Source organism: Salvelinus alpinus, chromosome 22 (genome assembly GCF_045679555.1).
Source record: "Salvelinus alpinus chromosome 22, SLU_Salpinus.1, whole genome shotgun sequence".
NCBI lineage: Eukaryota > Metazoa > Chordata > Actinopteri > Salmoniformes > Salmonidae > Salvelinus > Salvelinus alpinus.
The window spans coordinates 15,403,371-15,464,318 of NC_092107.1; the positions used below are offsets into that span (position 1 = coordinate 15,403,371).

At 42.5% G+C, this 60,948-nt stretch overlaps 1 protein-coding gene and 1 long non-coding RNA gene across 5 annotated transcripts; one reads left to right on the forward strand and one right to left on the reverse strand.

The window, feature by feature from the left end:
• The first annotated feature begins 25,561 nt into the window (after window positions 1-25,561).
• On the forward strand, window positions 25,562-60,699 carry LOC139549141 (uncharacterized). Of its 3 annotated transcripts, none has more exons than XR_011669836.1 (4): window positions 25,562-26,036; window positions 54,300-57,088; window positions 57,744-58,094; window positions 59,087-60,699. XR_011669836.1 is itself a non-coding variant. In XM_071359294.1 (3 exons), the coding sequence occupies exons 1-3, from the start codon at window positions 57,035-57,037 to the stop codon at window positions 59,188-59,190; spliced, it is 243 nt and encodes an 80-aa protein (XP_071215395.1). In that variant the 5' UTR covers window positions 54,516-57,034; the 3' UTR covers window positions 59,191-60,699. The 3 variants fall into 3 exon arrangements, 1 of the variants encoding a protein (XP_071215395.1); XR_011669835.1 differs by having other exon boundaries at window positions 25,594-26,036; window positions 58,010-58,094; XM_071359294.1 differs by lacking the exon at window positions 25,562-26,036 and having other exon boundaries at window positions 54,516-57,088; window positions 58,010-58,094.
• Window positions 33,954-48,776, reverse strand: LOC139549142 (uncharacterized). 2 transcript variants are annotated; one of them, XR_011669838.1, is made up of 3 exons: window positions 48,628-48,776; window positions 48,432-48,480; window positions 33,954-35,620 (listed from the first exon to the last, which is right to left on the reverse strand). It is a non-coding gene; the product is annotated as an uncharacterized lncRNA (long non-coding RNA). The 2 variants fall into 2 exon arrangements; XR_011669837.1 differs by lacking the exon at window positions 48,628-48,776 and having other exon boundaries at window positions 48,432-48,621.
• Window positions 60,700-60,948: the final 249 nt, after the last annotated feature.

Genomic DNA, 60,948 nt, shown 5'->3' on the forward strand with positions numbered 1-60,948 from the left:
TAAATAAAATCATCACTTAAAAACTGTATTTTGTGTTTACTTGGGTTATCTTTGTGTAATATTTAAATTTGTTTGATGATCTGAAACATTTAAGTGTGACAAATGTGACAAAAAATAAGAAATCAGGAAGGGGGCAAATACTTTTTCACAGCACTGTATGTACACATATCATATCATATACATGATATGTACGCTTGTGTATTGCATGTGTAACTCTGTGTTGTTATTTGTGTCACACTGCTTTGCTTTATCTTGGCCATGTTGCAGTTGTAAATGAGAACTTGTTCTCAACTAGCTTACCTGGTTAAATAAAGGTGAAATAAAAAATAAATACAAAATATGGAGTTAAACCTAAGTTTCACCCCTGCTATGTTCCCCTGATTTGAATGCAGCAACCTTGTTCGTTTAACAAATATAGACTTTATTATAGTTACCACCCGCAACGTGTTTCCTTAGGTAAGATGCAACATTCATGCCTTGAATCGTGTGGAGTTTCCTCCTGCTACAGTTTCAACTGAATGGTTTCCCCGTCAGCAACTTGTCTTCCATTTCCATTTCCCTACATCACATTCTCACCCAGCAGAATCCACCAGTCGCACACATGCACACATCAGTGCATACGATTCACACCTAATTTACAAGGGACTGTGGAAGGGGATCACCTCCTTAAAACATAGACACATGCATACAAACACACACAGCACTGATCACATCATTATCTATGATGGTTAGGTGAATTCCAGGACAGAAAAGTGGTAGTATTTTTGCCTTTAATCAAGTTGGTAACATCTGATCTTGTCAAAGTGTCCTCCGTTACTCTGAAGCGGGGCTGGTGTCTGGCCACTTCATCCGCCTTCTGTAACAGCTCCTGATATGGTAGGTGGGTTCCCACGGTGCTGCTGAACAACAAATACACCAGGTTTTGTACATAGGCTGTGAATGAAATAAAATATAATTACTCAAACATAATAGCAAGAGAAATAACTTTCTCTAGTTTGGAAGTAATTATATATGGTAATAGAGGGACTGTAACTAATAGATTCAGGCCGGTGACTCTGACGCCGTTACTATGCTTTGATATTGCGGACATGTTTTGCCATTTGCTGCCATAGCTATATGTGTAGTAGACAAGTACCATCCTTCAATTGTTTTTGCCCTAGGAAATGCATGATAAACGTATGAGAACTGGTATGTTGTTTGGGGTTAGAAAACAAAGCCTCTTGAATCCCAGCTAGCTGGCTAGCTAGCTACCTAACTTGCAAATCTGGGTTAGTTAGCTATCATTGTCTGAGTTTAAATGAGTTGGCTAGCTAGCTAATGTCAGCTAGCTAGTTCGAGTTGAAAAATGATTGAAGGCACCCTGTACCCCCACCCCTAGAGCTATTGTATTTCTACTCAAGAGCTGCCCGATTTTATCTTATGTGATCTGTTTTTCCTCTCTGTTCCGTCTACCATCTTCAGCAAGTGTTTATTCGAGTTCCCCTTGTTGTGGCTCTATTAGTTTGTTGTCCCTAACTCTTATCTATAGTTATTTCTCATGCGTAAAAATGATCTCTGGCTCAAAGCTGGAGTCCACAAACAGATGTTTTTCAGAAAAATGAGCTACCACTGAAAAGTGTTTAGTTCCATTCCGGTTTTGAGATGGAGGTCTGTGTGCTTTTAGGTATTTGCCCTGTGTCTTGTGCATTGTGTGTGTCACCATAGCAAATTGCATGTCATTGATTTCAACACAAAGCCTAAGAGACTGTTTCTGCTTTGGTCAATGCATGACAGAGCTGCTACAGATCTCTGTCTGTCTGTCACATCAGTAAATCCCCAAGGAGCCTGTTAACAATCAGAGAATGGGGGGAAAGTAAATGGGAGCGCCCCTTCTCCCTGACACCATCATGTTCCAATTGTTTGTGGTCAAGAGTTGATATGTGGACCTGTCACAGCTTGCTGGCCTATATAATGCCCTTTGTGCACTTTACCATGAGGCTAAAGCCACCCTGACTGCCTATCTGTATACACTTGTCAGCTTAGTTGTGACTGGCTATGGTGGTGAGAGCAAACCCTAGACATAGGGAGGTAAGGTTTGGTCTGTGTTCTATTGCCATCATGATGGATGTCTCAGATACCCTATGAGAGGAGCAGGTGGGCAGGACTTATCCTGTACATGTGTTGATCCCCTGTCATTTCACAGAACCCGGAATCTGTCAGAGATTTAAATTGACTGCAGGCAAAAAGTATGTTTTAGATGCTACAGCAAAAATAACGAAACATAACTTTGATATCATTAACCCTTTAGATCTGTAGTTCATTGCGTGCCAAGAACTACACACATAGAAAAAGCTTATATGACTTGTGCCAGTTTACATAATGAAGAGGAGTAACTGTAACGTTACGGAAAAGCTGTGGAGGTGTTTCACCGATGGAGAGTTAGCGCGTCAGGGTAGGGAATAGCTGTGGAGGTGTTTCACCGATGGAGAGTTAGCGCGTCAGGGGAGGGAATAGCCGTGGAGGTCATAACCTTCAGTCACATAGAAATCAAATCAAATTTTATTGATCACACACATGGTAAGCAGATGTTATTGCGAGTGTAGCAAAGTGCTTGTGGTTCTAGTTCCAACAGTGCAGCAATATCTAACATGTAATCTAACAATTCCACAACAACTACCTAATACACACAACTCTAAGTAAAGGAACGGAATAAGAATATATACATAGTTTGGGGTCACTTAGAAATGTCCTTGTTTTTGAAAGATTATTATTTTTTTTGTCCATTAAAATAACATCAAATTGATCAGAAAAACCGTGCTCAGTTCTTCACCGGGGCCTCCCACTCCTCTTTCTATTCTGGTTAGAGTCAGTTTGCGCTGTTTTGTGAAGGGAGTAGTTAGTATACAGCGTAGTACCAGATCTTCAGTTTCTTTGTAATTTCTCGCATTGAATAGCCTTCATTTCTCAGAACAAGAATAGACTGACGAGTTTCAGAAGAAAGTGCTTTGTTTCTGGCCATTTTGAGCATGTGATCGATCCCACAAATGCTGATGCTCCAGATACTCAACTAGTCTAAATAAGGCAATTTTTATTGCTTCTTTAATCAGCACAATCTTTTTCAGCTGTGCTAAGATAATTGCAAAAGGTTTTTCTAATGATCAATTAGCCTTTTAAAATGATTCACTTGGATTAGCTAACACAACATTGATATAATTTTTTATTTAACTAAGCAAATCATTTAAGAACAAATTCTTCTTTACAATGACAGCCTAGGAACAGGTTAACTGCCTTGTTCCAGATATTCCATAAAACATCTGCCATTTCCAGCTACGATAGTAATTTATATAACATATATACCATATATTTTCTTTCAAAAACAAGGACATTTCTAAGTGACCCCCAACTTCTGAACGTGGCATTATTAAAGTGACTAGTGATCCATTTATTAAAGTGGCCAATGATTTCAAATCTGTATATAGGCAACAGCCCCTGTGTGTTAGTGATGGCTGTTAAACAGTCCGATGGCCTTGAGAAAGAAGCTGGGGTCATTGTGTATGCAGCACTTCAGTGGGCTGCTCAATGACGTGATCACACAGTTCCTTTCATTCATTCCTTCCTTCATTTGGGCCAGCTCACTGATCTCTCCATCTAAATAGGCATTGAAGATGTAAGCCACAAGAACGACAATAGTTTTCACTATTATATGATGAAAGTCTGGGGATCATCAGTTTAAGAACTATTTTCAGTTTGAGAGGATGGATTGTCTGACCCAGAAGATGAAGGAGAAGAAGAGGCCTGTGATAATGTGACGGACTGTTTACCATGGCATTGGTTTAAAATATAGCTGTCTGGGTGACTTATAGATCAGGCATAACAACCTAACCACCCCAACCCGAGCGACGCATGCATGTGTGCAGACATGGAAGCATTTACACACAAGTCTATTTTTGGAAGTCTTTTTGGGAAACTTGTGTAAGTGTGTTGATATGATATACTTTATTGACAGTTGTCACAGACACAGAAATGTCTTCCTTTGTTCCAACCCTGCTGAGAGAGAGAGAGAGAGAGAGAGAGAGAGAGAGAGAGAGAGAGAGAGAGAGAGAGAGAGAGAGAGAGAGAGAGAGAGAGAGACACACACAGAGGTTGGAGAGCAGGATCAGTTTAGGAGTTAAGTGCCTTGCATGTTGAAGCATGTGTGTGTGTGTGCATATAATATCTCTCTGTCTATATATATATACTGTGTATATATATATATATATATACTACCATTCAAAAGTTTGGGGTCACTTAGAAATGTCCTTGTTTTTGAAAGAAAAGCACTTTTTTTGTTATTAAAATAACATCAAATTGATCAGAAATACAGTATAGACATTGTTAATGTTGTAAATGACTTGTAGCTGAAAACGGCTGATTTTTATGGAATATCTACATAGGTGTACAGAGGCCCATTATCAGCATCCATCACTCCTGTGTTCCAGTGGCACGTTGGGTTAGCTAATCCAAGTTGATCATTTTAAAAGGCTAATTTATCATTAGAAAACCTTTTTGCAATTATGTTAGCACAGCTGAAAACTGTTGTTCTGATTAAAGAAGCAATAAACTGTCCTTCTTTAGACTAGTTGAGTATCTGGAGCATCAGCATTTGTGGGTTCGATTACAGGCTCAAAATGGCCAGAAACAAAGCACTCTCTTCTGAAACTCATCAGTCTATTCTTGTTCTGAGAAATGAAGGCTATTCCATGTGAGAAATTGCAAAGAAACTGAAGATCTCGTACAATGCTGTGTACTACTCCCTTCACAGAACAGCGCAAAATGGCTCTAACCAGAATAGAAAGAGGAGTGGGAGGCCCCGGTGCACAACTGAGCAAGAGGACAAGTACATTAGAGTGTCTTGTTTGAGATACAGACGCCTCACAAGTCTGGCAGCTGGCAGCTTCATTAAATAGTACCCACAAAACACCAGTCTCAACGTCAACAGTGAAGAGTCGACTCCGGGATGCTGGCCTTCGAGGCAGAGTTCCTCTGTCCAGTGTCTGTCCATCTTAATCTTTTGTTTTTATTGGCCAGTCTGAGATATGGCTTTTTCTTTGCAACTCTGCCTAGAAGGCCAGCATCCCGGAGTCGACTCTTCACTGTTGACGTTGAGACTGGTGTTTTGTGGGTACTATTTAATGAAGCTGCCAGTTGAGGACTTGTGAGCCGTTTCCAGCTACAATAGTCAGTTACAACATTAACAATGTCTACAGTGTATTTCTGATCAATTTGATGTTATTTTAATGGACAAAAATGTTGCTTTCCTTTCAAAAACAAGGACATTTCTAAGTGACACCAAACTTTTGACAGGTAGTGTATATGACTATTACAGTATTGCATTGTTATACTTTAGTCAATACACACATGTGGGAGTTAAATTGGGCCATTGCACCCTCTAGTGTTAGTAATGGAGAATACATTACATGAAATGACAAATTGGCTTTGATAAAGACACACAGTGCATGCTTGCCCTCTGCTGGTCAAAATATCAAAGTTGAAGGTTTGTGATAAAAACTGTATGGAAAAGTGTGTGCGAGAGAATCTGGTCGACTTAGGGTTGGCTACTAATCAGTTTAGCTGACTGGTAAATCGGTTGGATGGCTTGTCCTCGCATTGCTTATCAGGAGGTGGATGAGGTGGATTGGTCCCTGAGATGTGTTGACCTAATCCCACCAATCGGGCTCATCCTGATTCACTACACAAACATTTAAGTGGTTACATCACAGCGAAGGCAGGAGGCAGCCACAGGAGAGCACTGAAAAATAAGTGAATGAGGTCAATGGACAAATGGATTCTGAGTAGAGAGAGTTCTAGTGGTTCTTGGAAAGGTTCTGTTTTCACCGTCTGTGCCACATAGTAGTGTTTGTGATGAACTGCAAACTCCCACAGCTGTCGATTACATCCATCAATTAGTTATGTAATGCAATGAGATATGATGGGTGTTTTGGGTAGGTCGAATGAGGTCACGCATGCCTAATCTTTATGTATGTAGGAGGCTATTCCCACTAAGATAAAATACAGTTTTCAAGACAAAGTGGTTAAAACAAGTATTTTAAACATTGCTGTCGTGGATTTTGGGCTCTCTTTGGCCGTGCACAAATCAATCAGATGCCTTGACTGCCTCTAATTGCATGAGAGACTCCTTCATGCTGTCATGTCACACAGCCACTTTCTCTGTGAAAGATGGATGTTAGCGCGACCCAGCGACCCATTGGGACACAGATCAGGGTGACGGAGGGTGCTGGATCTCCGTTTGGAACAGTGACGTGCGTGCGGGGTGAGGCGGCCCTAGCAGGAACAGATGGAGCCGAGCTGCTGCTCAGGGGACTGAAGCTACCTGATGACGTTCTGCTCCACTGAGACCCCCAGGCCCATGGCTGCCCGGCCTTCCCTCCCCTCCATCCGGGGTGGTCTGTACAGTTGCCGACTGCAACAACCGGGGGCACAGAGCTGAGCCATAACATGTTTTTTCCCCCTGTTTAGATTTGTGAAGAGATATACTATGGAATCAAGCTTGATTCATTGCATTTTATAGTGAGCAGTGTTACTTCTCTTTGGTAAATGTTACATGAATGGATCTGGATGAGTCAGTCTCATTCTCAGATTCATTTATTTTCATGTTCATGTCCAGTGATCCTGGAGTGAGCGCTATGAACACTGCCTCAAATGTCCCATTTGCATAGCCTCTCGTTTGACAATTCTCCATTCACAGTAACGACACAAGAAAGCACTGTTTCAGCGTATACTGTAGCCCCTAATTCATCTCTGACAGATGATTTTAAAAGACAAAAAGGGATAAGAGAGAGAAACCTCCTTCCTCAGGGTATCCAGTCAGGTAAAAAACAGCACAATGTGACTTGATTTCCTTCTCTTTGTCTCCTCCATTCTCTCTGCCTTGTAGTCTAACCAAGCCTACGCGTGAGGTTATAGTGTCACACTCTCCCTCAACCATCGTAGATCCTGCTTGTCAAACGTTTGACCCCAAAACCACCCTGCTTCATCTTCATCAACCACTCTGTCATGTAGTAGGGTGTATATTCTGTCTAACCACCCTGATACCTTTGGAATTCTTCATTGTGTAGGACCTGACCTGGGATCAGTGCTTTGTGCTTGTTGGTATGATGTGAATGGCAGTGACATTTGGAGATGTGGCGGAGCCAGTGTACAGAGAGGAGAGAGGGTAAAGCGAAGCAGCTCATCTGTGAGAGTTGTTTCATGCAGCTCACCACTAGCAGAGGGCTGTTTGTGTGTGTGATTCTCAGTGGCCTCTCGCACACTACAGAGGAATTGCTGCACCTTGGGCATATGTGTCCCTCTCTCCAGTATGATATTAGGGACGGGGGGGGAGCAAGTTGTGTGTTTTTGGTGGGGGGGGGGGGTGTACTGGTGCACACTGAGCGAGTGCACAGATCTGTGGCATTCATGTTTAGGGATAGCATTCAACCAGCCTTGGTTCAATGATTCATGCCATTTGGGGCGGGTCGATGTCCAACCAGAGATGCATTTTAACATTGTTAGCCTGGCCAAGTGTGTTCAGGAGCCGTCATGTCCATCCTTACCCCCATTGCTGACATATTTGTGAGGTCAGGTTACTTGAGGGTGCATGATCACCATTGGGAATGAAAGACTCAGTCTAAGGACACACTAAATTGGATGCAGAAGAGGTTGAAGATAAATTCACCTGACTGTCATGGGTCTAGACACTCAGTGGTCAATGACTCAGGTCAGAAGTACTAATTTGGTCTCTCTACTCCTGCCCTGCATTAACTCACAGTACACCCTTTATTTCTACAGTCTCTATGGGTCCCCTAGGTGCATTTATAAGAGTCTACCTGCTGAGCACTTTGATTCAATCCCAATACCCTCCCCCTCGTTCACGAGCGTCCCTTGACGGGGGAGTGGCACCGAAAACGGAGCAACTAGTGGTAGGGAGAGATACATTAGGCCTAGGGAATGGAACATCACTACATCACTCACGCACGTCAAAATGCCAACCGATACCACGCCAACAGATTCCATTGACGACGAGCCTTGTGTTTTTCACAATGCCTATACTGGTGGCAGTAACAGCTTTCCTAATATTTCCCATGTAACAAATACGTGCTTACCATATGAGCAACAAATGAGAACAGCAGGACAACAATGTGACTGTAATGTAGATTACCCATCCTCTGACTGTGGTTCAATGTGGAGTAGTACTGAAGCAGGACTTTCATTCCATAGCAGTAGGGAGGGTGGGTGCACGGGCTGCTGCGTAGTCACTATGGGAACTCTTTCTAGAGCATCCGGTTAAATTGTACATATTTATTTATTTATTTTTCACCCCTTTTTTCTCCCCAATTTCGGGGTATCCAATTGGTAGTAGTTACAGTCTTGTCTCATCACTGCAACTCCCGTACGGACTTGGGAGAGGCGAAGGTCGAGAGCCATGCGTCCTCCGAAACACAACCCAACCAAGCCGCACTGCTTCTTGACACAATGCCCATCCAACCCGGAAGCCAGCCGCACCAACGTGTCGGAGGAAACATCGTACTCCTGGCGAATCAGTCTCATTCTCAGATTAATTTATTTTCATGTTCATGTTCAGTGACCCTGGGGAGTGAGCGTTATAAACACTGACTATAATTTCCCACCTGCATAGCATCTCGTTTAACAAGTCTCCATTCACAGTAACGACACTAGAAATGACTGTTTCAGCATATACTGTAGCCGCTAATTAATCTCTGACAGATGATTTTAAAAGACAAAAAGGGATGAGAGAGAGAAACCTCCTTCCTCAGAGTATCCAGTCAGGTAAAAAACAGCACAATGTGACTTGATTTCCTTCTCTTTGTCTCCTCCATTCTCTCTGCCTTGTAGTCTAACCAAGCCTACGCGTGAGGTTATAGTGTCACACTCTCCCTCAACCATCGTAGATCCTGCTTGTCAAACGTTTGACCCCGAAACCACCCTGCTTCATCTTCATCAACCACTCTGTCATGTAGTAGGGTGTCTATTCTGTCTAACCACCCTGGTACCTTTTGGACTTCTTCATTGTACTGTAAGTTAATGCAGGGCAGGAGCAGAGAGACCAAGCTGGTACTTCTGACATGAATCATTGTCCCAATTCAGTACTTCAGCATAACATTTACTATGTTTCTCAAATTGTTTTGATAATGTTAAGAACACTTTCCATAAAAACCACAACTTGAGTAACATTCAGAGAACGTTCTAAGAATGTTATTAAAAGCATCTATACATGCTGTTATCGGCATCAACAAAACTCTCTCTATCCTCTCTTGTTAAAGAGCGACTGCCTTTAAAAAGCAAGACATTTCTTTGGAAAGGCCTATGTGGCATCGATATGAATCAGAAACAGTTATTCTAGTGTCAAAATTGACTACATAATGTAAATAATAATTTTGGTCATAAAGTCCGTCATCTAAAATGGAGTTTGGAACTTCCATGGTAAACAACAGGTAACAGGTAAATTAAGGTTGGGTTTTGATGTCCATTAGCCCACTAATATGGGATGAACAGCTGCGGTGATCGCATTCTATCCAATAGCATAAAGAGTGTGACAGACCTGCTCAGCAGCTCCAACTGTTTAGATAAGATAACGCCTCACACATTTTTTTCACTTGAGAAATACTGCAGCAAACACCTTAGTTTGATGTAATATTGCGCAACTAAAACTACCTCTGCAAAAATGTCCAAATCAATTACAGATTTCTTGAGTTATCTTAGATTCATTCCGGGGATTTTGAGGAAGTGTTCAGTGGCTCTTTAAGTGTGTTCAGGTCTGTTGGCCGTGCCCACTAATTGGCCACACCCGAATTTGTAAGTGCTTTTTTCCATTTGAAATGGGGTTTGTTTGAATAGACAAAAATGAACAGCTTTGTATCCATCAAAAAACATGGCACACTAGCTCCATCCTGGTGGCGCAGTGGACTAGTTCCATGGATAGAGAACAGAAGGTCATAGAGATGTGTTTGCGTGACTAACGCCTTAAGATTCTGCTTGTCAAACGTTCGACGTTTGACCCCAAAACCACCCTGCTTCAACATCTTCATCAAACACTCTGTCATGTAGTAGGGTGTCTATTCTGTCTAACCACCCTGGTACCTTTGGACTTCTTCATTGTATAGGATTGACCTGGGATCAGTGCTTTGTGAATGTTGGTATGATGTGAATGTTAGTGACAGAGTTTGGAGCTGTACCGTAGACAAGAGAGAGTGCAGCAGCTCATCTGTGAAAGATACTGTGTGCAGCTTACCATTAGAGACCCTTTTTGTCTGTGTGTGTATACTGTATGAGTGCATGACTCTGTGTTTGTGTATGTCTTACTGTGTGTAGCCTTTTTGAACTACAGTAAAATCAATGCACCTTAGGCATACAGTTGAAGTCGGAAGTGTACATACACCTTAGCCAAATACATTTAAACTCCGTTTTTCACAATTCCCGACATTTAATCCTAGTAAAAATTCCCTGTCTTAGGTCAGTTAGGATCACTACTTTATTTTAAGAATGTGAAATGCCAGAATAATAGTAGATTATTCAGCTTTTATTTCAGCTTTGATTTATTTCATCACATTCCCAGTGGGTCAGAAGTATACATACACTCAATTAGTATTTGCCTTTCAATTATTTAACTTGAATCAAATGTTTCGGGTAGCCTTCCACAAGCTTCCCACAATAAGTACGGTGAATTTTGGCCCATTCCTCCTGACAGAGCTGGTGTAACTGAGTCAGGTTTGTAGGCCTGCTTGCTTGCACCAGCTTTTTCAGTTCTGCCCACACATTTTCTATAGGATTGAGGTCAGGGCTTTGTGAAGGCCACTCCAATACCTTGACTTTGTTGTCCTTAAGCCATTTTGCCACAACTTTGGAAGTATGCTTGGGGTCATTGTCCATTTGGAAGACCCATTTGCGACCAAGTTTTAACTTCCTGACTGATGTCTTGAGATGTTGCTTCAATATATCCACATCATTTTCCTTTCACATGATGTCATCTATTTTGTGAAATGCACCAGTCCCTCCTGCAACAAAGCACCCCCACAACATGATGCTGCCACCCCCGTGCTTCACGGTTGGGATGGTATTCTTTGGCTTGCAAGGCTCCCCCTTTTTCCTCCAAACATGGTCATTATGGCCAAACAGTTCTATTTTTGTTTCATCAGACCAGAGGACATTTCTCCAAAAGTACAATCTTTGTCCCCTCGTGCAGTTGCAAACCGTAGTCTGGCTTTTTTATGGCGCTTTTAGAGCAGTGGCTTTTTCCTTGCTGAGCGGCCTTTCAGGTTACGTCGATATAGGACTCATTTTACTGTGGATATAGATACTTTTGTACCTGTTTCCTCCAGCATCTTCACAAGGTCCTTTGCTGTCGTTCTGGGATTGATTTGCACTTTTCGCACCAAAGTACGTTCATCTCTAGGAGACAGAACGCATCTCCTTCCTGAGTGGTATGACGGCTGCGTGGTCCCATGGTGTTTATACTTGCGTACTATTGTTTGTACAGATGAACGTGGTACCTTCAGGCATTTGGAAATTGCTCCCAAGGATGAACCAGACTTGTGGAGGTCTGCAATTTTTTTTTTGAGGTCTTGGCTGATTTCTTTTGATATTCCCATGATGTCAAGCAAAGAGGCACTGAGTTTAAAGGTATGTCTTGAAATACATCCACAGGTACACCTCCAATTGACTCAAATTACGTCAATTAGCCTATCATAAACTTCTAAAGCCATGACATAATTTTCTGGAATTTTCCAAGCTATTTCAAGGCACAGGCATAGTGTATGTAAACTTCTGACCCACTGGATTTGTGATACAGTGAATTATAAGTGAAATAATCTGTCTGTAAACTATTGTTGGAAAAATTACTTGTGTCATGCACAAAGTAGTTGTCCAAACCGACTTGCCAAAACTATAGTTTATTTACCAGAAATTTGTGGAGTGGTTGAAAACAAGTTTTAATGGCTCCAACGTAAGTGTATGTAAACTTCCGACTTCAACTGTATGTGTCCTTCTCTCCAGTATGTTGTTAGGGATAAATGAATGATAGCCTAGAGCAGAGAGAGGGATATCCTCCCATCTAGGAGCCTCCTGGTGGGCATGTAGAAAGCACAGCATGATAGGTTAATTTAGCCTCTCTGATGGTGTGGAACTGAGTACGAATCAGTTTTAATGTGCAGAACGGTGGCATTCACAGGAGCAGTCATGTCCATCCTTACCCCCATTACTGACTTATTAGGGTGTGTTTGTTTTTGAAGGTACTGGAGCCCGCTGAGTAAGTGCACAGATCCATGGCATGGATGTTTTGGATGTTTAGGGATAGCATTCAACCAGCTTTGTTCAATGATTCATGCCATTTGGGACAGTTCGATGTCCAACCAGAGATGCATTTTAACGTGTTAGCCGGGCCAAGTGTGTTCAGGAGCCGTCATGTCTATCCTTACTGCTGACATATTTGTGAGGTCAGGTTACTTGAGGGTGCATGAGAAATGAGAAATTTCCATGGGAAATGAGTCAATCTAAGGACACACAAAATGAGATGCACCAGAGGTTGAAAATAAATTCACCTGACTGCCATGGGTCTAGACACCCAGTGGTCAATGACTCAGGTCAGAAGTACTATTTTGGTCTTTCTGCTTCTGCCCTGCATTAACTTATAGTCCCCTTTATTTTCTACAGTCTCTATGGTGCACTAGGTGCATTTCTAAAGAATAAAAGCTTAAATAAGGGACTACCTGCAGAGAACTTTGAAGGTAGTAATATCCCTGCAGTCAAACTGCTGGTCCATTTGACTCAGGTGTTTTAAGATGACAAGGTAACTTTGTGTTTTAGACAACAGTAAGAAAAGCAAAGTCAATGTTAAGTGCCAACTGTAGAGTTTATTTTTTATTTTTTATAATTTAAAGGCCCAGTGCAGTCAATATTATGTATTTCCTGTGTTTTGTATCAATTGTACAACAGCTGATGAAACTAACACTGTAAAAGTGTGGAAAAATGTGATATATTTGCGGGTTGAAAATATAATTTACATAGGACCTTCTAATCAGCAGGTTTTTGCATGGGTGGAGTTTTGGCTGGTGACATCACCAGCCGATATAAGTTAATAGACCAATAACAAAGGAGGGTATTTAGTATGCTCACTTACTTACTTTATTGTGTATTTCATATTTATTATTCTTATTTCTTGTGTTTTTTTTCTAGTAATACATCGTTATTGATTATTGCATTGTTAGGTTTTGAGTTTGCAAGAAAGACATTTCAAAGTACTTGTGCATGTGACATTAAAACTTGAAACAAATAATTCCAAATTTCTCTACCAATGCTAGTTTTCAGGTTACATATCCCTCCCATTAAGTCCCTCCAATTAGGCCCCTCTATCAGGCCACTCCCACACAGTCCTAACAAAATTCTTGCTTGAAAGTATTTTTTGCTTAAAAGTTATTTTTGACCATTGTTTTTAATGGAAATGTAACGGATGTGAAATGGCTAGCTAGTTAGCGGTGGTGCGCGCTAATAGCCTAATAGCCCTTCAAAGTGACGTCACTTGCTCTGAGACCTTGAAGTAGTGGTTCCCCTTGCTCTGCAAGGGCCGCGGCTTTTGTGGAGCGATGGGTAACGATGCTTCGTGGGTGTCAGTTGTTAATGTGTGCAGAGGGTCCCTGGTTCGCGCCCGGGTCGGGGCGAGGGGACAGACTAAAGTTATACTGTTACAGAAACATCACAGTAAAGTACTGAATTGTTACCCAGAAATGGTTTGATATTGAAATAAAAATGGCTGCTTTTGGCCTTTAAGCATGGTGAATTTGTTTAACTTATAAAAAAAATACTAACAGAGCATCGCTTTGTGAGGAGTTCACATTGATTTGCTGCAGGATATCTGGCGAGCGGTGACAGTCATGGCAGTTGCATGACATTTGAGTGCAGATGAACCCAGTGATGTAGAAGCATCACCTCTAAGCTAACACAACTTATTCCCTAAGGTCCCTACGGTTCTGCTTTGAAAAACATACATTTTTCACAAAGAGTTGAACTTGATCTGAGGGCACAACAGCAGCATACAGGGAATAGAGTCCCTCAGGAGGACTATGTTCTGCTGTTATGAAGCTGTGATAGAGAAGACTCAACATGTACTAAGAGTACAAAACATTAGGAACACCTTCCTCATTTTTAGTGGCACACCATTTTGCCCTCAGAACAGCCTCAATTATTCGGGCCATGGACTCTACAAGGTGTCTAAAGCATTCTAAAGGGATGCTGGCCCATGTTGACGCCAATAATTCCCAAGTTGTCAAGTTGGCTGGTGTCCTTTGGACCATTCTTGAGACACATGGGTAACTGTCAGCTACCTGACAGGAGTGCTTGCTATCGACGTTAGCTTGCTAGTTACATTTAATAGCTTTAGGTTGAGTGTTTCTAAACTCAACTTCACGATTTCCACCAAGGATGTTGCCTCTGATCACCACACTCCCTAGCTTGGGCAAGGGACATTTAAGGTACACTCTGATGTGATGATGTAAAATGTCATTTTAGGGCTGAGGTTTTAAGGCCGAGGGCTGTCTACATTGAGTTTGGACTGCAGCCCATGTCTTAATGGTCTCGAAGACTTAAACATCCTTCTTTAACCTGTCTATTCCCCTTCATCTACACTGACTGAAGTGGATTTAACAAGTGACATAAATAAGGGATCATACCTTTTCAGTTGGTCAGTCTGTCATGGAAAGAGCAGGTTCCCAATGTTTTGTACACTCAGTGTATAATTCATGACCAGCAACTGTTTTCACAGAACCAGCAACATCCCCAGTAATAGGGTACATTCACGCTCTGTGCCAGAAAGGAGGTGTTCTTTTTTTAAGCTAAACTGCCACTCTGGCTCAGAGAGAAGACATCATGCTGCTGCTTTCACAACTACTGCTGAAAACCTGACCCTGCTTCAACCCTGCTCCAAAAAAGTGCTCGTCTGGAAGTTAGGGGCACTGTATAGTTTTGTTCTGTTTGATGTCTATGTATAATGTCAAATCCAGCTCAAACATACATTGTGTTTTGTTATATTTCTCTTGACAATAAACACCACTTTGCCAGTGGGTGTACTTTAACTGAGGGCTGTGACATAGCTGCCTTTCAAAACGACACATTCTGCACAGCGCAGTTATCGTCTTGAGGTGGAAAGAGAAATGGGAAGGAGGTTACTTTTTCTTGTCACCCTGTTAACAACCAAATAGTGTTTTATTTTGAGAGAAGAACAGCCGCTAGTCCTATGGTTTGAGCTCTTTCACCTTTTTCGCTATTATGAGATGTTTTCATTTTTAAATGGCTTAGAGGTAATCCCCCCCAAAAAGGTGACCTTAAAAGTCTTACTTCAATTTGAAGTCACATGCAAAGGAAATTCATATTTTCCCATTTCATTATGAATTCGACCTGAACGTGATGGATTAACGACACAAGAGGAACTTGAGAATAATAGATACTGTATGTAATGTGTTTCCACTTTTGAAATACAGTACCTTGACGATTTTTTAATTTACGTTTTTGTACTACATGAGGAGAAATGCACAATTGCACTGCATAATCTTTGTTTTCAAGACCTAGGGCAAGTTTCAGATGATTATTTGTCTTCATTACCCCATATGAACTGAAAATCCCTCCCGTCATCAGAATCCGTAACAAGCTCTATTTGAAGTTCTTTGCCCATTACTAGAGCAAAATTAGGAATTTGCATGTCAAATCCATTAAGAGAGGAGAAAACTGCCCTAACTGACCTAGTAACAGTGTCCTATCCGTCTCTCCAACAATGGCTTTATCTACGTGAGAGGGACAAACACGCCATAGCACGTGCACTGTAGCATTAATGGGTCTCAATGTGATAAATGAACGTGGCAAAGTGACCATAACTTGGTGGACATATTGAGGTTTGAAGAGGCAGCCATCCACACGGAGTTGTTCTCAGGAGGGATGTGAAGTTCATCAGTACAACGACAGGGATATACCGTAAAACCAACCAGTCTCCATCTATTTTGGAGAGGCTATTATTCATCATGAGTGGGGTTTGACTCTGCTGAGTGTACTTGGTGTGACGGTTGCAGTAATCCTACAGATGTGCAAGTGGACGTAACAAGCCACTCAGTGCATCCACAAAACATTAGTCAGCATCAGCCCCCATTGTGTTCTCATTCCATTGAACAAGACTCCATGCACTCTCCCGGTCACATGCTATGGCTACATTACTGTAAGCATTATCATAAGCTGAGGTGGTGGTGGGAGCTGTTTCAGGGGAAAAGGGGAGGAAGGCTGATGAGTATGATGGAAAGGGGTCGAAACCCAACCCGAGTGTCCCCTCTGCCACTGGTTCGTTGGTGCTAATGCAACACGAACCAAACACAAATAATGTCACTAGGATGCACGACTGGCGAATTACAGCGAGCATCATGCTTTTCTCAGAAATGTACGCAAAAGTACACCGCCACGGGTGGTTTGTGAATATAGCTGGCATGCGAGCCAAGATGAAAATAACTCTTGCTCGAGAAGTGCATAGCCACGCTGCACTCTGATCCCCCAGCAGCAAGGAATGGGAAATTGGGATGTGGGTGGATACAGTAGGATGTAGGAAAATTGTCAATAACTGCGCTTCCCTTGACAGAGAAATCGATAACATTATCAGCTTGGCAATGTTAGAATTGCCTACAAGACTGCAAGAATTGTTTACAAAATTTTTCAGTACATTTTTTATTGAACTACAAAGACTCAATTTAACTATATGAGTCTCCCCTTGTAGATTTCGTAGAGCTAAATTCCTCCCAAAGGAGTTTGTAAGCTCCAGCTGATGCCTTTTCAGTACATGAGCAACATGAGCAACTACTAAAGACAATTTAATGGTACTGTACAACACACTCTTTTCATCTTTGATCTCCAGCCATGCAACAATATGGCACTAGCTGGAGCAAAACACTGTTCAGTGCCATATAAAGATAGCATTTTGAACTTAGACAGAAATTTGGCCTTCCCAAGTGTCCCCTGCGATAGAAAAATTACATATTTACCTGGTTTATTTGATATTAATGGTTAACAATTAATATTTAACTAATAGTAAGACATTTCTGTCCTGTTAGTGTCTGTGTTTTCAAGGGCTCCACTCAAGTTCCCTGCAGCTAATCTGGGCGTATGGTCACTGGAGATGGCTTGAGCTAACAAATGGGTTAAAGACTGCATTACAGAGACAAGAATGTGTTTTACTAGAGATAGCTTAGGAGTAGAACAATCCCTCATTGTCTCAAAATCATCCTTACATCTGGGAAACTAAGTCAGGGTGGGGTTAAGACAACAACCCACGTGCAGATAACAACAGGATGAACCCAGAGTGGCTTATGATGCTCCTTGGTCTAAATAAAGGGGGGTTGAACCAACCATGACTGAGCATTGTTAGTGTCAGCTATATATAGTACTCTGCATTTGTGTAAAGGTTAGGTTACTCGGTCCAACGAGTGGGGGGTCGACCAGCCTCATTATTGCAATAATTAATCGATGTTGAATAAAGATGATTGTTTGAATAATTGTCCAAGTCCTCCTCAAGCACTTGTCCCAGTCCAGACTCGGGTGCAAAGGTGTAGCGCTTTCCTGCAGTCAAATGACCAAGTGAGCTCATGAGTGGAATGTTATTAATATTTTTCAGAATGAATATACATTCTTTAAAAAAAGCCGCTGAAAATCTGGTGTTTCTATGGCAAACGGTTTTGTTTCAGTCTTCTGTGATGTGTATGTAAAGTGTAATATTTGGATGCAAAATCAGCATTTTATACATTTGAACTCTATCTGACATGGTACAGGTGTCTTCTTTTTTTAAAGCCCATAAGCATGCGTGTGAGGTGTATACTTTTGTTTCAAAGTAGATTTGCTTAAGACTACCAAGAAACACTTTTGTGTGACCCTGATTGACCCTAAGTGACCCTAAACATCTGTCGGCTAGGGGAGTGTGGGGTGGTTGAGGCAGGTTCGTACCTATTACGGTTCGCCTGCCAACGTATGTGTTTAATCATATGACGCATAAGCTGCCGAGCATCCACGCATCCCACACAGTACCATTATGAATGCTGTGACTGTGATAGAGTGCAGTGAGGTCATCCCCTTGGAGTCTAGTAATTCAGGACATACAGTAGAGAGAAGAGATGTGATTTGTTGTCATATACTATTGGTATAATAATATGTGTAGTTCTGTAATAGTACATAAGGAGCATTACTGATACACTATCTATAGTACTACTGTAGTACTAATAGTAGTAGCTCATTCTTATTGGTGGGTGTAACAATGTGTTTGACTAAATAGGGAATATGTACTAATGAAAACTCAACAAAATACTACTGTTTGCCAAAGGGGAAGTCCATCCTAATTTGCCCTGTGACGCTCACTCCTACTTTAGGGATACAGTGCCCTTGGCACAGAGCTTAAGGACAGATATCGATTCAGGTTTTAATGAGTTTGACCCGAATCCCATTCATCTTAGACAGAAAGGGAGATACAGATGATGGCATGAGAAGAGGTCTAAAGCTGTGGCTGACACACTCAGACTCCATCTCAAGTATCTAAACATTGGCAAAATACTGTATTTCAATTGGATGTCAAGACTAGAAGCAGCAGCACAGTGTGTTACATGTGTGTTACAGGAAATTGAAGCGAAAACGTTTAATTTGGCTCTATACTTTCGATCAAATGTTTCATATTGTCACGTCCTGACCATAGTTCTTATGTGTTTTGCTTGTTTTAGTGTTGGTCAGGACGTGAGCTGGGTGGGCATTCTATGTTGTGTGTCTAGTTTGTCTGTTTCTGTGTTCAGCCTAATATGGTTCTCAATCAGAGGCAGCTGTCAATCGTTGTCCCTGATTGAGAATCATATATAGGTGGCTTGTTTTGTGTTGGGGATTTGTGGGTGGTTGTTTTCTGTGTCAGTGTTTGTGCCACACGGGACTGTGACGATTAGTTTGTTTTGTTATTTTGTAATTGTATATTGTTTTCATGTTATTAAATCATGGAAACTTACCACGCTGTACATTGGTTCTCCGATCCTTCTCGCCTCTCCTCGTCCGATGAGGAGGACGAAAAAGACTGCCGTTACACATATGAGGAGACAGTACAGAATGTCAAATTTTTTGGGGGTGTTTTCTTACGACTAGTTCATTTGCCTAGTTAAATAAAGGTTAAATAAAATAAATAAAATACATATCTGTTTTACCATTTAGAAATGAAAACACTTTATGTATCTAGTCTCCCGGGTGGTCTCCCGGGTGGCGCAGTGGTCTAGGGCACTGCATCGCAGTGCTAGCTGCGCCACCAGAGTCTCTGGGTTCGCGCCCAGGCTGGGCTGGGTTCGCGCCCAGGCTCTGTCGCAGCCGGCCGCAACCGGGAGATCCGTGGGGCGACGCACAATTGGCATAGCGTCGTCCGGGTTAGGGAGGGTTTGGCCGGTAGGGAGGGTTTGGCCGGTAGGGATATCCTTGTCTCAGTATGTAAAAATGTAATAAAATGTATGCACTCTACTGTAAGTTGCTCTGGATAAGAGCGTCTGCTAAATGACTAAAATGTAAATGTAAAAAATGTAGTCCACCTATTTGAAGAGGTCATAAGTATCTGGACAAATTCACTTAAATGTGCATTAAAGTAGTCAAAATTGTAGGTTTTGGTCCCATTTTAATCTGGATGCTACCATGATTATGGATAATCATGAATAAATTGTAAATTACTGAGAAATGCTAAACTTCCCTGTTATTGGTAATGGTGAGAGGTTAGCATGTCTTGGGAGTATGATCTTTGTGCCTCTAACTTTCTCACTCATCATTATTCCCGATTCTTTTAGGATTATCCGTAATAATGGTAGCATCCACATGAATGTAGAAGTGTTCAGAAGCTTATTATTGTCACGTCTGCTCCTCCCCTACAGCATACAACGTTGCCAGAGTACTAACCACCGGTCCTGGGATTCATCATTATGCACACCTGGCACTCATCATTACACGCACCTATGAATCATTATGATTCACACCTGTACTCCATTACCTTCATAATGTCCTCCCCTTTATATGTCACTCTCCCATGTTACCTCATCAGTTGGTATTGTTCTTGTGTATCGGGAAATACTGCCTTATGTTAGTGCTGTGGTCTTGGTTTTGTTGTTTTATTAAAACGTTGCACCTGCTTCCGACACACCGCCCCATCATTACAGAATACCAACTCAAAATATGGAAGCAGCAGGACAACCAGACATCTCCCAGATGATCAATGAACAAGGCGACCTTCTTCATCAACACCATGATCAGTTGGCTCAACTGGGGACGGCCATGCATGATGTTCTCCTCAGTCTACAACGTCTCAACAGCGGAGGATATTCTAGAGCCAGTCTACCCAACGAGTCAGCACACCAGCCCATCCAGCAACCCACTCAGGTCAGAGATGCCCGTCCATCCCGCCCGGAGAAATATGACGGGACACCATCCAAATGCCGTGGCTTCCTCCTTCAGTGCTCCCTCTATTTCGCACATCAGATGGGAACTCCCACCACGAGAGGTCTAAGGTTGCCACGGTTATTTCTCTGCTGACTGGGCGGGCATTGGAATGGGCTACGGCCGCCTGGGACAGAGGAGGAGCTTGAGTCTTATGATAAAAGCCTATTCTAAGCCTATTCTATGCGAAAAAGGACTATTCTATGCATTACATTTTGTGAAAATCATGGTATTGTGAAGGAAAAGCGGCCAACAAGTGCTCAGCATATGTGGGAACTCCTCCAAGACTGTTGGAAAAGCATTCCAGGTGACTACCTCATGAAGCTGGTGGAGAAAATTGGCAAGAGTGTGGAAAGCTGTCAAGGCAAAGGGTGTGTCACGTTGTATAATGATAGGAGATAGGAGCAGGAATACGAAATAGGTTTTATTTCTCTATCCAAAATAGTGTACGCCATGAACATGACATGGACGAAGCCCAAAACAAACATGTGTATATACAGTGGGGAGAACAAGTATTTGATACACTGCCGATTTTGCAGGTTTTCCTACTTACAAAGCATGTAGAGGTCTGTAATTTTTATCATAGGTACACTTCAACTATGAGAGACGGAATCTAAAACAAAAATCCAGAAAATCACATTGTATGATTTTTAAGTAATTAATTTGCATTTTATTGCATGACATAAGTATTTGATACATCAGAAAAGCAGAACTTAATATTTGGTACAGAAACCTTTGTTTGCAATTACAGAGATCATACGTTTCCTGTAGTTCTTGACTAGGTTTGCACACACTGCAGCAGGGATTTTGGCCCACTCCTCCCTACAGATCTTCTCCAGATCCTTCAGGTTTCGGGGCTGTCGCTGGGCAATACGGACTTTCAGCTCCCTCCAAAGATTTTCTATTGGGTTCAGGTCTGGAGACTGGCTAGGCCACTCCAGGACCTTGAGATGCTTCTTACGGAGCCACTCCTTAGTTGCCATGGCTGTGTGCTTCGTGTCGTTGTCATGCTGGAAGACCCAGCCACGACCCATCTTCAATGCTCTTACTGAGGGAAGGAGGTTGTTGGCCAAGATCTCGCGATACATGGCCCCATCCATCCTCCCCTCAATACGGTGCAGTCGTCCTGTCCCCTTTGCAGAAAAGCATCCCCAAAGAATGATGTTTCCACCTCCATGCTTCACGGTTGGGATGGTGTTCTTGGGGTTGTACTCATACTTCTTCTTCCTCCAAACACGGCGAGTGGAGTTAGACCAAAAAGCTCTATTTTTGTCTCATCAGACCACATGACCTTCTCCCATTCCTCCTCTGGATCATCCAGATGGTCATTGGCAAACTTCAGACGGGCCTGGACATGCACTGGCTTAAGCAGGGGGACCTTGCGTGCGCTGCAGGATTTTAATCCATGACGGCGTAGTGTGTTACTAATGGTTTTCTTTGAGACTGTGGTCCCAGCTCTCTTCAGGTCATTGACCAGGTCCTGCCGTGTAGTTCTGGGCTGATCCCTCACCTTCCTCATGATCATTGATGCCCCACGAGGTGAAATCTTGCATGGAGCCCCAGACCGAGGGTGATTGACCGTCATCTTGAACTTCTTCCATTTTCTAATAATTGTGCCAACAGTTGTTGCCTTCTCACCAAGCTGCTTGGCTATTGTCCTGTAGCCCATCCCAGCCTTGTACAGGTCTACAATTTATCCCTGATGTCCTTACACAGCTCTCTGGTCTTGGCCATTGTGGAGAGGTTGGAGTCTGTTTGATTGAGTGTGTGGACAGGTGTCTTTTATACAGGTAACGAGTTCAAACAGGTGCAGTTAATACAGGTAATGAGTGGAGAACAGGAGGGCTTCTTAAAGAAAAACTAACAGGTCTGTGAGAGCCGGAATTCTTACTGGTTGGTAGGTGATCAAATACTTATGTCATGCAATAAAATGCAAATTAATTACTTAAAAATCATACAATGTGATTTTCTGGATTTTTGTTTTAGATTCCGTCTCTCACAGTTGAAGTGTACCTATGATAAAAATGACAGACCTCTACATGCTTTGTAAGTAGGAAAACCTGCAAAATCGGCAGTGTATCAAATACTTGTTCTCCCCACTGTATATATAACACAGGGCTGTAACCCAAACAAAGAGCGAGGTTGTCACGCCCTGGCCTTAGTATTCTTTGTTTTATTTATTATTTTAGTTAGGTCAGGGTGTGACATGGGGAGTGTATGTGTTTTTGTAGTGTCTAGGGTGGTTGTAAGGTTTAGGGGGTTTATTAGAGTAGTTGGGTTTATGTTTAGTATAGGTATCTAGCTGTGTCTATGGTTGTGTGTAGTTGTCTAGGGAAGTCTATGGTTGCCTGAATGGGTTCTCAATTAGAGACAGCTGGTTATTGTTGTCTCTGATTGGGAGCCATATTTAAGGTAACCATAGGCTTTAGCTGTTTGTGGGGTATTGTCTATGTCGATGTTCTATGTTGCTTGTAGGCACTAGTTCATGGTTAGCTTCACGGTCGTCTGTTTTGTTATTTTGTAAAGTGGTTTCGTTTGGTGTTTGTTCTCTTCAAATAAAAGGAAGATGACTTACTTTCCACGCGCTGCATGTTGGTCCTCACTCTCTACTATAGACGATCGTGACAGAGGTGTAAAACTTGAATAAATAGACGCAAGCCGATACAACAGAGCACAGGTACTCACAAGACCAACAGAGCTGGTAAACGGAATGAGCAGCAGTACCGGGGATTCTGTGACAGTGTGGCTACGTTGAAGAATCTAAAATATATTTTGATTTGTTGAACACTTTTTTGGTTACTACATGATTCCATATGTGTTATTTCATAGTTTTGATGTCTTCACTATTCAACAATGTAGAAAAAAAACTTGAATGAGTAGGTGTGTCCAAACTTTTGTTGGTACTGTGTGTATATACAGTTGAATTCGGGAGTTTACATACACTTATACACTTTAAACAGCTTGGAAAATTCCAGGAAATGATATCATGGCTTTAGAAGCTTCTGATATGCTAATTGACATAATTTGCGTCAATTGGAGGTATACCTGTGGATGTATTTCAAGGCCTACCTTCAAACTCAGTGCCTCTTTGCTTGACATCATGGGAAAATCAAAAGAAATCAGCCAAGTCCTCAGAAAAAAAATTGTAGACCTCCACAAGTCTGGTTCATCATTGGGAGCAATTTCCAAACCCCTGAAGGTACCACGTTCATCTGTACAAACAATAGTACGCAAGTATAAACACCATGGGACCACGCAGCCGTCATACCACTCAGGTAGGAGACGCGTTCTGTCTCCTAGAGATGAACGCACTCTGGTGCGAAAAGTGCAAATCAATCCCAGAACAACAGCAAAGGACCTTGTGAAGATGCTGGAGGAAACATGTACAAAAGTATCTATATCCACAGTAAAACCAGTCCTATATAGACATAACCTGAAAGGCCACTCGGCAAGGAAGAAGCCACTGCTCCAAACTGCTATAAAAAGCCTATTCTATGCATTATTCATGGCAGGTTTGTTGAACTTTTATTTAACTTTTAAGAAGGCACACCTGTTAATTGAAATGCATTTCAGGTGACTACCTCATGAAGCTGGTTGAGATAATGCAAAGAGTGTGCAAAGCTGTCATCAAGGCAAAGGGTGGCTTTTTGAAGAATCTCAAATCTCAAATATATTTTGTTTAACACTTTTTTGGTTATTATATGATCCCATATGTGTTATTTCATAGTTTTGATGGTTTCCCTATTATTCTATGATGTAAAAAATTGTAAAAATAAAGAAAAACCTTTGAATGAGTAGGTGTTCTAAAACTTTGGATCGGTAGTAGGTCTGCATGATACACCACCATTTCTTAATCCATGTGTGACCCAAGCCTACTACAGGTCTAGGAAGGTAAATATAGGTAATATCCTTCTTAAATCTCATGCCTAAACTGAACCCATCAACCAGTGGTTGAAAAAGTACCCAATTGTCATACTTGAGTAAAAGTATAGATACCATAATAGAAAGTTACTCAAGTAAAAGTGAAAGTCACCCAGTAAAATACTACTTAAGTAAAAGTCTAAAAGTAAATATACTTAAGTATCAAAAGTAAGTGTAATTGCTAAAACCTACTTAAGTATCAAAAGAAAAAGTATAAATCAATTCAAATTCCTTATATTAAGTAAAGCTGTCACGGCTGTTGAATGAAGTGGACCAAGGTGCAGCGTTGTGAGCGTACACTTTCATTTTATTTGTTAAAATGTCGGCAAACAAAACAATAAATAACAAAAACGACCGTGACGCTTACAGGGCATAAGTGCCACTAACAAAGTCAATCTCCCACAAAGACAGGTGGGAAAAGGGCTACCTAAGTATGGTTCTCAATCAGAGACAACGATAGACAGCTGTCCCTGATTGAGAACCCTACCCGGCCAAAACATAGAAATACAAATAATAGAACATAGAATACCCACCCCAAATCACACCCTGACCAAACCAAATAGAGACATAAAAAGGATCTCTAAGGTCAGGGCGTGACAAAAGCAGATGGCACCATTTTACAGATAGTCAGGGATACACTCCAACACTGCATTTGTACTTAGTGAGTCTGCCAGATCAGAGGCAGTAGGGATGCCCACGCATTCTCTTGATAAGTGCGTTAATTGGACCATTTTCTTGACCTGCTAAGCATTCATCATGTAACAAGTACTTTTGGGTGTCAGTGAAAATGTATGGAGTAAACAGTACATTATTTTCTTTAGGAATGTAGTGAAGTAAAAGTTGTCAAAAATATAAAAAGTAAAGTATAGATACCCAAGAAAACTACTTAAGTAGTACTTTAAAGTATTTTTACACCACTGCCATCAACATGTTTTCTGTCGGAGTTAGAATCGGGCGGACTGGGAGTAATGACAATCTCTGGCATTTCTGACAAACGGGCCAATTTTTTGTCCCCCTTGAGGCCCCCACACTGGCCCATTTTGTTCCTTGAGGCCCCGATTATTAGCCAGATAATGATAATTTTGTGCAAAAAAAAAAAAACGAGTTAAGACAGGCCTATTAGGCTAAAAATGGACCAGCCCATCTGGCATTTGCAGGAAATGCCAATGGCCAATCCAATCCTGTTTACAAGGGGGAATAACAGAGCTTGCCTATCTTGTGTCAGTGAACTCAAACATAAATACATAATTCAAGTATCCATCTCCAATAGAATGTCCTCCCATCAAAACATATGAAGGAAAAGAGGAAGGGGATGTAGTGGGTAGAAGTGTCAAAGAGTTTAACTGTCAAAGGCAAACTTGCATCAATAATTCTGCAAGGTTGCCTTGCACGCCTGCAGCACGAATCCACTGGGTGGGCTCTTCCATTAAGTGCGTTTAGACGAATCAAGATCGTGCTGTTCCAGCGAAGCCTAGTAGTGTGCACCACGGATGAGACCTCGCTGAATACGAAGCTTTCCTACTCAATCTTACATTTTACACACTGTTAGTGTATTGAATTTTCTAACAGCCTGACGATTCCCGAACCCCATTAACCCAATGATGGAGTTATCCTTGATGTCAGCGCAGGTAAGAAACCCTCCGCTCTAATTGTAATATTTTAGAGCTCAACGACATCACGGTTTTAAGGCTACAATTACGCTAATCAAGTCATGCAGTGAACACTTATTATGAGATTTCGGACAGACTACTGTTTTTCAAACTATGCTAGTGTTTTTCAAGGTTGCCTACGTCATAGCACGTGTGGCGCAACAGTAGCCTGCAGTGTCTCACTTACTTCAGCACAGGTGAATGGCGTTTGGATGCAGACAGGTGAGCGACATGATGCGCGCTGTTGTGTTGGGTAGGCTATCAGGTGCAGCAGAGAGGCTGAAAGGGATTAGGCTATTTCTTGCTGTTGGTAAATGAATGACTGCGGGGAAATGATCACCTCTGGCAAATTGTTCCATCTGGAGTATTGTGCTTTTTTTTTTATTGAGTATAAACCTGGTAACTTATTACTTTTACTAGCCTACCACCACCACTACTAATAACAGACTAATAATACGCATAATCATTGTCATATTTATAATGAGATGGAAATTATAGCCTAATGATCATGCAGATTTGTCACTGCGTTTACCTTTCACTGACATCCATGTGTGTAGTACCCAGTGCTATTGCATTATTTAGTTGAAGTTGAGAGGTTTCCTGGACTCCTGCTGGTTATTGCAACAATTTACATTACCCACTTCATTGTTTTTTTGAAAGGTTATGTACACGGAACAAACATAAATACAACATGCAACAATTTCAAATATTTTCAGCTTCCAGGAAATGTGTACAGATCTTTGCCACATGGGGCCGTGCATTATCATGCTGAAACATGAGGTGATGATGGCGGATGAATGGTACGACAATGGGCCTCAGCATCTCGTCACAGTATCTCTGTGCATTCAAATTGCTTATGCCTGCCCATACCATAACCCCACCGTCGTCAGCATGGGGCACTCTCTTCACAACATTATCTGCAAACCGCTCGCCCACACAACTCCATACATGCTGTCTGTCGTCTGCCCGGTACAGTTAAAACCTGGATTAATCCGTGAAGAACACACATCTCCAGCATACCAGTGGCCATCGAAGGTGAGCATTTGCCCACTGAAGTCTCTTACGACGTCGAACTGCAGTCAGGTCAAAACCCTGGTGAGGACGACGAGCAGGCAGATGCACTTCCCTGAGACGGATTCTGACTGTTTGTGCAGAAATTCTTCAGTTGATATTCCATAGAAAATCTGCCGTTTCCAGCTTCAATAGTCATTTACAACATTAACAATGTCTACACTGTATTTCTGATCAATTTGTTGTTATTTTAATGGATTTTTCTTTTTGCCTTTCTTTCAAAAACAAGGGCATTTCTAAGTGACCCCAAACTTTTGAACGGTAGTTTATATATATTTTTTTACAAAATATTGCAGCAATTTTCCATACGCACGAAACGCTTATTTCTCTCAAATTTTGCACACATTTGTTTACATTCCTGTTAGTGAGCATTTCTCCCCTTTGGCTTGATGACAGCTTTGCACACTCTTGGCATTCTCTCAACCAGCTTCACTTGGAATGCTTTTCCAACAGTCTTGAATGAGTTCCCACATATGCTGAGCACTTGTTGACTGCTTTTCCTTCACTCTTCACTCTGCGCTCCAACTCTTACCAAACCATCTCAGTTGGGTTGAGGTCGGGTGATTGTTGAGGCCAGGTCATCTGATGCAGCACTCCATCACCCTTCTTGGTCAAATAACCCTTGCACAGCCTGGAGGTGTAGCTAATGTTAAGAATCTCAAATATAAAATATATTTTAATTTGTTGAACGCTTTTTCAGTTACTACATGATTCCATATGGGTTATTTCAGTGTTGATGTCTTCACTATTATTCTACAATGTAGAAGAAAAACCCTTGAATGGTTGGTGTGTCCAAACTTTTGTTTGTACTGTATGTAAATTCGTTTTCTGTTTTTTACTTTTAATAAATTAGCAAAAATGTCTAAAAATCTGTTTTCACTCTGTCATTATGTGCTGTTGTTTGTAGATTTGTGTGTGTGTGTGGGTGGGGGGGGGGGGGGTGTTCTGTATTCCATTTCAGAATAAGGCTGCAACGTAACAAAATGTGGAAAAAGTTAAGGGGTCTGAATACTTTCTGAATGCACTGTAACTTTAACCCATTGTATAACAGATTCTCCAGAACTTGAAATACTCCAGGCATTTATATTTACATTCTAGTTGTACTTCAGAATATGCTATGAATACCAGACCTGGTTTCCTAGAGTGATCTATTGTTTCAAGGACTTGTCTTATATTATCGTCAATATATCTTCCATGTAAAAAAACCTGTCTGATCAGGATGAATAATATCCGACAACACCTTTTTTAATTTTATGTGCTATGCATTTTGCGAGGATGTTTGCATTACAACACTGAAGTGGCCTCTTGTTTTTTTTGACTGGATCTTTATACTTACCACCTCTATCCTGTTTCAGTAATAGTGAAATCAAACCTTCTTGCTGAGTACCTGATAGTTGACCATTTTTATAGCAGTGGTTAAATCATGCTTATGGTGGATCTTTGAGTAGATCAAAAAAGGTTTCATTTACCTCAACTGGTATGCCATCCAGCCCTGGATTTTCCCCTGGCCTAAAGGCTTTAATTGCATCAAGAAGTTCCTCCCCTGCAATTTGGCCCTCACACAAGTCTTTCTGTACAGGTGTTAATTTTACACTATTATTAGGGAAAAAATCCTTACAGTTAAGTATAGTTAGTGGAAATGGAGGAGGCTGAAAAGAGAACATATGCTTGAAGTACTTTGCTTCTTCTTTCAAAATAATTTCTTGCTTTGATAAACGTGTGAAAGTTTTGAATTTTCAAAAGTTAAGGCATATAAGCTCAAACAATCTCCTCCATTATTTTGATTATTTTACAGCTGAGTGAACTTGATGGAAGGGCATAAGCAGCTGGTAATAGTTTAATTAACTTCTTTCTTTAGCATTTAAAAAAAATCAAGTGGCAGAATGTCAATGAGATGCCTGAAGTAGGGCACAGGCTTACATGTACTGAGCATCTGCTCCATTGCCAAGCTGGCATAGTTATACTGTAGAAACACACTGTTTGACAGTAAAAGCCATCGAGTGCTATGCTTATTAAATGTCTATAGACACAATTTCAAACTGATTTAGTATATAGTCCTCGTTCTTGAACTGGAAGTGAGGAAATGTTTTGTTTTTTCAATATGTTTTTCTCCACGTGTGCAAAAAACAAAGCCACGAGGAACAGTGGCTTTGTTTTTTGTATTGACAAATTGTGCTTGTATTGACAGATCATGCCTAAGTGTGATGGAAGGAAAGAAGAAAGTTGAGCCAGAGAGTTTTACCATAATGTCTGTGGCACTACAAGGCACACAGTAGGTAAAGGTGGAGGATGATGGTAGCTGACAGAGACTGTCAAGTGCAGCGACTTCACTGCACTTGAAATGTACTAGGTCATCCTCTTTCAAGAGATTTACTGTCACAGGCCAACAATCCCCTTCAGAATGTGCGTGCATAGATGCTTGCATTTGCGTGTATGTGCATGCATGTGACCAAATAAGTGCGTGAGAGTGCAGAGCATATGTGAATGAGGTTGAGGATATAAGAACGCAACAGTGAGGATGTGTATGTTTCAGTGTGCCCTTATCTCATCGGGTTTATGTGAACTTCTGGTCAGCTTCATCTGTCCTTAGTTCTCAGTCCTCTGGCCATCGCAGCAGATGGAGAGTCAATTATTGTGGCTTACAAGCATTGAACCAGACATCCCTGTTTTTTTTTGTGTTTTTTTTTTTACCATATACAGTACATCCTCTGTCCAGACTGTAATTCCTCTATGCTCCATGGACTTTTGGATGGGGGGCATAATTGAGAGGGTGGGGGACTGGGGGTGGAGAGGGTGATGAAGCATTAATAATGGAACAGAATGAGTCACATTGCAGCTGAGAAGGATTGGGATACATAGTGGCTGAACTACTGTTATCCTAATGGCCATGTAACCGGGACTCTTGAGTTAGACATAACACCTAATACAAATTCATCAGGGGGTGGGTTACAAGATCATAGAAATGTTTAGTATCCACATTAACAGTGGAAATGTTCGCTTGTGGTAATATCCTACTTTAATTTTTTTTTTTTTTTTAATTCTTTATGGTCAAGTTTGACAACGACACATCCGAGTCTCCATAGAAAATGTAATTGGTTGCACTTTAAATGCTTCCGCAAGCTAATCTCATGCAAAATGACTCAGATGTTCCTATAATAACTTTAGTAAAAGAGAGCTTTGCTACTTTCAACTCGATTTAGTTAATGTCTTTTGTTTTCTGGGAGCTGAACCAAGGCCATTAACAATTTGAATAATAATGAAAAGTAAACCGCTTACGGCAATCTAACAAATCAGCCAATACAATTGTTATATTCTACCTTTTGGGAACTTTTTTATCTGAGAGTTTAACGTCTCCAGAGTATTTGTGGTGGATAAAATGGTCAGATAACTTCTTAAATCGAAAAAGAATGTTAGAAAGTTGTGTATTATCCACTGACTCACTGGAGAAGGGTGGAGTAACTTTGATGGGAGTGGGGGGGGCCACAAAAAATCTGAACTCGTCATGATGGGCTGTAGTGGCTTGCTGGTTCTGCGTACCCACATCCATACTACTGTCACGAACGTCGTCAGGTTGGAAATGACCGGACCAAGGTGCAGCGTGGTGAGCGTACATTTTCTTTTATTTAGAATGTCGCCAACAAAACAAGAAACAAAGAAACGACCGTGAAGCTTACTAGGGCTATAGTGCCACTAACAAAGTCAACTACCCACAAACACCAAAGGAAAAAAGGCTGCCTAAGTATGATTCCCAATCAGAGACAACAAATGACAGCTGTCCCTGATTGAGAACCATACCTGGCCAAAACATAGAAATACAAAACATAGATATAAAGAACATAGAATGCCCACCCAAATCACACCCTGACCAAACCAAATAGAGACATAAAAAGGCTCTCTAAGGTCAGGGCGTGACACCCACACATGCTGTCGGAGCCAGCCCTACCCTTTTGGGGGCCCTAATCACCAAGAGTGACAACAAAAAAATAGCTTCCCCCAGTCGGTAATTCGACCATGATTGCTACAAGTTCAGATTAGAGGTCGACCGATTATGATTTTTCAACGCCAATACCAAAACCGATTATTGGAGGACCAAAAAAAGTCGATACCGATTAATTAGCCGATTTTTATATATATATATTTGTAATAATGACAATTATAACAATACTGAATGAACAATTAACAATTTTTTTAACTTAATATAATACATAAATAAAATCTATTTAATCTCAAATAAATAATGAAATATGCTCAATTTAGTTTAAATAATGCAAAAACACAGTGTTGGAGAAGAAAGTAAAAGTGCAAATGTGCCATGTAAAAATGCTAACGTTTAAGTTCCTTCCTCAGAACATATGAAAGCTGGTGGTTCAATATTCCCAGTTCTTCAATATTCCCAGTTAAGAAGTTTTAGGTTGTAGTTATTATAGGAATTATGACGCGTCGACTATTTCTCTCTATAGCATTTGTAATTCATATACCTTTGACTATTGGATGTTCTAATAGGCACTTTAGTATTGCCAGCCTAATCTCAGGAGTTGATAGGCTTGAAGTCATAAACAGCGCTGTTCATCAAGCATTGCTAAGAGCTACCGGCAAACACAGTAAAGTTCGGATGAATGCTTACAAGCCTGCTGCTGCCTACCACCGCTCAGTCAGACTGCTCTATCAAATATCAAATCATAGACTTAATTATAATATAATAAACACAGAAATACGAGCCTTTGGTCATTAATATGGTCAAATCTGGAAACTATCATTTCGAAAACAAAATGTTTATTATTTTAGTGAAATATGGAACCGTTCCGTATTTCATCGAACGGGTGGCAACCCTAAGTCTAAATATCGCTGTTACATTGTACAACCTTCAATGTTATGTCATAATTACGTAAAATTCTGGCAAATTAGTTTGCAACGAGCCAGGCGGCCCAAACTGTTCCATATACCCTGACTCTGCGTGCAATGAACGCAAGAGAAGTGACACAATTTCACCTGGTTAATATTCACCTGGTCGACCTCTAATAGGTAGAGTTATTAAAGTGACTATGCATAGATAATAACAGAGAGTAGCAGCGGCGTAAAAGAGGAGGTCACTGGAAATAGTCTTGGTAGCCATTTGATTAGATGTTCAGGAGTCTTCTGGCTTTGGGTAGAAGCTGTTTAGAAGCCTTGCTGTGTTGTAGCAGATAGAACAGTCTATGACTAGGGTGGCTGGAGTCTTTGACAATTTTTAGGGCCTTCCTCTGACACCGCCTGGTATAGAGGTCCTGGATGGCACGAAGCTTGGCCCTAGGGATGTACTGGGCCATACGCACTACCCTCTGTAGTGCCTTGCGGTCGGAGGCCGAGCAGTTGCCATACCAGGCAGTGATGCAACCAGTCAGGATGCTCTCGATGGTGCAGCTGTAGAACTTTTTGTGGATCTGAGGATCCATGCCAAATCTTTTCAGTCTCCTGAGGGGGAATAGGTTTTGTCGTGCCCTCTTCATGGCTGACTGTCTTGGTGTGCTTGGACCATGTTAGTTTGTTGGTGATGTGGACACCAAGGAACTTGAAGCTCTCAACCTGCTACGCTATAGCCCCATCGATGAGAATGGGGGCATGCTCGGCCCTCCTTTTTCTGTAGTCCACAATCATCTCCTTTGTCTTGATCACATTGAGGGAGAGGTTGTTGTCTTGGCACCACACGGCCAGGTCTCTGACCTACTCCCTATAGGCTGTCTCGTCGTTGTCGGTGATCAGGCCTACCACTGTTGTGTTATCGGCAAACTTATTGATGGTGTTGGAGTCATGCCTGGCTGTGCAGTGATGAGTGAACAAGGAGTACAGGAGGGTACTGAGCATGCACCTCCGAGGGGCCCCTGTGTTGAGGATCAGCGTGGCAGATGTTGTTGCCTACCCTTACCACCTGGGGGCGGCCCGTCAGGAAGTCCAGGATCCAGTTACAGAGGGAAGTGTTTAGTCCCACTAAGGGTCCTTAGCTTATTGATGAGCTTTGAGGGCACTATGGTGTTGAGCGCTGAGCTGTAGTCAATGAATAGCATTCTCACGTAGGTGTTCCTTTTGTCCAGGTGGGAAAGGGCAGTGTGGAGTGCAATAGAGATTGCATCATCTGTGGATCTGTTGTGGCGGTATGCTAATTGGAGTGGGTCTAGGGTTTCTGGGGTAATGGTGTTGATGTACAGTATATATTGTTTTCCCTTTTTTGGGATATTGAACCGCGGGCCAACAAAACGGGGGCATGGCCCGCAGGCTGCCAGTTGCCCATCCCTACACTAGAGGAACCAAAGGAGACTTTTACATTCCTCTACTCTTATTGAAAACAGTTAGATGACATGCAAAGTGCCTTCCTCCCCTAAGCCACCCAGTGAGAAGAGCCCTGTACCATCTTACCTCCAGGGGCACTGGCGCATCCGAGTTTGACGGATCCCGTCACTTTGGGATCCAAACAATGGCAATCAAATTAATGCGCTCTCTCATGTCATCGGGGACGATAGCATGGCAAACCAGTCCAATTAATAGGGGATAACAAAGAGGAGCAGATTAAGTTACTTATATAACCCAGAGCCCTGTTTTGAGAAGATGACAAACCCCCGTGTTAACAAAAATAATCTGCGGTTAATTCCCTCACGAAAAAAAGGGATCATCCATCCACACACACACCAGATAATCTGACAGTGGTGGAGTAATGGACACAGTGCTTTGTGCTGTTCACTGGGATGAGAGAAGAGATGGAGGATTTAAGAGCTGTTCAGGCGTTGAGAAGATGAGGGTGCATTAGGGGAATCTGATGCCCTCAGAATGGACATTCTATCCCAGTGCTTAATTTTTTTAAAATTTTTATTTTTTTATTTCACCTTTATTTAACCAGGTAGGCTAGTTGAGAACAAGTTCTCATTTGCAACTGCGACCTGGCCAAGATAAAGCATAGCAGTGTGAACAGACAACACAGAGTTACACATGGAGTAAACAATAAACAAGTCAATAACATGGTAGAAAAAAAGAGAATCTATATACAATGTGTGCAAAAGGCATGAGGTAGGCAATAAATCGAATAATTACAATTTAGCAGATTAACACTGGAGTGATAAATCATCAGATGATCATGTGCAAGAAGAGATACTGGTGTGCAAAAGAGCAGAAAAGTAAATAAATAAAAGCAGTATGGGGGGTGAGGTAGGTAAATTGGGTGGGTAGTTTACAGATGGACTATGTACAGCTGCAGCGATCGGTTAGCTGCTCGGATAGCAGATTTTTAAAGTTGTTGAGGGAGATAAAAGTCTCCAACTTCAGAGATTTTTGCAATTCGTTCCAGTCGCAGGCAGCAGAGAACTGGAAGGAAAGGCGTCCAAATGAGGTTTTGGCTTTAGGGATGATCAGTGAGATACACCTGCTGGAGCGCGTGTTGCGGGTGGGTGTAGCCATCGTGACCAGTGAACTGAGATCAATCAATTTCAATCAATTTTATTTTATATAGCCCTTCGTACATCAGCTAATATCTCGAAGTGCTGTACAGACACCCAGCCTAAAACCCCAAACAGCTAGTAATGCAGGTGTAGAAGCACGGTGGCTAGGAAAAACTCCCTAGAAAGGCCAAAACCTAGGAAGAAACCTAGAGAGGAACCAGGCTATGAGGGGTGGCCAGTCCTCTTCTGGCTGTGCCGGGTGGAGATTATAACAGAACTATGCCAAGATGTTCAAAAATGTTCATAAGTGACAAGCATGGTCAAATAATAATCATGAATAATTTTCAGTTGGCTTTTCATAGCCGATCATCAAGAGTTGAAAAACAACAGGTCTGGGACAGGTGGCGGTTCCATAACCGCAGGCTGAACAGCTGAAACTGGAATAGCAGCAAGGCCAGGCGGACTGGGGACAGCAAGGAGTCACCACGGGCGGCAGTCCCGACGCATGGTCCTAGGGCCCAGGTCCTCCGAGAGAAAGAAAGAGAGAAGGAGAAAATTAGAGAGAGCCAAGATTTTCAAAATTTCCATAAATGACAAGCATGGTCAAATAATAATCAGGAATAAATCTCAGTTGGCTTTTCATAGCCGATCATTAAGAGTTGAAAACAGCAGGTCTGGGACAGGTAGGGGTTCCATAACCGCAGGCAGAACAGTTGAAACTGGAATAGCAGCAAGGCCAGGCGGACTGGGGACAGCAAGGAGTCACCACGGCCGGTAGTCCCGACGTATGGTCCTAGGGCTCAGGTCCTCCGAGAGAAAGAAAGAGAGAAGGAGAAAATTAGAGAGAGCCAAGATTTTCAAAATGTTCATAAATGACAAGCATGGTCAAATAATAATCAGGAATAAATCTCAGTTGGCTTTTCATAGCCGATCATTAAGAGTTGAAAACAGCAGGTCTGGGACAGGTAGGGGTTCCGTAACCACAGGCAGAACAGTTGAAACTGGAATAGCAGCAAGGCCAGGCGGACTGGGGACAGCAAGGTGTCATCATGCCCGGTAGTCCTGACGTATGGTCCTAGGGCTCAGGTTCTCAGAGAGAAAGAGAGAACGAGAGAATTAGAGAGAGCATACTTAAATTCACACAGGACACTGGATAAGACAGGAGAAGTACTCCAGGTAACCAACTGACCCTAGCCCCCCGACACAAACTACTGCAGCATAAATACTGGAGGCTGAGACAGGAGCGGTCAGGAGACACTGTGGCCCCATCCGAAGAAACCCCCGGACAGGGCCAAATAGGAAGGATATAACCCCACCCACTTTGCCAAAGCACAGCCCCCGCACCACTAGAGGGAAATCCTCAACCACCAACTTACAATCCTGAGACAAGGCCGAGTATAGCCCACAAAGGTCTCCACCACAGCACAAACCAAGGGGGGGCGCCAACCCAGACAGGAAGATCACGTCAGTAACTCAACCCACTCAAGTGACGCACCCCTCCTAGGGACGGCATGAAAGAGCACCAGCAAGCCAGTGACTCAGCCCCTGTAACAGGGTTAGAGGCAGAGAATCCCAGTGGAGAGAGGGGAACCGGCCTGGCAGAGACAGCAAGGGCGGTTCGTTGCTCCAGAGCCTTTCCGTTCACCTTCACACTCCTGGGCCAGGCTACACTCAATCATATGACCTACTGAAGAGATAAGTCTTCAGTAAAGACTTAAAGGTTGAGACCGAGTCTGCGTCTCTCACATGGGTAGGCAGACTGTTCCATAAAAATGGAGATCTATAGGAGAAAGCCCTGCCTCCCGCTGTTTGCTTAGAAATTCTAGGGACAATTAGGAGGCCTGCGTCTTGTGACCGTAGCGTACGTATTGGTATGTACGGCAGGACCAACTCGGAAAGATAGGTAGGAGCAAGCCCATGTAACGCTTTATAGGTTAACAGTAAAACCTTGAAATCAGCCCTTGCCTTAACAGGAAGCCAGTGTAGGGAAGCTAGCACTGGAGTAATATGATCAAATTTCTTGGTTCTAGTCAGGATTCTAGCAGCCGTATTTAGCACTAACTGAAGTTTATTTAGTGCTTTATCCGGGTAGCCGGAAAGTAGAGCATTGCAGTAGTCTAACCTAGAAGTAACAAATGCATGGATTAATTTTTCTGCATCATTTTTGGACAGAAAATTTCTGATTTTTGCAATGTTACGTAGATGGAAAAAAGCTGTCCTTGAAACAGTCTTGATATGTTCGTCAAAAGAGAGATCAGGGTCAAGAGTAACGCCGAGGTCCTTCACAGTTTTATTTGAGACGACTTTACAACCATCAAGATGAATTGTCAGATTTAACAGAAGATCTCTTTGTTTCTTGGGACCTAGAACAAGCATCTCTGTTTTGTCCGAGTTTAAAAGTAGAAAGTTTTCAGCCATCCACTTCCTTATGTCTGAAACACAGGCTTCTAGCGAGGGCAATTTTGGGGCTTCACCATGTTTCATTGAAATGTACAGCTGTGTGTCATCCGCATAGCAGTGAAAGTTAACATTATGTTTTTGAATGACATCCCCAAGAGGTAAAATATATAGTGAAAACAATAGTGGTCCTAAAACGGAACCTTGAGGAACACCGAAATGTACAGTTGATTTGTCAGAGGACAGACCATTCACAGAGACAAACTGATATCTTTCCGACAGGTAAGATCTAAACCAGGCCAGAACTTGTCCGTGTAGACCAATTTGGGTTTCCAGTCTCTCCAAAAGAATGTGGTGATCGATGGTGTCAAAGGCAGCACTAAGGTCTAGTAGCACGAGGACAGATGCAGAGCCTCGGTCTGACGCCATTAAAAGGTCATTTACCACCTTCACAAGTGCAGTCTCAGTGCTATGATGGGGTCTAAAACCAGACTGAAGCATTTCGTATACATTATTTGTCTTCAGAAAGGCAGTGAGTTGCTGCGCAACAGCTTTTTCTAAAATCTTTGAGAGGAATGGAAGATTCGATATAGGCCGATAGTTTTTTATATTTTCCGGGTCAAGGTTTGGCTTTTTCAAGAGAGGCTTTATCACTGCCACTTTTAGTGAGTTTGGTACACATCCGGTGGATAGAGAGCTGTTTATTATGTTCAACATAGGAGGGCCAAGCACAGGAAGCAGCTCCTTCAGCAGTTTAGTAGGAATAGGATCCAGTATGCAGCTTGAAGGTTTAAGGCGGCACTTTACCTAGCATAGCCTTGTAGATGACCTGGAGCCAGTGGGTCTGACGACGAACATGTAGCGAGGGCCAGCCGACTAGGGCATACAGGTCGCAGTGGTGGGTCGTATAAGGTGCTTTAGTAACAAAACGAATGGCACTGTGATAAACTGCATCCAGTTTGCTGAGTAGAGTATTGGAAGCTATTTTGTAGATGACATCGCCGAAGTCGAGGATCGGTAGGATAGTCAGTTTTACTAGGGTAAGTTTGGCGGCGTGAGTGAAGGAGGCTTTGTTGCGGAATAGAAAGCCAATTCTTGCTTTGATTTTGGATTGGAGATGTTTGATATGAGTCTGGAAAGAGAGTTTGCAGTCTAGCCAGACACCTAGGTACTTATAGATGTCCACATATTCTAGGTCGGAACCGTCCAGGGTGGTGATGCTAGTCGGGCGTGCGGGTGCAGGCAGCGAACGGTTGAAAAGCATGCATTTGGTTTTACTAGCGTTTAAGAGCAGTTGGAGGCCACGGAAGGAGTGTTGTATGGCATTGAAGCTCGTTTGGAGGTTAGATAGCACAGTGTCCAAGGAAGGGCCGGAAGTATATAGAATGGTGTCGTCTGCGTAGAGGTGGATCAGGGAATCGCCCGCAGCAAGAGCAACATCATTGATGTATACAGAGAAAAGAGTCGGCCCGAGAATTGAACCCTGTGGTACCCCCATAGAGACTGCCAGAGGACCGGACAACATGCCCTCCGATTTGACACACTGAACTCTGTCTGCAAAGTAGTTGGTGAACCAGGCAAGGCAGTCATTAGAAAAACCGAGGCTACTGAGTCTGCCGATAAGAATATGGTGATTGACAGAGTCGAAAGCCTTGGCCAGGTCGATGAAGACGGCTGCACAGTAATGTCTTTTATCGATGGCGGTTATGATATCGTTTAGTACCTTGAGCGTGGCTGAGGTGCACCCATGACCGGCTCGGAAACCGGATTGCACAGCGGAGAAGGTACGGTGGGATTCGAGATGGTCAGTGATCTGTTTGTTGACTTGGCTTTCGAAGACCTTAGATAGGCAGGGCAGGATGGATATAGGTCTGTAACAGTTTGGGTCCAGGGTGTCTCCCCCTTTGAAGAGGGGGATGACCGCGGCAGCTTTCCAATCCTTGGGGATCTCAGATGATACGAAGGAGAGGTTGAACAGGCTGGTGATAGGGGGTGCGACAATGGCGGCGGACAGTTTCAGAAATAGGGGGTCCAGATTGTCAAGCCCAGCTGATTTGTATGGGTCCAGGTTTTCAGAACATCTGCTATCTGGATTTGGGTAAAGGAGAAGCTGGGGAGGCTTGGGCGAGTAGCAGCGGGGGGGGGGGCGGGGCTGTTGGCCAAGGTTGGAGTCGCCAGGAGGAAGGCATGGCCAGCCATTGAGAAATGCTTGTTGAAGTCTTCGATTATCACGGATTTATCGGTGGTGACCGTGTTACCTAGCCTCAGTGCAGTGGGCAGCTGGGAGGAGGTGCTCTTGTTCTCCATGGACTTTACAGTATCCCAGAACTTTTTGGAGTTAGAGCTACAGGATGCAAATTTCTGCTTGAAAAAGCTGGCCTTTGCTTTCCTGACTGACTGCGTGTATTGGTTCCTGACTTCCCTGAACAGTTGCATATCGCGGGGGCTCTTCGATGCTATTGCAGTTCGCCACAGGATGTTTTTGTGCTGGTCGAGGGCAGTCAGGTCTGGAGTGAACCAAGGGCTATATCTGTTCTTGGTTCTGCATTTTTTGAACGGAGCATGCTTGTCTAATATGGTGAGGAAGTAACATTTAAAGAATGACCAGGCATCCTCAACTGACGGGATGAGGTCAATATCCTTCCAGGGTACCCGGGCCAGGTCGATTAGAAAGGCCTGCTCGCAGAAGTGTTTTAGGGAGCGTTTGACAGTGATGAGGGGTGGTCGTTTGACCGCGGACCCGTGGCGGATACAGGCAATGAGGCAGTGATCGCTGAGATCTTGATTGAAGACAGCAGAGGTGTATTTGGAGGGCAGGTTGGTCAGGATAATGTCTATTAGGGTGCCCATGTTTACGGATTTAGGGTTGTACCTGGTGGGTTCCTTGATGATTTGTGTGAGATTGAGGGCATCAAGCTTGGATTGTAGGACTGCCGGGGTGTTAAGCATATCCCAGTTTAGGTCACCTAACAGAACAAACTCTGAAGCTAGATGGGGAGCGATCAATTCACAGATGGTGTCCAGGGCACAGCTGGGAGCTGAGGGGGGTCGGTAGCAGGCGGCAACAGTGAGAGACTTATTTCTGGAGAGATACATTTTTAAAATTAGAAGTTCGAACTGTTTGGGCATAGACCTGGAAAGTATGACAGAACTTTGCAGGCTATCTCTGCAGTAGATTGCAACTCCTCCCCCTTTGGCAGTTCTATCTTGACGGAAAGTGTTATAGTTGGGTATGGAAATCTCAGAATTTTTGGTGGCCTTCCTAAGCCAGGATTCGGACACGGCAAGGACATCAGGGTTGGCAGAGTGTGCTAAAGCGGTGAGTAAGGCAAACTTAGGGAGGAGGCTTCTGATGTTGACATGCATGAGGCCAAGGCTTTTTCGATCACAGAAGTCAACAAATGAGGGTGACTGGGGACATGCAGGGCCTGGGTTTACCTCCACATCACCCGAGGAACAGAGGAGTAGTAGGATGAGGGTGCGGCTAAAGGCTATCAAAACTGGTCGCCTAGAGCGTTGGGGACAAAGAATAAAAGGAGCAGATTTATGGGCGTGGTAGAATAGATTCTGGGCATAATGTGCAGACAGGGGTATGGTGGGGCGCGGGTACAGCGGAGGCAAGCCCAGGCACTGGGTGATGATAAGAGAGGTTGTATCTCTGGACATGCTGGTCTCAATGGGTGAGGTCACCGCATGTGTGGGGGGTGGGACAAAGGAGGTGTCAGAGGTACGGAGAGTGGAACTACAGGGTCCATTGCAAACCAAAACAATGATAATGATAACTAGCCTGAACAACAGTATGCAAGGCATATTGATATTTGAGAGAGACATACAATAAGGCATAAAGTGATTGCAGGTCTTGATTGGGAGAGCTAGCTAAAACAACAGGTAAGATAACAGCAGCAATAACAGGGTGCTAGTCTAACACAGCAACAACAGGTAAAAATGGCGACGACTAGGCAGAGAGGGTCGGATTAACTACACACAGATCCTGAGTTAAAGCACAGAGCCGACAGATAAAACACAAATAAACAGAATGGAGTACCGTGAATTAATGGACAGTCAAGCATGCATCAGCTATGTAGCCAAGTGATCATAGTGTCCAGGGGGCAGCCGTAGATGGAGCAGGGAGGCCTCCACTAAGCTAGCACGCGGCGTTTAAAGTTAGTAGCCCGGGGGGTGGTCTGCTCAGACGGAGGGGGTCTGCTCAGACGTGGTCGTGTCGACAGAGAATCCAAGCCAGATGGCGATGGCGAAAGAGAGGTTGTGAATTGTAGAATTGTGTTTGCTAACTGGTGCTAGCTTCGTGGCAGTGGCGCTAGCTGCGCTAGCTGCAAGCTAGCTGTGAGGATCAGAAGTAGTGGCTCAGGGATTACGGCAGGAATCCGGCGTTGTTGTCGAGAGACAGTCCGATGCTGGTAAATTGGTGAGTAATATCCAGGCTAATAACAGGGCTGGTGTCTGTGCAGAAGGTAAAAGCTACTAGCAGCGGCAAAAAAATGGCTAAATTAGCTTGTAGCTGGTATTGTAGCCCAAGAATTCGCTGGTAGACCTCTTCAGCTAGCCGGCAGATGGGCCTAGCTCGAGGCTAGCTCAAGGCTAACTGGTGCTTTCTTCGGGACAGAGGTGTTAGCCAGTAGTAGCCACTCGGTTGCAGCTAGCTAGCTGTGATGATACGGTGTAATTGTCCAGAGCTTGCGTCAGGAATCCGGTGATGTGGTAGAGAAAAAGCAGTCCTATATGCTCTGGGTTGATATCGCGCTTGCAGACTGGCAGGTATTGGCCCGGTATTGAAGCTGGCTGTGTCCGAGTTGAGGGTGAAGACCGCAGCAGTGGCTAACTGACTACTAGCTAGTAGCTAGTTATCTGGCTAGCTTCTGATTGGGGTTACGGTTCTCAAGTATAAAAAAAATAGCAGGTCCGTACCACATTGGGTGAGGCGGAATGTAGGAATGTATATTCAGTTCCTAGATGGAAAGTGAAATTAAAATATATACGAAATGTATACGAAAAATACGAAGACTATTTACACGGGACAGGACAAGGACAAAGACACGTCCGACTGCTACGCCATCTTGGATTCGAGACCATAGGTTTACATACACACCAATAATTGAGGAGAGCTACTTTAGTACAGGACAATCACCATGGTTAACCACCATCACATGGCACAACCATTGGACATCATCACATCCTGCTTTTGAACGCACAACGCCTCCTGACCTGAAATCAAGGGACCGTAGTGTTCCGTTCAATTATGACTAGATGAAACTCAAAACAATGCTTGCACAGCGGCCTCATCTCCCACCAATGAAATGTATGCATGAATACAAATACGTCTCATGCGATGCTCTCAACTCAGCAGTTCTCTCAAGCATGAAGAACATGCATGTGTGGAAAAGCTTAACAGTGCTGGTATGTCAGTTCAACAGAGGAGGGTGTAAGCAAATTGAGCTGAATAGACCATGTTCAGGGCATACGTGATCAAAGTGAGTAGGAAGATGTGTGTGTGTGTGTGTGTGTGTGTGTGTGTGTGTGTGTGTGTGTGTGTGTGTGTGTGTGTGTGTGTGTGTGTGTGTGTGTGTGTGTGTGTGTGTGTGTGTGTGTGTGTGTGTGTGTAAGAGCGAGTATGTGAGCAGTGGTTGAAAAAGTACCCAGTTGTCATACTTGAGTGGAAGAAAAGATACCTTAATAGAAAATGACTCAAGTAAAAGTGAAGGTAATCCAATAACAAGTCTAAAACTATTTGGTTTTAAATATACTTAAGTATCAAAAGTAAATGTAATTGCAAAAATATACTTAGGTATCAAAAGTAAACGTAAAAGTATAAGTAATTTAAAATTGCTAATATTAAGCAAACCAGACGGCACCATTTTCTTTTTTTTTTTTTAAATTTACTGATAGCCAGCGACACACTCCAACACTTAGACATCATTTACAAACAAAGCATTTCTGTTTAGTGAGTCCACCAGATCAGAGGCAGTATGGATGAGCAGGGGTGTTCACTTGATAAGTGATGAATTGGACCATTTTCCTGTCCTGTTAAGCATTCAAAATGTAACGAGTACTTTTGAGTGTCGGGGAAAATGTATGCAGTGAAAAGTACATTTATTTTCTTTAGGAATGTGGTGAAGTAAAAGTTGTCCAAAATATAAATAGTAAAGTACAGATAACTCAACAAAATACTTACAGTTGAAGTCTGAAGTTTACATACACTTATGTTGGAGTCATTAAAACTTGATTTTCAACCACTCCACAAATTTCTTGTTAACAAACTATAGTTTTGGAAGGTCGGTTTGGACATCTACTTTGTGCATGACACAAGTAATTTTTCCAACAATTGTTTACAGACAGATTATTTCACTTATAATTTTCTGTATTACAATTCCAGTGGGTCAGAAGTTTACATATACTAAGTTGACTGTGATTTAAAGAGCTTGGAAAATTCCAGAAAATGATGTCATGGCTTTAGAAGATTCTGATAGGCTAATTGACATCATTTGAACCAATTGGAGGTGTACATGTGGATGTTTTTCAAGGCCTACCTTCAAACTCAGTGCCTCTTTGCTTGACATCATGGGAAAATCAAAAGAAATCAGCCAAGACATAAGAAAAAAAGTTGTAGACCTCCACAAGTCTGGTTCATCCTTGGGAGCAATTTCCAAACGCCTGAAGGTACCACGTTCATCTGTACAAACAATAGTACGCAGGTATAAACACCATGAGACCATGCAGCCGTCATACCACTCAGGAAGGAGATGCGTTCTGTCTCCTAGAGATGAATGTACTTTGGTGTGAAAAGTGCACTCAATCCCAGAACGACAGCAAAGGACCTTGTGAAGATGCTGGAGGAAACAGGTACCAAAGTATCTATATCCACAGTAAAATTAGTCCTATATCGACATAACCTGAAAGGCCGCTCAGCAAGGAAGAAGCCACTGCTCCAAAACCGCCATAAAAAAGCCAGACTACGGTTTGCACCTCACATGGGGACAAAGATCGTACTTTTTGGAGAAATGTCCTCTGGTCTGATGAAAGAAAATAGAACTGTTTAGCCATAATGACCATTGTTATGTTTGGAGGAAAAAGGGGGATGCTTGCAAGCCGAAGAACACCATCCCAACCGTGAAGCACGTGGATGGCAGCATCATGTTGTGTGGGTGCTTTGCTGCAGGAGGGACTGGTGCACTTCACAAAGTAGATGACATCATGAGGAAAGAAAATTATGTGGATATATTGAAGCAACATCTCAAGACATCAGTCAGGAAGTTAAAGCTTGGTCACAAATGGGTCTTCCAAATGGACAATGACCCCCAAGCATACTTCCAAAGTTGTGGCAAAATGGCTTAAGGACAACAAAGTCAAGGTATTGGAGTGGCCATCACAAAGCCCTGACCTCAATTCCATAGAAAATTTGTGGGCAGAACTGAAAAAGCGTGTGCAAGCAAGGAGGCCTATAAAACCTGACTCAGTTACACCTGCTCTGTCAGGAGGAATGAGACAAAATTCACCCAACTTATGGTGGTAAGCTTGTGGAAGGCTACCTGAAACGTTTGACCCAAGTTAAACAATTTAAAGGCAGTGCTACCAAATACTAATTGAGTGTATGTAAACTTCTGACCCACTGGGAATGTATTTGGCTAAGGTGTATGTCAACTTCCGACTTCAACTGTAAGTAGTACTTTAAAGTATTTTCACTTAAGTACATTACACCACTGACTGTGTGTGTGTGTGTGTGTGTATGAGTGTGCAGTTGACATTTTTAGAAGTGGGTTGAAACAAGTCTGTGTACCCCATCCTTTCTCCCCTCGCTCCAGGCCAAATCCAGCCACTTGTCATGTTCCGAGTGCATTTCCCTGGTCAGGGGCTCTTCAATAAAAGATAACACACGTCCATTTTATTTCCTGTACGTTTTTGTCAGTGAATGTTCTGAAAACAAATTGTGGACAATATGGCTCACCTCAAGAGTAGGCTACACACCGAGACATGCCAAATCAGTGAGAGTGGACTTTAAGTGGGTGGATAGACTGGTGTGATGTAGAAAAGCCCATTGTTGTCTCTGTCACGTCATGAAGACATCCTTTCACCCTCAAGGACATTTAGATGGACAATTATAATCCCCCCAAAATCTGTCAATGTTGGAAACTCATCACTACATATAGTACTTTACACTTGTCATCTGGGGTAATCTATGTGTAGAAAACTGGGTCAGCGCTTTTCCCTATTTGTTTTGTGTATACTTTCGGTCACATTGACAGTTTAGACAACAGAACGCCACACTATTTGCCCCCACAGCTCATCTCTTTCTAGCTGAAGCTGCATGAAACATACAATATTTATATTCCACATTTTTTAACAATAAATATGCCTAAGACTCTATTGTAGACTGATGCCTTTTCTCTTGCTGATGCTCTTACCTTTAAAATGTGTCCCCTACTTTGTTTTGAGGTGCACTACTAAAATGGGACGAACAGTTCTGCAACTGATTACCTATCGCTCAGACAGATGTTACAGAGGGGAGAAACATCTGCTTGCTCTGCAGCCTTTTCCCCTCGCTTCTCAGAAGGGGCAGGGGAGATAAGCCACAGCCGCTTCTATTTCCTCTACATAACAGCACTTTAGAGCTGGCTAATTACACTGTAAACTGTCTGGTTTCGGTGAAAGGGCTCTGTACTGTAACAAATTGGGCTTGTTTTTGTGGTTAATGTATTTTTAACACCCGCCCTGTCATAAATGTATGACGGGTAGAAGGAGCTGTGATGATGCTGTTAACATGTGAGAGAGTTGGTCCATTGTTTCCCAGCGTAGAATGTCATTACATAATTGGTACCTTGAATATTTTAGCTTCTTTGTGACGGCATCCATAATTCATGTTAATGCAGGCACAACAGGCTGGTGGTTACATATAAAAGTCCTTATTTTCCTTTCTCTCATCTTTCCTTGTTTCTCACTCTTTAAAACACGATGCTGACTAAATAATAGTAAAAGATTTACAATTACAATGTACCCTAAAGCCTAATGTATCAAAATAAAATACTTTTGCAAGTACAAGTTGTTGTTTCAGGTCCCGTGTGGCTCAGTTGGTAGAGCATGGCGCTTGCAACGCCAGGGTTGTGGGTTCATTCCCCACGGGGGGACCAGGATGAATATGTATGAACTTTCCAATTTGTAAGTCGCTCTGGATAAGAGCGTCAGCTAAATGACTTAAATGTAAATGTATTTTCAAAATACATGAGCAATTTCCCCCCTTAACCTCAAATATATTCTCAGTAATGGTAACAAAAATGTTTGACTTGCTATGACTGTGATCTATGGTTGTTCATCTACTTTAGTTGAATGCACTGAATGTAAATCGCTCTGGATGCTAAATTACCTAAATGTAAATGTAAATGACCACTAGCAAAGCATGCTGGGTATTATTGTTCTAATGAGCTCCACCGCCAAATAATAACACATTTGAATGACTAGAGATGGGCAAAGATAAATTAAAATGTATCTTATAAAATACCGTAAAGAAATTATAAAAATAAAATACTAAATATTGTTGTCAACAGTACATTTTTTAAATACAGAAAATATATTTAATGTAGGCAACAAAAAAAAAATCTATTTCAACTTATTTTTTAAATGGACCATATGTAATGTTTTTTATCAGGACTGCTGAAAAGTATTTAGAAAATACAAAATACAGTTCTCTAGAGTATATTGTTATAAAATACACTGAACTGTAGTTCAAGCCAGTGAAATAAAAATGGCAAAATACTCAAGTTACTTAAATACGTATTTCAAATACATGTAGCATAATACTCCCCATCTCTGATTAGTATGACCCCACACCTTCTCCAAGATGAGCTCCCTTCATCCCCCGATTCACGATCGGCTCTTTTCATGTGTCTCCATCTCCTCTCAATCAAGTAATATTACATAAGATCGTAATGCAACTACCGCTCCATTGCCTGATTAGCCACCTTTTCTCCCCTTCCCTGAATGGAACAGAGAGTTTAAACTTATTAGTCCATCAGAGCCAAGGCCCACAGCAATGTCAGGATGTCTATTGTGCATGTCAGGAGTCCATCGTGTCAACTGTCTTTGCAGGGCTTTACACATTAGTGTAATAATGATATTATTTGCAAGGGGGGGATGCTGGGGAAATGGTGACTTAGTGTGGCTGTACACATGTCAGATCCAAGGTTGGGACTGGGACCAGGTGGACTTTGTTTGTTGGGGCTTTAGATTCCCAGAGAGTTAGCTCTAAGCGACCACATCATTGTAGATTGACCTTAATCTGTTTACTTAAATCCCACTGCTAAATGATAGACTCACCCCTATTCCTCTGCATCCCTTGCCCCTCCCTCATGCAGACCAGACCAACACAACCATGACTTAGTCTCTCTGCACTGGTCCAATCGCTGCTCAGTGCCGTCTGAGTCCAGCGCTCTCCTTTTAAATCCCCCTCTCTGTGGTGAATCAGCACTCGCAGCGCAGCCCTCCGGTGATACAGCAAGTGGTAGAGAAGTCTACTGAAACAGCCTACAGTAGGTACTCACTCCTTCTCTCTCTTCTTTTTCCCACTCTCTCCCCCTCCTCAAATATTACGTGTTGTCCCCATCACCCGTTCCCCTGGGTCGACTCTCGACTTTGTGTGTCTTTCGTTGTCCCTGCATCCTCTAACATAACTCAACTTTGTACTTTGCGTGTTTGGCTGACAGTGTGGCGTATGCGGTTCACAGTGCAGTCAGTTTCACTTGAAGCGGCTCTTGCAGAGCATGTTTGGGACATGCTAAACAAATTACGATTGGTGCATGTGAATTGTGAAATGCATTGGAAAGTTAATGGTGCATGGCAAAATGACCTAGGCTTTTAGCCTTCTGAGCTGGTTGACTAATGACCTGACTCTCATGACAGACTTTACATGGTGGTATTAACATTTAAGCTGATATAACCATTTTTGCTGGGTTGACAACGGTCCCATTTATGTTAGTTATTTCTCTCCCGTGAGAGTGGAGACGTGGTAAATAAATCATTAGACCAGGGATTGCGTGTTGATCTTTAAATGTTGTTCTCAGAATTATTCTGACACATCCCCATGTTTTAAGATGTTTGGAATTAGAAGCATGACTTTGCACACAAAATGTAAACAAACAAGACCAATAGGTCACAACTGCTAGTTGTCTTACTCATTGATGTTGCGATACAATATGGGGTAACGAGGATAGATAGTTAAACTACAACCATATATAGATATTTAGTTATTTCTGGCTCAGTCTTTACTACGAAAACAAAAAGGGGAACTACAGGCACTCAAATCTCTTAAAAGGCCTTCCTTTATTCTCTGAAAAATCTTGGCACTTTAATTAAAAAAAAAACATTTTAAGAGGTTTATGGAGATTTTGTAGCTTCTTCTTTTTTTACAACCAATTCAACAAAAAAAAATGTAACAGGAACTTTATACAAGGGTCCAGAAATGTTTGTTTTTGAGAAACTTTTTTTTTGAGAAACTTACCCACAACCAGCAATACATTTCCTCATCCTCGTTGTGCGTTATGGGGGCTCTGAAAAAACGAACAAACGCTCCAAAAACACCCAAATACACCTCACTCAAAAAAGCTGCAGGTCTTTACATGTTGTTCACATTAAATTGTGTCATTCCAAACATTTCCCGCAACGTTATATCCATTTTGTGCGACGCGAGCCGTTACCTTTACCCAGCTGTCCATTCTCAGAGTAACCTGCTGCTACAGGTAACTGCCAAAATAAAGGAAACACCAACATGAAGTGTCTTAATTGGGCGTTGGGCCACAATGAGCTACCAGAACAGCTTGAATGTGCCTTGGCATCGATTCTACAAATGTCTGGAACTTCCTGTGTGGATGCGCCTGCTTTTAATATACTTTGTATCCCTCATTTACTCAAGTGTTTCCTTTATTTTGGCAGTAACCTGTAGACTGGACAGGGAGGTATCACTCGAGTCGCAGCTAAATTGAATATAACGTTGCGGATAAGGTTTGTAATGGCACAATTTGTACATGTGTACAACATCTAAAGACCTGTTTCACTATACTGACAGTGTTTCCGTTTCTAAAATGACGTATTTGGGTGTTTTTGGAGCATTTGTTCATGTCTTTTCAGAGCCTCCATTTATGAGGAAATGAATCGCTGGTCAGGGTAAGTTCCTAAAAAAACAAGTGAAAGCAACAACAACAAAAAGTGTCTGGACCCCTCATTTACTCAATTGTTTCCTTTATTTTGGCAGTTACCTGTAGTCTGAACAGAGAGGTATTGCTCGAGTCACAACAGAAATAGAAATGTGGTAGTAAAATAGCAAACTTCTCCTTTGAAAGTTGCTTGGAAATGATTGTTCCTAGTCTAAATTGCATCTTAGTTCTTCTTCTTCCCTGTCATCGCTATTGCAAGAAAGAGTATCTGGAGCACAGCACTTGAGTGGAGACAGATGATGAACCTCTGTGGCAAGAGATCACTTAAGTGCTGCTATGCATACGTGAATAACTATGACGTTCAGGATGTTTTATAGATATGTTCCCTCATCCTTCACACAGGCCTCCTCTGTGTGACCATGTGAGTTGCTATTTTCTATTCTCTCTTAGAAGATGATACCTAAACCATCTGGATATTGGATTTTGGATATCATCCAATCCATATCGGATATTGCCTTGGATATTATCTTGCATAATACAAATCATTTTCCACTGTGAGAAAGGTCCTTGTTTAGAACTTTCGCTTTGACACCATGGGCTGTACCCGAGCCTTAGATTAGGTTTCGTGATCTGCACTGATAATTGGTGAGGTGAGGGAGACGTTATCAGACCGACTGGTCATTAAAAGAAGAATTGAACGGTGAACTCTCACCCTGCCTCCACTTCAGTGACAACGTCCTCGGACAACTCTTCCATCCAAACGCGACAGGGCACATCACCTCTGGTTGCTTTTAAACCAAGTTAAGGAGTAAGGTCTTTAGGCCCTTCGTGTGCAGTATATAGCTCATGTATGGATGGAATGACACCTTCAGAAGCCTCCCTGGAACCTAAGCTGGTTATTCTCTCTGCCGAAAGGAGCTATGAATATCCAGTGTCCTACTCTTTATGGGTTTCTGAATGCTGTGGCGTATCACCAGAGCTTTATTTGGGACCCAGATGTTTGTTGACTGTGATATATGTTTTGGTGGACAGTTCATCTTTAGTTGCCTCAGTGGAACACATTTTTGACACAAACTTCAGCACACCTGATACCATCAACTGTAATCATTTGTCTGGTGAATAGTATTTGGATAAACGAAAAATTGCAGTGCTAGAGGCGTCACTACAGACACTGGTTCGTTCCCAGGCTGTGTCACAACCGGCCGTGTTCGGGATTCCCATAGGGCGTCGCACAATTGGCCCAGCATCATCCGGGTTAGGGGAGGGTTTGGCCGGGGTAGGCTGTCATTTTAAATAAGAATTTGTTGTTAACATTTATTTAACTAGGCAAGTCAGTTAAGTAAAATCATGGAAAACAACACAGCCGCGGGGCCTGTATGTTATTAACTTCAACATTTATTGTCCCTGTCATGACACCACACCTCTCTGGTGGCCCTGAGGTGCCCTTACCTGTGTGTTCCGCCCAGGGTTTAATAGCACACTGAAATAGAACTGGAATGACATAATCAAAGAAATGATTTTTATTTAGCTGGGATCTCCTCTCGTGTTGTGACAGGAAACAGAAGCTTGTCAGTTAGGCTCCCCAGCCTGCCAGTGAATGCTTGGCTCTTTTCCCATTGCCTTGTTAGAGAGTATTAATTACAACTCCTAACAGCGGTCGCTATTGATGAACCTCAAGTCTTAATTTGCTGCTTCCTTCTGTCTGCTTCAATGGGTTTCTCATTGGCCTCTAGGGACAGACAGAGCTCATTGTGAGCCAATCAAAGTAATTTGTGTCATTCCCTCACTGGGCCTGTGTCTCTGCAGTCTTTCACAGTAGCTCAGAGCCTTAGACACATCCTCACCATTGAGAGGCATTGGGCAGGTTTCCATTAACCCAGGTTTATTTGACAAAAGCAATCATTGCGACCCGTGTAATGGAAACGGCAGATATAGGAGACATTTTTGAAAGATTGACAACATTTTTATCCTTTCCACAGGGGTGGATTTGTTGTCTAACTATTTATTGCGACAAATTATAATGGAAACTGTTTTTCGAATAAATTATGATTGTCAAATTCTTTAGAAGGTTGGTTGGGCATGTGATGTCATAAAATAATTATAAGCTAATTTACCAGATATTACCAGATATTGAAAACCAGTCAATATCTGGTGTGACCAACATTTGCCTCATGCAGCATGACTCATATTCTTTGCATAGAGTTAATCAGGCTGTTGATTGTGGCCTGTGGAATGTTGTCCCACTCCGCTTCAATGTCTGTGCGAAGTTGCTGGTTATTGTCAGGAACTGGAACAGGCTGTTGTACACGTCGATCCAGAGCATCCCAAACATACTCAATGAGTGACATGTCCAGTGAGTACAGTGGCTTGCGAAAGTATTCACCCCCTTGGCATTTTTCCTATTTTGTTGCCTTACAACCTGGAATTAAAATGTATTTTTGGGAGGTTTGTATCATTTGATTTACACAACATGCCTACCACTTTGAAGATGCAAAATATTTTTTATTGTGAAACAAACAAGAAATAAGACAAAAAAACTGAAAACTCCCAAAAGTCAATACTTTGTAGAGCCACCTTTTGCAGCAATTACAGCTGCAAGTCTCTTGGGGTATGAGTCTCTAGACTGAAACAGATTTCCACCAAGAATTTCCGTGTATTTAGCATCATCCATCATTCTTTCAATTCTGACCAGTTTCCCAGTCCCTGCAGATGAAAAACATCCCCACAGCATGATGCTGCAACCACCATGCTTCACTGTGGGGATGGTGTTCTCGCGGTGATGAGAGGTATTGGGTTTGCTCCAGACATAGCGTTTTCCTTGATGGCCAAAAAGCTCAATTTTAGTCTCATCTGTCCAGAGTACCTTCTTCCATATGTTTGGGAAGTCTCCCACATGCCTTTTGGCGAACACCAAACGTGTTTGCTTATTTCTTTCTTTAAGCAATGGCTTTTTTCTGGCCACTCTTTCGTAAAGCCCAGCTCTGTGGAGTGTACGGCTTAAAGTGGTCCTATGGACAGATACTCCAATCTCCGCTGTGGAGCTTTGCAGCTCCTTCAGGGTTATCTTTGGTCTCTTTGTTGCCTCTCTGATTAATGCCCTCCTTGCCTGATCCGTGAGTTTTGGTGGGCGGCCCTCTCATGGCAGGTTTGTTGTGGTGCCATATTCTTCCCATTTTTAATAATGGATTTAATGGTGCTCCATGGGATGTTCAAAGTTTTGGTTATTTGTTTATAACCAAACCCTGATCTGTACTTCTCCACAACTTTGTCCCTGACTTGTTTGGAGAGCTCCTTCGTCTTCATGGTGCCCCTTGCTTAGTGGTGTTGCAGACTCGGGCCTTTCAGAACAGGTGTATATATACTGAGATCATGTGACACTTAGATTGCACACAAGTGGACTTTATTTATCTAATTATGTGACTTCTGAAGGGAATTGGTTGCACCAGATCTTATTTAGGGGCTTCATAGCAAAGGGGATGAATACATATGCACGTACCACTTTTCCGTTTTATAATTTTTTTAAACAAGTAATATTTTCATTTCATTTCACCAATTTGGACTATTTTGTGTATGTCCATTACATAAAATCCAAATAAAAATCCATTTAAATTACAGGTTGTAATGCAACAAAATAGGAAAAACGCCAGGGGGATGAATACATTTGCAAGGCACTGTATGCAGGCCATGGAAGAACTGGGACATTTTGAGCTACCAGGAATTGTGTACAGATCCTTGCGACATGGGGCAATGCTTTATCATGCTGAGGTGATGGCGACAGATGACTGGCACGACAACGGGCCTCAGGATCTCGTCGCGGTATCTCTGTGCATTCAAATTGCCATCGATAAAATGCTATTGTGTACTTTGTCCATAGCTTATGCCTGCCCATACCATAACCCCATCGCCATCATGGGGCACTCTGTTCACAACGTTGAAGTTTATTCATCCTTATAAAGCACACTTCACTAGCGTGCCAGTGGCAATCGAAGGTGAGCATTTGCGCACTGAAGTCAGTTAAGACACCAAACTGCAGTCTAGTCAAGATCCTGGTGAGGACGACGAGCACGCAGATGAGCTTCCCTGATACGGTTTCTGACAGTTTGTGACAACACTACACAACTTTAATTGTTGTTCAATTGAAACTTTGGTGGACACCAAGTTCTCCCTGATCACTCTTCCTGATAGGAGGTGTAGTGGAGGTAGCCCGGTGGTTCCTCCTGGTTCCTCTCTCTTCTTATCAGTGGCAGATGGGAGTAAGAGAATGATGACAGTGTCCCCTCCTGATGGATCGAGCCTGTCCCTGTGGAGACTGTGGGGGCAATGAGGCGCGGGGACAAGGAACAGCTAAATGATTGAGCCATCACTACGTGCAGTTGTCCCGTCTGGCTGGTCCAGCCATATGTTAGAGCTGGGTGGGCCAACTCAGACTTAGCTGATAAATGGATGTGTGTTTTAAGCCAGGCAAGGTGAAAAGGGGTGAAGAAAACAAACCTGGCCGTGTCCTCGGAACGTTCCTCCAAATAACAACAGGAACACTCTTGTCTGGTGAATCATTTAGCTAGTTCAAGGCTGCACATTTGCAAGATTCACAAAAAAAAGCCACAGCAAATATATTTTCTGAAATCCCGTAGGTGGTTTACTGCACCTTTTAAATTGTTCATGGGTTTTAATCGTGAGTAGTATAGTTTGACTCGGTAAGTTATTTGTGGGACATCTTCTGTACAAACACTGGTGAGTCCCATAGGAGAGAGGGAGACAATGCCTGACTGGTGTATAATATAGGTCATGCAGCTGTGATCGTCAGAATAGGACACAGGGTAGAAACGCCACAGTGACTAACCAGATGCTCTGGATTGTTCTTGTTCCCCCGTCTGCCCTCACAGCACTGAGGGTATTTCCGTTCACATCCTACAGTTCACATCGTACATGGGATGTTCCCAAGTACCTATATGCACGTCTCTCCGACATGTTTCTATTCTCATCTCCCTCTATCGATTCCACTTGATGTACCCTTTTAAAACACATTTAGTGTTCAGTACTTCATTAATTGAGTGGTGGACCATTTTATCAACCTTATGATACCTGTTACCCTCCAGATGCTATTTTTGGACAAAGGGTTTACAGAGCTACTGTACATATAGCCTATCTCTGATATGGCATTATCCTGGCCCTGATTCAAGTCATCTTCTCATCTCTCTCCTTCTTTTGTCCCTCAGCATTATCCGGCTGTGAGTGGGGCCTTCATGGATTCCCCGTACAATGGCAACACGTCCCTCCAGACCTCCACCTCCAACCTCAATGCCAACTTCTCCCGGCCGACCGAAGCGGAAGAGGAGGGCAAGTACTCCAGCGACGCCATCTGGCTTTGGGTAGCCGTCATTGCAACCATCGGCAACATAGTAGTGGTAGCAGTGGTTTGCGCCTGTGCCTTCTAAGACCCGTTAGTTACAAGCACACAGCCGAACCTCCCTCTTGCCACCTTTTCCCCCTCAACCTATCCTTGTATTCATTTTCATCTTGTATGTGTCCATCCATAATATTAAAGCCAAGGCCCTGTTCTGAGGGTCGACGGAATATGATAGTGAAAATATAGGGATTGATTTAACTGATGTTCTGTAGGACTATGAATGCATTTTTAAGTCTAGGAATGAGAGAGGAACAATCCTCTGGAGTTACCATACTGTATCTTACCTAAAGCCTATGTCTCCCACTGTGTTATTTTTTTAATGAGAAACGGGGAAGTGAGCTGATGTGGGCTGTGCCTTTGTATAATGAACATTTTGTAAATGAGTTATGGAAATGGACATTATATAAAGCAGCTGAGTGAGCCTCCCTTCTGCTTTCCTATCGGAGGGCTCCCCAGAGGTCAGCCTAAAGGATTAGGGAAGTGTACAGCTGTGAGATCCCCTCTGCCTGTGAATCTGAACAGAACAACATATCTTTGTCTGGTTGATGTCATGTGCCTGTTTGTCTGAAATGAATGTGTTGATGTTGCTGTCTTGGTCCAGGTCTCTCTTGAAAATGTGATTTTTATCTCAATGAGACTAACCTGGTTAAATAATGGTGATATAAATATACACCAAATCAGCGGTCCTCGTTGTGGTTGGCCACTGTCTCAGAGACCAGTGGAGAGATATGTGACAGATGGTGGCTGGTAGGGGTGCCGAGGGGACAGCGGAGGGGCCCAAGGCAGACTTGGCAGTACCCCCAGTACCCTGTGTTCTTTCCTGCGACTCCTGCACCCCTGCACTACCATTCACCATTACTGCTCTGTCCTGTCCTCATCAGCCTCTGTGATAGAAATCTCCCCAAGCACTTTATAAAACCCAATAAACCTGGGAGCTTTCTTCCATTTGAACTGCAGTGTTCAGTGCCCACCTGTTGCATCTCTGCAGTGGCTGTAGACCTGTGCCAGTTTAACTATGCAGTGATGACATCCCACTGGGCACACACTGGTTGAATCAAAGTTGTTGCCACGTCATTTCACTGAAATGTCCCCACTGGGATAGCTGTGGATAATTGTATATAAGTGAGACCGATGTATACAAACACAGTGTCACCCACAAGCCAAATGAGGGAATTAAGTTGTCAGCACAAATCTTATGTTATACCACCCCTGCGGACATTATCTGCAATTACGGAGCCACCAATTACATCGCACTAAATCATTGAGCCACCCACCATGACCAGACTATCCCAAATGATCAGACCGCTGCTACGAAGGCCCCAAACTGTTGAGCTAGCAATTAAATGATTTTGCTCCTGTCATAAGAAACCCCATTGCTGTTAACATTAGTTTTTTGTTGTTGTTGTGCCAGGCAGGCAGAATCTCACATTCACCTCAGATTGTCTCCCAGTAGACTAGTGTGTGTAGGTGGCAGCCTCCCCAGTAGTTCTGTGCTGTGCTGTCTCCCATGCACCCAGGGGAGTAGGGCCACAGACTTGTCAAATGGCAGGGCTGTAATGAGATGTAATGCCTCTCTCTCTCTCTCTATCTCTCTGTCTCTCTCTCTCTCTCTCTCTCTCTCTCTCTCTCTCTCTCTCTCTCTCTCTCTCTATCTCTCTGTCTCTATCTCTCTCTCTCTCTCTCTCGCTGTCTCTATCTCTTTCCTAAAGTGAACACTGACCTCCCAGTTGTGCTGCGGTGATCAGAGCAGATCTGATCCCTGCTGCACTCGGCTGCTCTGAACAAAGATAGTGCTTCAAAGTGCATTTTTAGAGTGTGACTTCCTCATTTAATCAGCACTCGTTGTGATTTAAAGGGAGAGGAGGAGGAGAGAGGAGTGACTGCATGGGATTTGATTTATAACAGCCAACTTCCATGACATCGCTTTGAATTACAGGACTTTTTTTGAAGTACAATGTAAAATAGATTTTTTTTAAATTGAAACCAACGAAGTGGAATAAAAGGGTTTAAGATGGAGAGATTTAAGATCAAAAGTCTGGCTGAGACATCACTTCACACAGCTAATTGCCCTGATCTCACTGTACAGTAGAGTTAATGAAAACAAGAGACAGATTCATCATGGCATCTCTGAGCGGTCCTTTTCAGGTTCCTTAGAGAGCTTAGTCAGAAGAAACCTGTGGGAACAGTAATGTCTCTTACAATAAACAACGAACCAAAAAAACGCTCGTTTTTTATTGCACAGTATGGGGTCATAAGTATCTGCTGGCAATAACTCAAGATGACGCTAACAAGTTAGTATTATACATCCCCACTATATGTAGTTACTTTAATACTATTCTGAAGCAACATTCATATGAACTAGGTGAGGAATCCCAGTTAGCTATAATAGGAATTTCTTCTACCCTTGTGCCGGCTCTGTGCTTTGACGTGGGACTGGTTAAGGCTCAGGTGCCCACTGTCTACGGCTCGAATTATGTGCCTGAACTGACTAACACAACTCCTACCCATCAACTGCTTATTGACCATGGACGCCCCTTGACCACCATGGATGATGGTCCTCCTACACACGACAAGACGTCATCACAGCCTCAAGCCCAGGTACCGTATGAACCAGTTTGCAACGTCACTTAGGCGCGGTTCACCGAACACAGACGAATTAAGCTAATCCTGGACTTAAAAAAACATTCAGATGGAGATTCTCTATTGAGCTTAATGTTTATTCCAACGCTAGGCTTAACCTGTGTCCGGGAAACTGCCCTTTACTGTTTTTAAGATTTGTTTTTAATTACTGCCTCCAGGTAAAAGGTGAATTGTTGTGCTATACAGTATGCATCTGTCTGTTAAAGGGAACAGTTATTTTTTTAGTATTGGGGGAACTTGGAGGGATGCTTCACTCATAATCATATTTGTTTTTATGTACTGTTTCTTTATTTCTATAAGTCAACATTACTTCCGTCGTACTAAGTCTACTGTAGATCTTGAGTTTAAACATTCCGTTAAGCATGTCGTCTCCTTATTCGTTCTAATGGATTAATAGTACATCTCAATACGGTGGTAACTGAGAGCATGTGTAGACTTGTGATCATGTATCCTCTACTGCATTATATGATAAATGTCACATTCATAAAGAAATACGACTATGACAAAACTCTGGTAGACCCTGCCAGTTACAGCTGTTGGGGGAGACGTGGCCATAGGGTGCTCCCTCCACCAACAGATGCATTTCACCACGTTTGACTTCCTCCCTCCATAGGCCCAGAGGGGACTGCTTAATTACACCCCATAGAGCACTGCACGTTCCATCCTCCTTCTCCTTTCCCCTCTGTTCTCGCTCCTTCCACCCCCATCCATCCATCCATCCATCCATCCATCCATCCATCCATCCATCCATCCATCCATCCATCCATCCATCCATCCATCCATCCATCCATGCAGAGCACTAGACCGTGGTGTCTGCGTTGGCACTGACCTCTGACCCGAGGCAGGGCACCTCATGCCCACATGCCTCTTCCTTCCCAGGCAGCAAGAAATAGTCCGGCCGTTGCTGGGGAAATGGGCGAGTCACTCCTACGAGAGGAGAATTGTAGGAGCAAGGAGCAGCTGGGTATATAAGCGAACACACACACACAATGTAAATGTGCCTTTCCGTAACATGGTTGTGATGACAATGCTATGATGTCATTACGTGCTCTCAGGGTTTGTATGTGTTCGTATCTTTCAATACATTTGAAATGTTTTACACCATTTTTCTCACCATGGTTATAATTAGCAAATGAGAAAAATGTATAGGGGCCATTAAAAGTGGAGCTAGTCTTCCTGGGCTAAATTAGTTACGCTTCAATTTTGGGCTCTATTCAATCTTTATCGCTGAAGCGGTACCGATTGCGCAATAGAAATGTAAAGGTCATTTCCATATGAGCCTACGTATGCAGCCTTTACCAAGAATGCAGTCTCCACTAACATTGCCTTTAAATTTCAATCACACTGCAACGCTGAACTTCCTCGATACGGATTGAATAGAGCCCCGAGGCTAATATTCTCTCCAATTACACTAGTTATAATTTAGCTGTAATTAATAAGCACCGTATTGCCTAATGTCACAGTTATTCACACACAGTCAAACATGCTTACTGCTGAGGTATAGCCCTAGACTATGTTACATAAATATGCTGCCCCACACTAACTTGGAAGTTCTATAATTCATAAGCATGATGGTCTTTGTAAATATTTAATAGCTCATGAATACAACATTTCACATATTGTGATATACCCATGTATGAATTGACAAATGACCTAGCGGGGTAATGAAAATATAGTCAGACTTCAGTGGGTGTCTCTATATGTTGTTGCTATGGTAACACCCTCCATAGATCACCTCACTTTTGTGGTGTTCTATTGCTCTGGGTCCTAAGCATCCCAGCTCTCATCCTCGGCGGAGTGTTGCCTTACGCAACGGGGCTACGCTGCATGTTTGTTTAGTCGGAGATATGAGAAGGCTTCTTGACTTTAATGCTGCCGGACATCATATGCGCTCCCTTCCCTCCTGATTCACAGCGGCCCCCTTAACCCGTGGCTTGTTTGTGTTTGTCTCTGCAGACTCCCAGGAATTGCCCATCCTTCCTCGGCCCCCGGGAACATATTGGCTCATTAAAGCAGACTTCCTGTATCCTCAGTACAGCAGAGACAGTATGGGTGACTAGGGACTGTGACTTTTATAAAAGCACCTATAGGGAACACATAAAGACTACATGGGGGCTAGGAGGGATATTATGGAAGAGGTGGGACTTATTCATGACTTCAACAAATAATACCATATCTTATCCAAGGTTTCTTGTAGTTGACTTTATTTGGAATGTGCTGTGACTCATAACACTGAAAGAACATAGAAAGTGAAACCACACTAGGAAAAGAGCAACTTTCCTTCTGGAGTCCTGTACGTCTTGTTTTGAAATGGATTTCTGACAGCGATTCACACATTCATTGCAATGAATGAATGGATATACATCCACTTCGTTGACTCTGGACACTTGGATTCTACTTTTCTGTGCATCCAGTTGCAGGGTTGTACGTTCTGATACCTCCCTGTCGGTGTCAGGGTTACCGCTATGAAATACTGATTATCAAAAGGCTATTGGCTAAATGCAGTCACTGTGTTAGTTAAATTCATTCACAATGTTCATTCACAAAAGCATTCTATAACAGTTACTTCATACAAAATACTGCACAGAGTCACATTACTGCAATGTGTTTTAAATGACATTTCTAGGGGGGGGGGATACTTATTGTCTTGACTTTCCATAAATATTTGGCCTACATTCCTTTTTTACAAAAGGAAGTGAAACATTAGGGTTTTCTTTTGATTTCACTGTGTGTAATCATGATTGCAGTGTACAGTATAAGCACTATGAAAGTTATTGAAACCCGTTTTTATTTTGAACCTGATATTTGAGGCTCGTTATTATTTTGTTCCCATGCTAGATTAACCAAAACACACACACACACACATTGTGGCTTGCATTACAGGAGCCAGGATTCAAGACGTGTACCTTATAAGGATAATGGTTGTGTACACGTCAGTAAATTAGACCAGCTCTGTTGTTCATATGTTAGTCCCAACATCCAAGCCATGTGTGCATGCTCATTGGAAAGACATCTTCATATGGAAAACACTGAAATGCAGCTGATGCGAGACCACATGACAGTTCAACAATGGTCATTTTCTTGTGTTTTCAATTTCTATTGTGATATTTTGATTTAGTATAAGCTTACTTACTTAGCTTGTTTGCATGTGTTGGATTACTTTCATCCCAACATTTTGTTAGTTGACTACTCTGCAAGCTGCGTTCCAGTAAGGGATAAATAATGTCAAATTCATGATCTTATTTGATGGAATATTGATTGAATGATGAATTACTTTGTACATGAACAAATATGTAGAACTAATGTTTATTCGTTTGAGGAATATTTTTTGTAAACTTTTTATCGATCGTGTACTTTTCCCCAATGTTTTAGTAATTCAGTCAGCGCAGAAACATTGCTGCTACAAGTCTTGATGTATTTATTTGATATTTTCACACACTTGCAAGCGAACAGAAAAGCTTAGAAGTAAACGTGTTTTTACCTGCATAATTAAAAATCTATATTGTCTGTTAACCTCATGATTTACCATCCTTTATAATTCAATTAAATTGATAAGAATGTGAAAATGATGGGCTGTCCTGTCAGGTTATTCTTCATTTGAATGTGAATGAATAATATTATGCTATCACAAATCTGTCAATGTGATGCTCATATGGGGTTGAATCCACAGTGGACTAATTTCACCCTTTGAACAAATGTTTTTCCCCAAACTCATTGTAATGGGTTACTCATCAGAATTTAAAGAGGGGACTTTCTCTTGTTCTTTCAGAATTAGCTCTGAAATGGCAACTCCAGTTCAAAACTGAAATCAGCTTATT

Bases quoted from the DNA above. Each gene is read 5' to 3' on its own strand.
- LOC139549141 (XM_071359294.1), top strand. From the start codon at position 57,035: ATGGATGATGGTCCTCCTACACACGACAAGACGTCATCACAGCCTCAA. The intron at 57,089-58,009 runs GTACCGTATGAA...CTTCCTTCCCAG, and splicing joins CATCACAGCCTCAAGCCCAG to GCAGCAAGAAATAGTCCGGC. The intron at 58,095-59,086 runs GTATATAAGCGA...TTGTCTCTGCAG, and splicing joins TAGGAGCAAGGAGCAGCTGG to ACTCCCAGGAATTGCCCATC.